Consider the following 72089-nt stretch of genomic DNA (forward strand, 5'->3'; position numbering starts at 1 on the left):
TTTTTATGTGGAGCTAAATTCCCAACTAAGGTTGGAGATGAAGCCTCACCGATGAAGAACATCAATACTTTTATGTAAGTTGTTATTATTCTGATTTTATTGGGTTTTATATTTCAATTGTTTTACTTCTAATCAATTGTATGGAGTGATTCTTGGATATCTCTTGTGATTCAAGGATACATGTGATGATTTGAGATAATTTCATATGATTGATTGCTTGGCTTTTAACTCATAAAAATTGGATATCCCTTGTGATTTGTTCTACGGATACATCTGGTGTTTCAATTTAATTTGGATTCCTTTTGTGATTTGGTCAATGAATGGATACATGAGATGGTTTTGATTAATTCTTTGAAGTATAGTAAAACATATCTATGATTTAATTTGTGAGAACTTCGGATTAATATTGATGAACATAAAGTATGTTGTTATGATTTGGTGAGTGTGAATTCCCAAACCTTAGTACCTTTATCCTTAGATTTACTTATTTTATTTAGTTCATGTTTATCCTTTAATTTTCAAAACTCAAAAATCAAAACCCTTTTGGAACTAGATTAGGATTTAATTAGTTTAGATATAAATTGTTCTTTTAAAAATACAATTTTCTGTGGGATCGACCTCGCACTTGCAATCCATTAAACTACAATTGATTCGTGCACTTGCGAGTTAAATAAATTTGCACAACAATGAGCACGAGTCAATCCTCTTTTTTGGTATTCAATAGTGTAGACAACTACAATTAAAATATAAAATTAAATAAATTTTGTATAAAAAATAAATACTAAAAAGATTAAAATAACAGTTATTATTTTAGATTACCAGCAAGTACTCTCCCAAAGTGTCAGCCTTTCTTTAAATCATATAATAGTAGATCAAGCTTGATCTTAAAAACTCTTCCAACTATATTAGGTCGATCCTCAGGTTTTTGACCAGGATGCATGGATAGGAAAATTGCAATCTCTGGCCATTTTGCATTGCATGTGAAAGTAATAAATAAATTAGACTAAGCTGCCCATCTACAAATCGCCATTGCATCTTGATAATTTTCAATCATATATCATGGGCTTCTCGTGAAACTTGAAGGTAGAACAATTCTTTTCCAAATAGACGCAAGGGTGGTATCTCGCCTTCTAACTGCATCCCTCAATCCACTATACAATTCAATTCTCAATGCACTTTAGTTACGCCTTACCCACATAAGTCTAACTCCTTCAATACACGTGTATGCATCAACAACAAATTGTTGAAATAAGCCGCCACTATATATTAACGTATGCCCCTCACCTTGACATTCTTGTAACCAATAAAGATAAAATTCCTTCATTGTAACATATTTATCTGTGTTATGTACATTTTCATTAAACCTTCTACGTAAAATACCAAGTTTAAAACCATCATCCCTATATGGAAATAGAAGATGATATTGCAATGACATATATTATGGATGTAACTCATTGATCTTTTGTAATCCACCTTCTTTGTAATCGACAATAACATCATGATATACATTCTCAACACCAATATCACCAATGATAATTGCAACAATTTCAGAACATATGGGAAGATTTTGTACTCTTCCATCAGTTGATCGTGACCCAATTAGACGTAATTTTAAGTGGTGGATATTACTTCCTCTGAAACAGTCTCTAGCCATTCGAAATATCTTCACCAGTAGATTTGATTCATTTAGGATTCGAACCAGGGCATCAACAATAGAGGGATCAATGTTATTGTCAGAATGATTCAAGCCATTAATTTTATTTGGAATTTCATTGTTAGTATTGTAAAAATAAAGCTACCATACTCTTGCAAGATTATAAAAGATTTTAGTTTTTATGTTTTTTTGCACATTCAATCCTATGGCAGTGTTTCTTATTTATAATAATAAAAAGATTGTTTTGTTTATAAGATCAATAACTTATAGAAACCTAATTCTATACAAATTGTCTTTGAGAAGTAATTCACTTTAGTTCTTGTTCTTGCAAAAGTTTCTGTTTGAGAAAAGGTCCTTTGTCATTATCTTTATCACAATTGGTTGTTTTTGATTTATCTGTTCCAATACGCCCCCTCAAACTCAACGTGGGCATGCTAATGTTGAGGTTAAATTTTAGCACTAGGAACTTCTGTGAAACTAAAGGTTTGGTAAGGATGTCAGCTATTTGGTCTTTCCCTGAAATAAAATGAATGTTAAGTTCCTTGGCAGCCACTAAGTCATGAACAAAATGATAGTCGGTGGCAATATGTTTTGTTCGTACATGAAACATGGGATTGGAGGATAGATACGTGGCTTTGATATTGTCGCAATGTAAGATCAAAGGATGCTGGAAATACTGACCAAGTTCACGGAGAAGAGCTTGAATCCATACCAATTTGGATGAGGCATTTGCTAAGGCTTTATACTCAGATTCAGCACTAGATCTTGACATCGTGGGTTGCTTTCTCGAACTCTATGAAAGTACATTTCTGCCGAGAAAGGTACAATATCCAAAAGTTGATCGACGATCATCGGGTCATCCCGCCCAGTCAGAGTCTGAATATACTGTGAGAGAATGTGAAGATGAACAATATATTGAGAATGTATGATCACTTGTGAACTTTAAGTAACGCAAGATGTGCTTGACTGCTATCCAATGGGTGTCTCGGGGTTCTTGCATGAATTGTGATATCTTGTTTACTGCAAATGACAAATCTGGCTGTGTGAAAGATAGATACTGAAGAGATCCCACTATGCTGCGATATAATGAGGGATCAGTGATTGTGGAGCCATCAAACTTGCTTAAAGAGGAAGAAGCTGACATTAGAGAGGATATAGGTTTGGCAAACATCATGTTTGTTTTTGTAAGCAGATCATGTATGTACCGTTGTTGATAGAGATGAAGAACATCTTTTGTCCAAATTGTTTCAAAGCCTAAGAAGAAGTGCAATGGTCCAAGGTCTTTGCTGGCAAAGGATAGTTGTAGGTCAGCAATAAGTCTTGGAATAGCCAATTGGTGGGAGCTCGTAATGATGATATCATCGACATATATTAAAACAAAGATACTAACACCATTGCATTTATAAATAAAGAGAGAGGAGTCAGATTTTGAACCTTTGAACTTTAGTTCATGAAGCCATGAACTCAATCCATCAAACCAAGCCCTTGGTGCCTGTTTTAAGCCATATAACGCTTTGTGCAGTTTGCAAATTGCATTGGGGAAGTTCGGATGTGTGAATCTTGGAGGTTGGAGCATATAGACGTTCTCCTTGATGACACCATGTAGGAATGCATTGTTAACATCAATTTGATGAATAACCCAATTTTAAGTGACGACAATAGTAAGGATAGTGCGTATAGTGATAGGTTTCACTACGGGATTATAAGTTTCATCAAAGTCAACCCCTGGTTGTTGGTGGAATCCCTTGTCTACTAGTCGAGCCTTATATCTTTCGATGCTCCCATCAGCTTTTTATTTGATTCGAAATACCCACTTTGAGCCAACGACATTCATTGAGGGAAAGAATGGTATCAAGGACCACGTACCATTTTTTAGGAGAGCATCAAACTCCTCATTCATTGCATGACGCCAATTTGCATCCTTGGCTATTGTAGTGTAGCAGGTTGGTGCTGGACTTAAGGTGGTGGTGAATGCACTTCGTGGATACCTGATTATCCTTGTAGGGAGAGGCTTCGGCTTGAATATCTGATTTTGAGACCGAGTTGTCATCTCTTGAGTGCGTGTGAGAGGAGCTGGCACTTGTTCATCTTCTGAGGTCATGGATGAGGTATGAGAGTCACTTGCGGCAGAGGGTGCGATGGTAGGGGCTGGGACAGTAGGTAATTGAGGTGAGGCGTGAGGATTGCTGATTGGAGACCTTTGGTTATAAGGAGTTTTCGTAGGTGGGGAACTAGTTGCAATAGTGGTAGGGGTTGAATTGAGGGAAATAGGGGATGTGAATGGAGACTGAATCACAATACTTGGTGGTGAGGGTGGGTGATTTGTTTGGCCGTGTTTGAAGGAAAATGGCGTTTCATTGAATACAGCATGACGTGCGAGAAATATTTTCCATGAGGGAATGTAAAGACATTTGTAGCCATGATGATCTTTATAGTATCCAAGGAAGACACATGATTTGGATTTATAGTCTGTTTGTTGTATGGACGAATGAAAGGCCAACATTCATAGCCAAAAACTTGGAGGAATTTGTAGTCAGGAGTGACTTTGAAGAGAAGCTCATAGGGAGATTTGTTTTTGGTAATTTTGGAAGGAAGTCTATTGAAGAGATATGTGGCTGAGTTAAAGGCTTCATCTCATAAGTAGAGAGGAACATTTGCAGTAGCAAGAAGTAAGAGGCTAGTTTCAACAATATGTCGATATTTTCTCTCGACATAACCCATTTGATGATGAGTGTGTGTAAGGCTGGGCAAAAACCTGCCCAACCCGCAAACCTGCCCCGATCTGCCCCACCCTGTGCGGATTTTAAGTGTTTTTTTGCGGGTACGGGTGGATTTTCCCCAACCCGTGCAGGGCGGGGTGGGTTGTGGGTTTTGAAATTTTTTCCTTGTGGATACCTGCCCCGCTCAACCCCACATAAGTATAAAACAAAAAAAATCCTAACCCTAATTATTTTTTTCTTGCGCCGTTTCCTCTCTCTCGTCTCTCACGCTCTTTATCGTCTCTCTTGCTCTCTTTCCATCTCTCGTCTGCTTCTCTCTTCGACTATGCCGCCGCTCGACATCCTCCGGCCACGGACTACTGCGCCGCTCCCACCTCTAGACCACGATCCAGGTTTTTTTCTCTCTCTCAAGAGATCTCAAGTTTTTGGTCTAGATTTCAAATTTTTTTCTCCCTCATCCACATTTAATTCCAAGTTCTTTGGTTTAGGTTTGATTCAAGGGTTCTGATGTAGGGGTTGTGTAACTTGTGTTTGTTTAGGAGGAGAAGAAACCTGCAGAAGAGATGAAACGAAAAAGAAAGAAAGAAAGAAGAGAAGCCGGCAGAGGAAAGAAAGGAGAGGATCTGAGGAAGAGAGAACCCAACCCGCACAACCCGCCCCGATCTACCCCGCCCTGCAACACCAAAACCCGCACGGATTTTGTTCATTATGCTCGGGTGGCGGGTTGGAATTTACAGAACCCGCATCATGTGGGGTGGGTGAGAAAAATGGCGATATCCACCCCGCCCCGCCCCGACCCGACCCGTGCCCACCCCTAAGTGTGTGGACAGCTTGAACAGTAAGAGATTCCAAGTAAGGGGAGACGAGATTGAAGAGGATGAAATTCCCCTCCATTGTCACTTTGAACAGATTTTATTTTGCTGCTTAAAGTAGTTTTCAACAAGGATTTTGAAACGTAAAAAGGTTGCATAAACTTATGACTTTGGAGATAAAGGAAAAATCCATACATACGTAGAGAAATCATCCACAATGCAAAGAAAAAATCTTTTATTATTCATGAAAAGCATAGGAGCAAGGCTCCATATATCAAGAAAGAGCAATTCTAAAGGATTGTTTGATATTGAATTGGAAAGAGAAAAATGTAGACGATGACTTTTGCCTTGTTGACAGGAGGAGTAAACTGAGGAGACTCTTGAGGGAGACACAGGTAGGTTGTTGTTGTGGAGGACATGTCGAACAACATGAGGAGCAGGATGGCCTAGCCTTTGGTGCCATGTATCCATGGGGGCTTTCTCACCGTGATAGGCAATAAGTTTGGTGGAGGAGTGATGTGAGAAAGGCCATAGATATAAACCACCTTTACTCAGGCCATGGAGCAGTTGGGTGTGAGTTTGAATGTCCTTGACACAGAAAAAATTAGGATGAAATTCAATGAAAACATTGTTGTTTTTGGTAAATTTGTTTATTGAGAGAAGATTTTTAGTGATTTCAGGAACATGTAATAAGGAAGAAAGACGAAAATTGTGATGGAATGATGATAAGTTAGCAAGACCAAAGTGATGGATTCTCAAACCTTGTCCATTGCCCACTTGAAGTTGATCAGTTCTAATGTATTCATCTGCACGTACATTGAGGTTGGAAAGCTCATTTGTCACATGATGGGTGGTGCCGGTGTCATGGAACCACGGGTAATTGGGACCAGGGCTGGATGCGGCCATGTAGGCAGCAGGTTCACTTGCTTCAGACCGATAGGTTTGATCAAATCGATGCTAGCTTAAGGTAGTAGAATGTCCTGGTTTATGACAGACTTGGCATATGAGTTTGGGAGCAGGGCGGTTGTTGGAGAAGAAGCTTCGGCCATGACCTCAACCTCTGCTACGGCTGAAGTTCTGATTCTGGGGCCATAGTTTGAAAAAGACCCACGATTCTGTCTAGGATGAGAGAAGGGCTGACGTTGGGCTGTGTTGGTGGTTGGAATAGATATATCAATCTCTGTTTGATGTTGGTCAAGTCTGATCTCATGAGAAAGAAGATAGCCATATAAGTCATTGAGTTTAACTGAATCAGAACGTGTGGTTATTGAGGTGACCTGGGAGTCGTAGTGAGCACCAAGACCAGCCAGAATATATGACACCTATTCGGAATCTTGAATTGGTTGATTTGCGGCAGCCAATGCATGAGCAAGATTTTGGGCTTTGCGAAAATATTCAACAATTTTCTGGGATCCTTTCTTTAAGTTGGTAAGTTGTGACCGGGTTTGCATGTTGCGTGCTTGAGAGTGAACCAAGAATAGAGTCTCAAGTGTGAACCAAACCTCTCGAGAGGAGGACAAGGTGAGAACATGCGGTAGTATTTCCTCTTCTAAGGTGGAAACAATTACCCTAAGGACCTGTTTATCCAGATGATACCAGGTTTGGTATGCTGGGTTATCAGTCGTTTCTGCAGTTGCAATGAGGGTCTTTTTGGGAGGAGGTGGTGGGTTGGTACCATCAACATAACCAAAGAGGCTATGCCCTTCTAGAAAGTTTGTGACTAAAAATTTCCATAGATTGTAGTTGTCAGAATTGAGTTTGAAGGTAATATGATGATTATGGGATTGGAGAGTTGAGACAAGAGCAGAAGGATCAGCCATTAACATTAGTCTAGGATGGTTTTGGTGGAGGGGAAGTTGCGGATCTCCGGTAGTGGTAGATTGGTGATGCCGTGGTGGCCTGGAGATCGTGGTGCTGCGGTTGTCTGGTCGCGAAGGTAGCGGGTTGGCGAACGATGGTCATCGGAGTAGATCTAGCCTACTTCGGTGAATCGCGGTCGTGAGCGCTAGTTTGGGGATTTGGTGATCACGGGTGCCGGCCTGGAGATTTGGGCCGTGCGATTGGATGTTCGGTGGTGGCAGGTCGCACCGTGCGTTGGGTCTCCAGCAGTAGCTGTTGTGCTGCGGGTTTGGGCTCCGGCAATACATCATGTACTCGTGGGATGCTGTCTAAAGATGGTGGACGGCTCGCAGTGCAGATCGTCGGAAGATGCCGTCTGGGTTGTTGAGGTCGCAGATCGTCAAAAGTCTGGTTGTGAGGGCTACCAGTGATTTACTAATGTAAGGCCATGAGGGCTACTGATAATGAGAACGACATCGGCGAGGGCCTCCTTCTTGTTTGCGGGCGTGAAGTCGCAGCTTGACGATGGGCCTGGATCTGACTGACGACAATTTTTTTTTTTAATAAAAAATAAAATAGTATAGATAAAAGGGTTTCGTAATTGTGAAATCAATCGAAACAAATTATAAGAAACATCATATGTGTAATTTTTTTTTTCATATGAGTAATTTAAAATGGAAAGAAGTGTAAAGAAAAAAGAAAACAGCAAGAAGAAAACCTAGAATGAGTTAAAACATAAGATCCTTAATTTTAATTTATGCACATTAAAAAATATGTAAAAATCATAGTAAATCACACACAAAAAAAACACACACACACACACACATAAAACATTGAAATAAGTTAAAGCATAAGACCCTTAATTTTAATTTAATCCATATAAATTAAAATATATTAAAATATTTATTCCCATAGGAGTAGTTTAAAATGAAAATAAGAATAAAGAAAAAAAAAAAGACAAATAAAAAATACAAATCAATTTTTTTAAAACTACAATATCAAAAACGAAAATATGTTTATTATAAGAAACCCCAAAGGATTAAAATGAAAAAAAAAAAAAAAAAAAAAAAAAAAAGAAAAAAGAAAAAAGAAAAAAGAAGAAGCAAACACATATATGGAGGGAATAAGAAGTTGGATGCTGATCTATGAATCACTGAATTGGAGAGGCACATATTGATGACAATTCTATTATCAGAGTATGATTAGCTTCTTGATACCTTATAAAATATAAACTAAAAACATATCAAATTACGTAGATGAGTTTTCGAATTGAACAAATACATGCGGAAATCAATGGGATTACCAAAACACCTTGATTGTCCAGTTTCATTAATCTTGGAATTTGGACTCTGTTTCCTTCTATCATCTTTCATATGTATGTTTCTCTTCTTAAGATTTTCTACGATTCTCAACAATTTTCATCTACATCCATTTTCTCCTAGAGAAACCGAGACATCTACCCCTTATTACCTATGCATTGTTTACAGTAGGTGAAACCTAAACAGAAGATTTACTAATAACGGTTGGAAAGCTGAAACAGTTCATTGAGTTGTGCAAAGTTTGTATTCGGTGGGAATGTAAAAACGGTTAATCTCATGATTTATTATGATAAGAGACTTTAACAACAACAGTTGAAAAACTGAAACGGTTTTTTGGATGGAAATGTAAAATTGGTCCACTTTTATTGACATTTATTTTTAGCAACCTTTTATAGAGTAGTCGTTTGTGGCTTATAAAAACCGGTCCTATATATATATATATATATTTGGAAAAGGGAAAATTTGGTGGGAGTTGGAGCTTCTCTCTTCCTCAGCCCCTTCCCGTGCGATCCAAAGGGGGGGGGGGGGGGGGGGGGGGGAATGAAGGATGGTTTCCTCCATCCTTTCACCCTTCCCCTCTTTCCTTGTTTTGTTTTTGGATTTTGTTTAGACTCCAGCAGCAGCGTCCAGTCTCCTCCACTGTTTTGGCCATCTCCTCCACCTCACCATTTGTTTTCCTCCTCGATTTTTTGGTTTCGTCAGTTTCTGTCAGATGCACTCCTCCTTGCACATTAGACCGAACCTCAAAAGATTTCGATTCCACGTAGAAAAAATCTAAATACCCTGTACTAAAACAATGATCGTTGTGTCGCAATAAAAATACTAATACCGGCGATGACCTAATTCCGGTGATCTACCTCCGGTTTCTCTCACATGCCGAAAGAAAACACATGAAAACAGATTTTTTTATGTGGATGTGTTATAGAAGGACAAAAGTAGTATGAAAGAACAATTTCTAGTTTACATGGTTTGACACTGAATTTGCCAACACTAAAACCTAAAAAGTCATCTCCATAGAACATTAAGGATTTGCGTTTTATGGAAGAAGAATGTTCTTAACCACCATTACAAAGAAATCGGAATAGATTGCCATGGCTAAACTCCAATTAGCTAGACAAATAGAAGGAGTGGAAAGGAAGAACGTGGGTCCCTAAAACAAGCTACTCAGAGCTTAAGGTCCCAGCATATCTCAGTTGCTTAATCACTCAATGCTTCTCTCAGTGATAAGCTCAAAAGTAGAACTGGAAACTTGTAATCAAAATATAGCATCATCAGTGATAAGCTCGAAAGTACCTAAAAGGAATAATATCTTGGAACTTCATAAATTGGTTGAAAAGAATTAGACTGAATAATCACTAATCTTATAAACTCTGTAAAATTTATCTTCTATATGGATAGAATTAACTTCAGGAATAATCACATAGTGACATAAATAATATACCTTAAGTACCTACCAGGCACTATAGTACATACATACAAGATATTAGAAGCAAGTGGAAAAGCCTAGCCAATATTTGAACATTGTGAGGCTCTATCAAGGAAGACTTTTTTATATTTTTTCCTTAAAATTAAAAATATGTAACTTGCAAGAAAACAATATACATAGAAGGAAAACTTAATTAGTGGCCAAGTCAAGCGTAGGGACCAAGCAAAGAGAGTATTCTAAAACCCTCAAGAATCGTATCACTTCTCTCCTCAGTCCTCACCTTGTTTTGGATATCAAAACTATTTAGGGTTTTCCACAAAATTTCTCCCACCCCAAGTTGCCGGACAAATCTCAGGTACGCCGTTCTTCTCGATCAATCTCTACAATTCTTGCGCAGTTCCATTCTCCACAGTTTTCACTCTGTGTTTTCTCAAAGTACCATAACCTCAATTTAAACTTGACAGAATGTAGTCATTACTTAGATCAACGGAAAGAAAGTTTTTTTTCTTGGTGGTTGTTTTGATTTATGGTCAAAAGAGGGAAGAAGATTTTGTTGGGGTGTTCTCATTTTGGTTGGCAGATTGGGAATTTAGTTGGGGATTTAGTTTTTTAATGGGATGGGTCTGTGGTTCACGGATTGGTGGTGGAGTTTGGTTGAGGTTTGCTTTGGGTGATCGATTGGGTTGTCTTGGTTGTTTTCTCTGTTGATAATTTCACATGCCTCCCTATTAACCTCCAAAAGAAAATGTACATCATAATTTTACGTGATTTTGGTGATTTATTTTCAGCAATGGTGCTGGAACCATGGATAAAGATTCTACTAAGAAAAGGTATCTTCTTTGACATGTCTGCAAATCCTGGCATATTATGATGTTCGTTCTTGTTCCTTTCATTGTGATGATGTTCAATTTCGTTTTCATTGTAGCATTTTTTCATGGAGTTGGACTTTCGCTTATTTGCTATTCTGTGAGAACGTACGTTCGCTCTATCTCCTTTTTTTTTTTATGAATATATCTCTTCCTTTCTTATTTAATTTAATTTTATTATTTCCAAAACCAGGGTTCTATGTTTTAATACTTTGGCGTCTTACATTAGCAAGATGTTTTGTTATGCTAATCATTGAAGTTCCATACTGTTAAGATCCTTTTGCTTGATACCTTGGTATTTTATGAATATAACTGTTTTTATTGACGAGTCTCATGATCTTTTTGTCTTTGGGGCAGGGCTATTAACATGGAGACCATAAGAAAATGGGAGCCTCAATTTCCAGAGATGTATTCCAAGTATGTATAATTCTCCTCTCCTTTTACGGAATCTGAATTGAATGATTGCAACCGGTTTAGGGCGGTTCAATTTTCTTGTAACAGAGCAGTTGAATGTTGCGGCAAATTATTTGAGGGAAAAGAATTCTCCAGCAGGGAAGAGGAACTTGCTTTCAAGATTTTATACATGTAATAGTTCTTCCATTTTACTCATTTTATGTAATAAGACAGATTAGTAATAAATTACCATATTAGGATTGTTGGATTTAATGCTTTATTGCAAAGAGCCTCATAATTCCTTTCTTCTATCTTGCTGTTTATTTGATTCATGTGTTTGTTCTTGACAAAAATGATTTCTATATTTCAGTCAGTTTTGAAGTGAGATGGTTTTCATTTTTATTGGTGGGATTGGAGTAGGATCAAGTTCAAACCTTACCAGACTAAAAAGAAAACAAAAATGGAAAATTGTTATTGTGATTAAATGGTATGGAAACACTTAACTGAGAGGTTTGTGATTTTTTTATTTTAATATTGGTAAAGTGAAGACTCTGGTATGGATTGCTGGTGAAATTTGGCATTAATCATGTTGCATCTTTTATGTAAATAGGAGTTGACTATAATATTATATCATAGTTTTGGTTTAGGGGTTGACACTTTGCTTCCTTGTGCATGGTTAATACCTTAAGTTTTCAAGCAAGTTTAATGGAAAACCTTTAACTGAGCCCAAAAAGTGCATAATACACTAAAATTGGTGCATAAAATGTTGACATAATGTCAGCAAAATATTAAACCAATTTGGCACAACAAACTTAATAAAAAATATTGACTTGAAACTTGGGTGATTGACATATGCTTTCATGTTAACTTCAATAGAGAACGACCAGTGCGGCAATGTGAAAATGCTTCTAACCATTGAGTTAGATTCTAGTTTCCACTAATAAATACACTACCACATTAGTTACGGGTAAGGTAAGATATGGCACAGCGGAAAAGTGTCTCATACATGAGTTTCATTACATCTGGTCTTGTTTTGAAAATAAAGATTGGTGTTTGGGTTGCAGTGTGGTTTTGTTTATCATTCAGCGTGTAAATTGTGTTGAGGGATCTTCTAACGAACTACCATGTCAATAGTTTTTTTATTGGTTTTGGTGAAATGCTATTGTAGCTTTTAATAGATGATGCTGTTTTTAATTGACAATTCTGTAACTGATTTTCAGGCATCAGCTAGAACAACTCACAAAATAGTCAGAATCATCAACAAAATAATTTCGAAAATGACTTGATATGTAAGGAGTTTACGTGTTCTCATCTCGATTAAAATGTATTGGATCAAGTAGTTCCCATTTGACCTGTTTTCTGTCGTAGTTTACATTATTTATTTATGCTGTTATACAAATATTATTAATTTGAGTACTGTATATATATATATATATATAGTTGACATCTATACAGCGTTGCTCTTGTTCTTGCAATGCGATGCTTCTTGATTACCAATTTTCTTTTGAGTTAGGGATATACTTGATTTCGCGTAGCTCGAGGAGCAGTGAAGCTGAAGCTGACTCTTGGGGAGAAATATCTTTCGTGAAGTCGTCTACTTTTGCTACTACTAATATATGCCAGAAAAACCAGTACTAGGTGTTAATCTCTAACTTGCAAATGATCTTTGAGTTATGAAGAAACTATGTTGCTTGCAGTATGTATTTGCGATTATAGCACTAAGAATTACTGCTGCATTTTCGTTTTGCCAACGAGTTTAGCGCATTCCACACGGAATATATGAGTTACTAGTTTTTTGTTTGTGTGTCTTGGCCAAGTGCAATAGGTACGCTTGATAGTGGGTCGGTCCATATGTACTCATTACTTTAAACCTGACCAAATCGGCAATGGAGGCAATTTCATCTATGGTTTATCTTCTTTGGTTAGAAAAGTATATTTACCCGAAGTAGAGAAAAAAGTAAGAGAGTTTGATATTTGATTTATTTTAAAAGTGGTTCTAAAAAAAAAAAGAGTGGATTTTGCTCTTCAAATTTAACTTTTATTTATTTATTTAATTTGAAGAGTTTAGTAGGAACTCTAACTAAACCCTCAAGGGCCTATGTGCCAAAGCATGTGAGGAGATGCATGTATGATCCTATCGACTAGATCCATTAGCGTCTTCAACTCATCGTTTTGTAAGAAGCACAGGAGGAATGCATGTATTATCCTATCCGCCAGATCCATAGGCGTCTTCGACTCATTGTTTTCTAAGAATTAGTTTGTGCCAAAGCACAGGAGGAGATGCATGTATTATACTATCGGCTAGATCCATAGGCGCGCGTCTTCCACTCATCAGGTGAATACAGACCTATTTTTGTTTTCTTAAGATCAAATTAAAATTAGAGCCATTGATGAGATTGCTTATATCTAAGAGATGTATCTAGGAAGTAGGAAAGAAGGGGATTTTTTTCGTTATACTGGATGGAGAATCGATAGACATATCATCCCTCCTACTTTAATTTTCTTCTTCCTCTTCATTGATTAATTTTGTTCCCACTGAAAGAAATCGAATAAGCAACCAACCAAGCGATCTGAGGGTTTTGTGTGTGTGCAGAAAGAATTCAGTGGTCTTATAAATTTTTTTAATTGGCTTTTATTGGATATGAGTGAAACTTGATAACGGATTTGATTTTGTTTCATCAACTATTAATTGCAATTACATGGGTCGCAAATATGGGTTTTTTATTGTGCAACTTTAAGCTCATGATGCCTCATATATGGAATGGATGTGTGGTTTTTCAAGCTTAGGTCTCAAGATCTGCGAGATCCCTCCCGTGTCTTCTTAGGGTGCGCAGTAGAGCTATTATTTCGATTTTAAGGCTATAAAAACTTTTGATTGAAATTTGAAACCAATCTCTCTTGCAAGTGGGCAATGGGCTAGGTTTAGGATTTACTTTCTTTAGGCAAGATGAACAACTAGGATGGCCTAGCTTGGGGAGAAAAACCATGATAATGTGATACTTCTTCTACGGCTTTCATATGGGATTTGTTAGCCCATTGATTTAGTTTGAAGTCCAATATTGTATTTGTACGAATCAAGAGATGCGCAATATGAGCTTTGCAACTAGCATTTTCCATTGAATTATTATTATTATTATTATTTTTGCATTGAGAAACACCCAGTCGAGGCTTCATTCTCTCATCAATACCACAACTTTACTTCACTTCCTACAAAAAAGAGGGCTTCACTCTCATCCGATCCATAAGGCTCTCACCTCCCAATTTCCTCCAAAAGCCTCTCTCCTTAACCTCTCATTCTCTCGCAGTTTTGAGGATTTAGTGTTATGTTTGTAGTTGTTGAGCTGTTTTGGTTATTGGGTTACTGAAAAAGGTTGAGCTTAATTATAGCTATTTTTAGATAATATCCACTCAATTTTTTTCAGCTCCAAGCAGAGTAGTAGCTCTAAAAGAGCTAAAATGCAATTTTTTTTTTTTCTTTTATCTTCTCTCTCTCTCTCTCTCTCTGTCACTCATCATCTCTCTCCCTCTCCTACAATGCTCAACCTCAAACAGAGTGATGAAGCCACAAAAGACACACACCATCACTCACGCCTCAACACATACCGTCAGTATCCTACCATTTCTTCTCCAAAATATCTATATTTCATTAGACTGAAATTAGCGTGTGTTTTGGATAAATTATAGTCTAAAAATTGTGCATTATACTGAAATTGGTGTAAAGGCCACTTCATCATATTTTATAATAAAAAATAAAAATAAAAATGAGTATGCTAAATTATAATGCAATTGCGATGAAAAGATAAATTACTAATAGGGAACCTATATCATTTTTATTTTTATTTTTATTCTTCTTTTCTTTCTTCTTTTCTTTTCTTTTTTTTTTAACTGGCCAAATGACAAACACTTGTTTATTCACTTCTGTCACATTTTTTTCGGAAATAAAAGCCATTTCTCATGGGTTTTCAGATATCACAAGTAGGGTTTTCCACAAAATCCCACCCCCAACCCCCAAGTTGCCGGACAAAAGGTACCCGTTTCTCAATCTCTACATTCTCGTGCACTACATTCTCCACAGTTGTCACACTGTGTTTTCTCTTCTATTCATTTTTTGTTGATAATTTTCACTTGCCTCCCTATTAACCCCCAAAAGAAAATGGAATTTCGAATCTTAAGTTTTAAGTGATTTTGTTGAGTTATTTTCGGCAATTAGAAAATTTACCCTTTCGAACTAAGCCAAACGCTTGTGTATAGTTCAATTTCTTTTCCTGCATTTTCTAGGCCACTAAACAACGGAGGTTCTGTCGTTTCTTTACTTTTTCTCAGCTCATTGACAATGATCTCGTTAATTAAGTTCGGTTGGATCTCAAATTTTTGTGTATTGTATTCATCTTTTTCTTTGTGATTTCTCGTTGTAAGTGGGAGGATTTGTCCTAGATAATTAAATTAGTGTTTCTTTTTTAGATCGCTAGGGGTTTAGGTAACATTTTGCGGATATAACTGAAATCTTTTAGTTTTGGGTCCTTCAGATAGCAAGCCGCTCATGAGCGAGCTTGGGATCGGCTCATGCTCAACTCAAATATTAAACTAAACAAGCTCGGCTTGACTCGGCTAAGCTCATAAGCGCGCTCGTATAAGGCTCGACTCACTTATTAGGCTGAACTCGTATGTTTTTTATTAAGTAACAAATAACAATATATAGTCAACATTAATCAATAATAACAAATATATTATATCCCTTTGTTAGTCTATTTTTTGTTTTATATATATATATATAAGAAATATACAATATATATAGTAAATGATAAGAAATATTTGATATCATCATTAATAATTTTATCATATGGTATATTGGTATATCAGCATAAGTTATTATATTATTTAATCAATGCATTATAATTAGATACTTTATTCTTAGAAAACATATATCATGTGATCTTAGATCTAAGATAGTATTATATGAATTGTGAGATAATGTGATCATATAATTTAAGTATGAGTGTACGACCATTAAATCAAGAAGAATTTAGGACTTAGAGTTTAAGCATTACCATTAGATTAAATGATTAATAATTAAGTAACTAATGTGTTTCATATAATTTATACATTATAATCACAATTTGCGGTAAGCAAAAACTTAACAATTTAAATTTAAATCATATATCGTGAATCGTGATCATGAGATCATATAACAATTAATATTGACCCATATAATGATACAATCATATAAGTATATAAATGTTTACATATAAGATATAATATATATTAATATTGACATTATATACTTGACTCGTGTTAAGCATTAACATTTTAACATATTAACTAAATAATACTATATGTAATATGAGAATAGTGATTAGTGTGTGTAACATAAAGAGTTTGACATTATGATTTAAAAAAACATTTAATCTTAAATAAGAAAAAATACGCGATTGAAAAAAACACAATTTTTAAAATTGCAATTATTGAAATTGAAATAACCCTAAATAATATTAAGGGTCTGTTTGGGATAACGGTTTCAATAAGTTCGATTTTAAAAATAACGTTTTTGAAATCGCTACTTTTAAAATCGTAAAGGCGTTTGGTAAAACATGTTAGAAAGTATTTTTTTAATTAAATATTTGTTATGCGAATTCATGATTTTGGTTTAAATTCGCATTTTTTTTTTCAAATAAGCACCCCTTAGCATGCTTATTGAAATTGCATATTCTTTTACTATTTTAAATTAGGTACTTTTTAAATCGTAATACCAAACGCCTTACGTTTTGCAATATCTTTTAAAAAAGAATATTATTCTTGCAAAATCGCAATCCCAAACGTAACCTAAATATCACAATTTTTATTCTTAATTTTTAAATTTTGAATTTTGAATTTTTTATTGAATTTAATCGTAACTGTCGAATTTAATTGAATTTAATCTCGGTAGTTGGATTTGATCAATGGAATATAGCTGTAAACCATTTCGAAAGTGAGAATTATATGGTGCGACACAATGAGCTTACTAATCTAACGTTCCTAATAAACAGTCTAGATCATCTACTATGCTTGCATGGAACCAGTCTCACCATCAGACGCACACAACGTGCGCTTTGTTAGTTGATTCTTAGCCGTCCAATTTCTTCTAATGATCTAATAGCTGTTGGATGATCTTAATGGATGACAGCTATCGACCATTGACTAAGAAGTATGTATATGGTGTAACAGAGACACCGTAAGCTTGCCTTGTTTGATTTAATCTTACGAGTAATATTAAATGTTGAAAACATATATATAATCAACGGGCCATATTGAACAAGTACACCAGATGTAGGTAGAAATGGCCGCATGAGATAAGATTTTGGTAAAACGAATCTGACCATTAATATTTAAACTTTAATTTTTTTTCTTATATCCAACGGTTGAAAATTAGAGGACTGAAATTTAACCTAAATCTATTATCTCTCCATTCTCTTAACTCCGATGTAAAATGGTTTCGTCGTAAAATATTTTTAGGAAAGACATTTTTGACGTGAGTTTCACACACGTCAATAATTTTTGACGTGTCATAATGGCACATCAAAAATTATTGACGTGGCATTTAGACATGTCAAAAAATTTTGACGTGTTGAAATCAGCCACGTCAATAAAGTCATCGATTTTTGTAGTAGAGGTTCACCGTTAACTTACGTAGAGTTTATATAAGTCCACAAATTTAATAATTACTTTATAAGATAATATGAGAGAAATATGGACAAAATATTAACATCAATCATTTCTATAATCTCACAACTATCGGATTGGGGGATTTTGGTGACGTAAATGAAAGAGAAATTATAGGGGTCAATTTTTTTTTTATTTGGCCAATTTCATCTTACAAATTAACAACGAAATTTTTCTCCTAACATTAACTTATGTGAGTTTTACATAAATCTACAAATCTAATAGTTGATATATTGAATTTATAAGAAATTATAAGCTATATATAAAAAACTTATTAACTCTTAGCATACGTGCTTCGAGGAGATCAGTTGAATTAGAAAGTGAAAAGTGACACGTGGTACTATATATATATATATATATATATTCCCTCTGTTTCTAAGACCGCACATCAACGTGAAAGCTTGAAATAGGAAAGTGTGTTTAATGTTTAATGTAAGGGTTGCAAACGCAAACCACATCGGAGAAAGAATGCTTCTCTTCCACACAATGTCAGACTCGTCAGTAGCAGCCTCGGTCCCACATCTCTTTTAGGTCCCTTGCAAGCTGCAACGGTCCAGATTACTGCACTAGATCGTACGGTCACTGGAAAGAACTCTTTTACTTTTCATCGTCCGGTCTATTATCTTCCCAACTGTAAATATTCTGTAATAATTTGTAGATAATTAAATTTCAAGCGGTACCCGTTGGTAGATTCATGCCTTTTTTGTTTTTGTGTGAGCGCCGAGAGTTGAAAGACATAACATTAGCTGAACTAAGTGCATGTTCCCAGGTACTTTCATGCTTGAATCTGGTATTAAGATCTTTCCATAACTTATTAAGGGAAAAGCTCTAAGCAGTTTTATATGTGAATCATACAGATGGAATGTGCTTCGTTAAAACTTAGTTGCACTTAACCAAATAGAACATAGGCAACTTTGTGGTTGTTTTAGTTCTTTTTGCATGCAAGCACACTCATTCTTTCTAGATTGGTTGAAGCCTCATACAACATGTCATTAAATTCATGAAATAAAAATCTTTTGGTACTCAACTTTCATAATCACAAAACTTTCTATCTATAAAACCAGCTTTGCTGTTTATTTCATCCGGCACACTTGAACTGGCCCAGGTTATTAACTGAAGTTAATGTTACAGAGGTTCCCCAAGGAGTGACTACACTGTACACAGATGCTTGGATATATTTAAACCAAAGTTGATTGACACCAATGGCGATTCATGGGAGGAGCTTGATGCCACAGAAATTGCCAATGGTGCAGGGTCATTGCGGTGGCTTGTGTGGGTATATGACCAACTCCTGGATGATTTTTTCTTTGCCTCCTGTTACCAGATTTTTTATTCTTAATTTTTTTGCCTTATTATATAATGCTTGAAAATCTTTTCTTATACCCCTCTCTCTCTTTGCAGCCAAAGATTGATAAAGATTCTTTGGAGATTTTGTCCACTGAATGTGTCCACGCATTATGGTGAATCCCAAACCATCACCCTTTGGTTTCAGGGGAGATGCAGTCCCAATTGCCAAATATTACATTGGATGATCCTGGTGTCAAGGATAGTGATCCAGCAACATGGGCAGTGTGTGGGTTTAATCCAAAGACTCTTATCTCCATCTCTTTCAAGCCACCCTGAAATGTCTGTTGCTGAAAAATTTAGACTTGCATTTGTGGAAAGAGACACTCGGTTAGCACCGAAGCGAGCAAAAAATGCAAGGCAACATCAGCGGCGTGCGGATCGAGAGGGAGTGGATGATGACAAGTCCAAGAGCCAAGGCATTAGCTTTGGCCTCACAAGCCAGCAAATCTCTACACGGTCGGAACTAAAGTCCTACCATTTACAACATTCTATCATGTTGTATTACCCTGTAATGTGCTATAGCTTGTGACTGTACAGTAGTATTGACTTTGATTGAAATGCGAGCGTTTAGAGATGAGAATGTTTCCCGACAAATTTGTACACCAGACAAACAATATTCATTATTGCCAACCCATAAAGAACACGATTGCTAGTGGAGGTAAGTCAACTTCTATTCATCAAAATCTGCTTTCTAAAACCTCTTACAATGTTACAGTGACAGTGATGATACTGATTGGGACCTTGATATCATGCTAGAAATAAACCGATTTAATATTAATCTTCAATTTGAACCAGCAAAAGCAATGTCACCTTAATTTTAAATTTGAACACAGGTTTTCTCTTTTTTCAACTTTGAGCTTACCTTTTTCTGCCCATCTAACTTCTAAGGTCATTTGTTTTGTTTATTAAGATGCGTGCCATTTTGTGAACTTCCTTTATTCTCGAACCGAAGGAGAATCATTTTAACATTTTTCTTTACTTATTTTGGGAAAAATAAGTAACATTTTTTTTACTCATTTTAACTTCTTTTATTCTCGAACGGAAGGAGAATCATTTTAACATTTTTTTACTTATTTTGGGAAAAATATATATATAAAAAAAAAAACCCTTAAACTACCGACCAATGTCAAGAAAACTCCACAAAGTGACAGGCGTGACACTTTGATACATTAAATTACTATTTTGTGGCAAATAATCCACTCTATTAGGGTTGGCCGTTTATGTTGGATGGAAAAACTGTTATGTTTTTCTTCCTATAATATTCTTATTTTCTTAAAAACTAAACTAAATGGCAGAGGGGCTTTTTGTCACAAAATTTTAGTTTGATGTATTCAAGTCACACATGTTAGTTTACAAAGTTTTTTTTTTTTTTGGTAAACTCCACTTAACCCCCTCAAACTACTACGCCAATGACAATCTACCCCCCAAACTATCAATTGCGACAATTTACCTCCCAAACTACCAAAACAATGACAATGTACCCCAAATTTTAATAAAATGACAAAATTACCCTTACTAAAATAAAAACAAAAATATTAAAATTTAACTTTTTTTTTCAAATTTTAAGGGTATTTTTGTTTTATAGAAAATTATTTAGGGGTACTTTCATCATTTTGCGAACATTTGGGGGTACATTGTCATTGTTTTGATAGTTTGGGTGGTAAATTGTCGTAATTGAAAGTTTGAGGGGTAGATTGTCATTGGAGTGGTAGTTTGAGGGGGTTAAGTGGACTTTACCATTTTTTTATTTAAATGGTTGGTACACTTGGTAGTTCATGGGGCTTTTTTATATTTTTTGAAAATGCTTTGTGTAAGTGGGCTTGCACTGTTCTTTGGTTGGTCTGGCCCATAAGCACCTGGCCTTAGACCTGGCCAAAAACCTAACTGGTACTAATCTTGACCCTGGCCTGGTCAGTCAAGACTGAAATGTGAGCTCATACCCACTCTAACAATGATGGGCTTTGCTGGGCCAGGCACACTATCTCCACGATCAGGTCTACTTGCAAATGGGCGCAGTTTGCTGAACCAAGGTTTTTCATTGGGTTCTCCATGCATTCTTGTTTTGTAATTTCAATTTTATTGTTCAATAGCTATTACCTGTTTTGTAATTTTTCTGATGGAGAGTTTGACTTTTTTTTTTTTTTTTTTAATTAATTTTTTTATTTAACATGTTTACCCTAGGATTGGGCATCTTAATAAGTGATCAGAGCAAACTTTAGAAAATTGTACTAATTGTTTAGTCGTCAAACCAGAAATGAATAAATGATTGAACTTTGCTCATTTGATTCAAGTGTAGCTTGGGTTCTGAATGACATCATGATGGCAGTAGAATCAAGAATGCATTACATAGATATTTAACTTCTACATGTGCTGCGCGCCAAGCTCATTGATTGTGTTTTTTTTGAATTAATTTGTTTCTTGTGCCTGTAATTGTGACCTTTCTGTTTCTTCCAGGGCTCTGGTGTACTAAAGGAAAAACAGGATAAGGTGGCAAAATTTTCGTTCCATGGAGAACCATCTGAACTTAAGCATGGTAGTGTGGTCATCTCAGCTATTACGAGTTGTTCAAACATGTCAAACCCTAGTGTCATGCTCGGGGCTGGTCTTGTTGCAAAGAAGCCTGTGAACTTGGTTTGCAGGTGAGTTTTGGCTTTTGAAATGCACTTTCTATTTCTTATATGGTAGGATATTTTTCTGATACTTACTTATCAAACAGGTTAAACCGTGGATTAAAACAAGTCTTGCACCTGGTTCTGGAGTTGTTACAAAATATCTACTCCAGAGGTGTGGCCAGTTTATCTTTTGATTACCTGATCATTAAACAACTCAACTCAACTTATTCATCCCTTGTCTTTTGAGTGGCTGATATCTTTCACAATGAAGTCACATTTTTTCTCGTGTGTATTTGTAGTGGTCTGCAAAAATACTTGAACGAGCTGGGCTTTCATATTGTTGGTTGTGGCTGCACAACGCGTATTGGCAATTATGGGGAACTTGATGAATCAGTTGCTTCTACAATTTCAGAAAATGGTATTACCGTGAATATGCTTTCATTACTTTTTTGTAATAAGAATAGATGAAAATTTCATATTTGTTTTATGTGAATTCAGAACGCCTTTGAACATAAGGCTTGTCTGAATTCGTTTTGTTGTTTAGATGAGTCTTTTGTTTTATGTGCTACATATACTGCAAAAGATTGATCATGCCTTTTTTCGTAAACTTCAACCAATGATGTTGTTGGCCTTTTTCTGGCTTTTACATGAATTCTCTTGTATTTTGTTCAATCATATGCTCAACTTGGGTTGCATTTATCAATGTCTGCTTTGAAGTTTTAACAACTCCATTTTAGTTTCAGGTCCTTGTACTTTCTTAGGTTTTTCAATCTACTTTATTTTTTCTCGTTTATGTAATTCTCTTCATTTTACCTTTGCAGACATTATTGCTGCTGCTGTTATTTCTGGAATCCGAAACTTCCATCGCCGTTTTCATCCTTAACAAGAGCTAACTATCTTGCTTCACCTCCTTTGGTTGTTGCCTATGCACTTGCTGGCACAGTATGGCATAACTTTTAAGTGGTCATAGACTTGTTTTTTTTTTTTTTTTTTGGCCCTTTTTGGTTCCTTTTCTGAAGGACACTCCTTTGAATGTTATCAAGATATCTCTCAAATGATTAACAAGTAGACTTGACCAGCAGTGTCTTAATGAATTTGAAGTGAAGCTACATGTAACTTGATGATTTGAACTTAAAGGACAAAGCCTTTTAAGATATTATGCAATCATTCTTCGAGTTATGCATAAAATGTTTACCCAAATAAGGCATGGCCCTTCAGGACTAGCAGTAATATGTAATCCTGGCAGATGCCATCTATAGTGTTACTTCGAGAGTGGGAGTTGGATGGTACTCCACCTTACTTAGATGTCCATGTTCACATGTGCTGTAGTATTCTATACTAAAGTTTTAGCTACTGGTTCAAACTTGTAGAAATCTAGGACATTTTATAATACTATGAACCTGATTTTCCAAACAATGGGAGTTAGAAAGGTATGTTTATAATTCAGAATCCCTAAACTGCTTCTTCCAGCATCCCCCTGGGGCAAAACAATACTATACTTACTCCGGTCCTACCAGAAAAATGACTCCCGTTTTTCTTTACATGTTCCTTCGAGTGCACGATTCCTTAGCTATGCCTGTTTGGTATAACTGCGTAATCTCAGTTGTCACATCCTTTTGACGATTTCAGGTTGACATTGACTTTGATAAAGAGCCAATTGGAACAGGAAAAGATGGGAAAAGTGTATACTTCAAAGATATCTGGCCCAGTAATGAAGAAATCACAGAGGTAGATAACTTTACGATGAAACTTTGTGATAGAAACTATTTATGGTGAAACTCATCTAATAATTGCACCCCAATGAATGTCAATTTTATTCAATAATAGATTGTCCAATCTAGTGTGTTGCTTGATATGTTTAAGAGCACTTACGAGGTTATCACAAAGGGCAACTCTATGTGGAATCAGCTGTCAAACCCTTCTTCCATTCTTTACTCTTGGGATCCAATGTCAACCTATATTCATGAGCCACCATATTTCAAGGACATGACTATGGACCCACCTGGTCCACTTGGAGTAAAAGATGCCTACTGCTTGATCAAGTTTCATGACTTGTTAGACACTGATTGGATATCTCCAGCAGGGAGGATCGACAAGGATAGCCCTGCGGCAAAGTATCTCCTTGAACGTGGGGTTGCTCCCATGGACTTCAATACCTATGATAGTCATCGTGGCAATGATGAAGTCATGGCAAGGGGTACCTTTGCCAACATTCATCTTGTCAACAACCTCTTGAAAGAAGAAGAAGAAACGGGCCCAAAGACAATTCACTTCCCAACAGGAGAGGTGCTTAATGTGTTTGATGCAGCAATGGTGAGTTCCGTGATATGAACTTTTTGCTAGCTGTTTGTTCTCTATTATATCAGATTTATTTATACCTGCTTGTGTGAATAACACTTGGATATCCCTTTTGGTGTCTTCCTCATACAATTCACTCTGTAATGCTTTTATGGAGATGGAGATAGATACAATTTGACTGTTGCATGTGGGATCTGTGCAAAAATTTGTTGCTTCTTTCTTGACACCTAAAAAAGAGTATTGATCCATTTGCAGAAGTACAAGGCTGCTGGGCAGGACACCATTGTCTTAGCTGGAGCAATTTTTGGAAGTGGCAGCTCTCCAGATTGGGCTGCTAAGGGTCTAGCGCTGCTGGTGAGTTTAAATTTTGATGTTCCTCAATATCTTCCAAATGCTGCATGGATATTACTACATAATCTCTCTCTCTCTCTCCAATTCTCTTACTTGGTTGCTTATGAAGTAAATTTTCTGCACTAGGGAGTGAAAGCTGTGATAGCGAGGCACTTTGATAGTACTTATCGCAGCAATCTTGTGCGAATGGGGATTATTCCACTTTGTTTCAAAGGTGGTCATTATGCTGACACACTTAGATTGACGGGTCGTGAGCGCTACTCAATAGACCTTCCCAGCAAAATCAGTGAGATAAGGCCTAGCCAAGATGTAACTATGACAACTGACACGGACAAATCTTTCACCTGCACGGTTTGCTTCAATACCGAGGTACTTTCCCCAGACTTTCCTTTGTTTGTATGATTGATTTGTATAGTATGAGAAAATGGGGGTTGATACAATTGCTTTTGCAGGCAGAGTTGTCATATTTTGATCATGGTGGCATTTTACCATACGTCACTACAAAAATATAATTTTTTTGTAACGGCCCATTAGTGACGTGTTAAGCCTGTTGACACGTTACTAACGGTTAGTAACGTGTCATTAGTAACGTGGCTGGCAGGTTGCAAAATTGGAAGTTACTAATGGGAATTTAGTAACGTGTCAATTTCTGACACGTCACCCTTTAGTAACGTGTCAGAAATTGACACGTTACTAAAGTTTAGTAACGTGTCAAACTTAACACGTTACTAAGCTTTAGTAACGTGTCAATTTCTGACACGTTACTAAAGTTTAAAAAATTAATTAAAAAAAAATATATTTCAAATTTATTTCTGGAATTTTTTTTTTCAAATAATATCATGGAATTCCAAACCCAGATTTCAAATAAAATCATATTCGAATTTGATTTTCAAAATTCCAAACCCAGATTTCAAATAACATCAGATTCGAACCTAATTTTCAAAAATTCAAACCCAGCAAATAAAAATTTATTTGACAAAAAAAAGAATTAATTGAACTTGGAATAGATCAATAGATTCAAACTCAGCAGCAAAAATTAATTTAAGCAAAAAATTTCAAAAGTTTTGAACTTAGAATCTAATTTTACTACTCACTCACTGTGTGGAGTTGGAAACCCACAACACCAAAAATCAGAAACCTACAACACCAAAGAACCAGAAAAATCAGTAGGTTTAAAAGTTAAGACAAATGACAAAAAAATCAATAAGAAAAATTACTCATTAAAGTATATAATGTCCGATCCCTAAGTGGATTCAACCTGAAAAATCAAACCAAACCAACCAAAAAATTCAGACCCAGAAAAATTTCAAACCCAACAGCAAAAGAAATTTCAAAATCCCAAACCCAGCAACCAAAACAAATTTCAACACCCCAAACCCAGCAGAAAAAAAAAAAAAAAAAAAAAATGTTAGATCTTCGATCTCTTCTCTTTTTCATCTTCTTCTTATCTTCTCTTTTTTTCTCTTCTCCTTTTCTTTTTCTTCTTCCCATATGAGAGAAGAGAGAGCTGCCATGGGCGTGAGAGCAAAAGAGAGAAAAAGAGAAGAAAGAAGAAGCACGGCCAGGATGAAGAAAAAAGAGGGAAGAAATAAAAAAAATAATTGACAACTTTAGTAACGTGTCAAATTTGACACGTTACCATTTGGTAACGTGTTAGCTTTGACACGTCACTAAATGGTAACGTGTTAAATTTGACACGTTACCAATGGGAAATTTGAAAAAATAAATAAAAAAAATTTGAAAACTTTAGTAACGTATCAATTTGACACGTTACCAAATGGTAACGTGTCAAAGCTGACACGTCATTAAATGGACACGTTACTAAAGTTGTCAATTTTTTTTTAATTTTCGGAACAATGACGTGTCAAATTTGACACGTTACCATTTTGGAACGTGTCAGCTTTGACACGTCACCAAATGGTAACGTGTTAACTTTAACACGTTACCAAATACTTTGGTAACGTGTGAAAAAGTGCCACGTCACCAAATAGTGACGTGTGAAAAAATCCTGCACAATAGGCACGTTACTAATAACACATTTTTTTGTAGTGGCGTCATCACAAACCTGATCAAAAAGTAAGCAATTGAAGCCTGCTCCTGGTTATTTTATCCCTCGAAATGAGGTAGCTGTTAAGGCTTTAATATCGAGGTACTTTCCCCCGAATTTTCTTTGTTTGTATGATTGATTTGTATAGTATGAGAAAATGGCGGTTGATACAATTGCTTTTGCAGGCGGAGTTGTCATATTTTGATCATGGTGGCATTTTTCCATACGTCATCCGAAACCTGATAAAAAAGTAAGCAATTGAAGCCTGCTCCTGCTTATTTTATCCCTCGAAATGAGGTTTTTGTTAATCAAACCAATGATCTAAGATATTTATAAAGTTTGATTGTAAATCAGGATTATGGTAAATATAGTTGACAGAAAAGTTTAGTAGTCTTAACAGCTTTTAGTACTCTTAGAGGACATTTACTATACAAATCAATCATACAAACAAAGGAAAGTCTGGGGAAAGTAACTCGGTATTGAAGCAAACCGTGCAGGTGAAAGATTTGCCCGTGTCAGTTGTCACAGTTACATCTTGGCCAAGCCTTATCTCACTGATTTTGCTGGGAAGGTCTATTGAGTAACGCTCACGACCCATCAATCTAAGTGTGTCAGCATAATGACCACCTTTGAAGCAAAGTGGAATAATCCCCATTCGCACAAGATTGCTGCGATAAGTACTATCAAAGTGCCTCGCTATCACAGCTTTCACTCCCTAGTGTAGAAAATTTACTTCATCAGCAACCAAGTAAGAGAATTGGAGAGAGAGAGAGATTATGTAGTAATATCCATGCAGCATTTGGAAGATATTGAGGAACATCAAAATTTAAACTCACCAGCAGCGCTGGACCCTTAGCAGCCCAATCTGGAGAGTTGCCACTTCCAAAAAATGCTCCAGCTAAGACAATGGTGTCCTGCCCAGCAGCCTTGTACTTCTGCAAATGGATCAATACTCTTTTTTAGGTGTCAAGAAAGAAGCAACAAATTTCTGCACAGATCCCACATGCAACAGTCAAATTGTATCTATCTCCATCTCCATAAAAGCATTACAGAGTGAATTGTATGAGGAAGACACCAAAAGGGATATCCAAGTGTTATTCACACAAGCAGGTATAAATAAATCTGATATAATAGAGAACAAACAGCTAGCAAAAAGTTCATATCACGGAACTCACCATTGCTGCATCAAACACATTAAGCACCTCTCCTGTTGGGAAGTGAATTGTCTTTGGGCCCGTTTATTCTTCTTCTTTCAAGAGGTTGTTGACAAGATGAATGTTGGCAAAGGTACCCCTTGCCATGACTTCATCATTGCCACGACGACTATCATAGGTATTAAAGTCCATGGGAGCAACCCCACGTTCAAGGAGATACTTTGCCGCAGGGCTATCCTTGTCGATCCTCCCTGCTGGAGATATCCAATCAGTGTCTAACAAGTCATGAAACTTGATCAAGCAGTAGGCATTTTTTACTCCAAGTGGACCAGGTGGGTCCATAGTCATGTCCTTGAAATATGGTGGCTCATGAATGTAGGTTGACATTGGATCCCAAGAGTAAAGAGTGGAAGAAGGGTTTGACAGCTGATTCCACATAGGGTTGCCCTTTGTGATAACCTCATAAGTGCTCTTGAACATATCAGGCAACACGCTAGATTGGACAATCTATTATTGAATAAAATTGACATTCATTGGGGTGCAATTATTAGATGAGTTTCACCGTAAATAGTTTCTATCACAAAGTATCATCGTAAAGTTATCCACCTCTGCGATTTCTTCATTACTGGGCCAGATATCTTTGAAGTATACACTTTTCCCATCTTTTCCTGTTCCAATTGGCTCTTTATCAAAGTCAATGTCAACCTGAAATCATCAAAAGGATGTGACAACTGAGATTACGCAGTTATACCAAACAGGCATAGCTAAGGAATCGTGCACTCGAAGGAACTTGTAAAGAAAAAGGGGAGTCGTTTTTCTGGTAGGACCGGAGTAGGTATAGTATTGTTTTGCCCCAGGGGGATGCTGGAAGAAGCAGTTTAGGGATTCTGAATTATAAACATACCTTTCTAACTCCCATTGTTTGGAAAATCAGGTTCATAGTATTATAAAATGTCTTAGATTTCTACAAGTTTGAACCAGTAGCTAAAACTTTAGTATAGAATACTACAACACATGTGAACATGGACATCTAAGCAAGGTGGAGTACCATCCAACTCCCACTCTCGAAGTGACACTATAGATGGCATCTGCCAGGATTACATATTACTGCTAGTCCTGAAGGGCCATGCCTTATCTGGGTAAACATTTTATTCATAACTCGAAGAATGACTACATAATATCTTAAAAGGCTTTGTCCTTTAAGTTCAAATCATCAAGTTACATGTAGCTTCACTTCAAATTCATTAAGACACTGCTGGTCAAGTCTACTTGTTAATCATTTGAGAGATATCTTGATAACATTCAAAGGAGTGTCCTTCAGAAAAGGAACCAAAAAAAAAAAAAAACAAGTCTATGATCACTTAAAAGTTATGCCATACCGTGCCAGCAAGTGCATAGGCAACAACCAAAGGAGGTGAAGCAAGATAGTTAGCTCTTGTTAATGGATGAAAACGACGATGGAAGTTTCGGATTCCATAAATAACAGCAGCAGCAATAATGTCTGCAAAGGTAAAATGAAGAGAATTACATAAACGAGAAAAAATAAAGTAGATTGAAAAACCTAAGAAAGTACAAGGACCTGAAACTAAAATGGAGTTGTTAAAACTTCAAAGCAGACACTGATAAAATGCAACCCAAGTTGAGCATATGATTGAACAAAATACAAGAGCAACCAAACATACCACACAAGCACAAGTCCATGAACCCACAAAAACAGAGCAAAATAACAATACCAAGAGTGGATAAATTTCGCTCGAGCCGTTGGAGAACCGGAGCGGCGGTCCGGCCCTGGGCGCGGAGGCTGAGCAGTGACCGCCAGCTGACGCCGTGGCTCCACCTAGGCGCCGAGCACCTCAGCGAACGAAGCGTCGACGATAAGCTCAGAGTCCGCTGCTTCTGCTTCGCGAACGAAACCGAGGCCCGCGAAAACGACGACGGTGAGGAGGCCGTGATCCTAGAAGCAGACAGCAGAAAGGACGCCGTAGAGAGCGTCAACGAGAATCGGACCCGACAAGCTGACGTGGCCATATGCATGGCTTGTGGAAAAGCCAATTGTCTCGACGGAAAGTTTCTGAAGGTTCTACAAGAATGATATACAGGGGACTGTTACAGTTGGGGCTTCTGGCGCAGTGGCAGTTCAGTAAATTAGGAGTGGTGAAGGCGGGGGTTTATCTTGGGCGTTGGATGGGAGTGAAGTGGGAATCGGACAGTGGGGAATCAGGTGGGACCATGTTTGACGTTTGATTGGTACTTTTATAATGTTTCTGATTGACCCCGTGGCTCGAGTTTTCGGGAAAGCGAAAGAATATTTCCTTTTCTAATATTTGTTTTTGGTTTAAAAAATGAAAAATGTTTGGGTTCTATTTACAATTCTTCCTGCCATTCATTTGAAGAAATTAGGGTAAATATATCATAAAAACCTTGAGTTAACGCATCAAAATTAAATAGTTTCTAGGTTTGAATTTTGTAACTGCCATTAGCCTCTTCTAAATGGTGCGTTTTTCGAATGCCGAATGAGGCGAAAATGTTGATTCCACGTGTTCAAGTGTACACGTAGGCCCAAAACTCACCGTTTTGGGAACATCCAAAACGATGAGTTTTGGAAACTTGGGGGTTTCAAATAAGGGAAATGCTAGAATGCAATATATTCCCTAGTTTTGGCCCATAAATGTTTACGTGGTATCCTTCATTTATTTTATTTTATATTTTTTTAGTTTTCTCATGGCCAAAATATGCCAAAATTTTTATTTGAATTATTTCTCTCTCTCCATGTGCCCTTCTCTCCCATTTTCCCTCACCCTCTCTCTTTCTCCCTCTCAAACGTCTCTCAGACGCTCTCTCTCTCTCTCTCAGACGGTGACAGTGACACCGAAACTCACCGGCGTCGGTTGACTGGGTTTATAAACGACGGTGGTTTGGGTCCGATGGGGGTTTTGCCTAGAAGACGCCGGTGGTTTGGCTCCGGCTCTCTCTCAGACCACTCTATTAGATCTGGAGGTTTGGCTCTGGAAACGACAGTTTGATATGGGTCCCGTACATGAGCGAAGCCGAATCAAAATTTAGCTTTATCCTCATCCAGAGTCGATCTGAGGTAATAATGTGATAGAGCTGTTTCTTTGTTTTTTTTTTTTTCAAGAGATTATCTGTTTTATTGGAGTTGCTTGGAGGTTGATTTTTCATCTGAAATTCTCGATTGAATTCGGCTGATTGATAATGATGTGTTAATGTGTGATTTGTTTGTTGTGGCAAAACGAGTATGTGTCTGCACGTTCAAAAACTTGGCTTGAACAATAGGATTCTTTTTTTTCCTTTTTTTCTTTTTTATTTCCCCTCAAAGTTAGATCAATAGGATTCTTTTTGCCATGAGCATATATTACTCAAAATAAATTATGTTCGCATGCTTAGAACATAACTTCAAACTTTTTTCCCCCATTCTTCACCTTTATTTTTTTATTTTTTATTTTTGTAAATACCTTTATGTTTTGTATTATTGGCCTTCACACTTGTTTCTGTTGGTCCAATAACAATTAAGTTTGTGTAGGAAGATTCTTATTTGAATCATATATTGGTGGAATTGACGTCGTCAAAAATTAGAACGTGGAAGACAAGTGGAGGTGGGGGGAACTGGGAAGTCCTACCGGGTCTGGCACAGCAACTTCACGGGGAGAGTGTGTCAATATTGCCAAATTTGATATTTTGTAATTTTGATTTTTAGGAATGTAATTATTTTTACGTTTGGAAAATAACCATGCTAACCCTTTGGTTTGCTCTTAAGGGTAGCGTTTAAAAACTTGGCTTTGATCTATATGTTGTTTGATGATAGGATTGGGGCTTTTAGCAGCCTTGTTTCATGTTAAATGGCACAATTCTTGTTTCATGTTTAATGGCACAATGCAGTTTATTAAAAGCTGCAATTAACTTAATCACATGTTTTACCAATCGAAAGGTGCAAAATGATAAAGTATACTGTGCATTTTAGTCCTCTCCGACCTAATTTTTTATTTATTATTTATTATTATTATTATTATTTATTATACATTTGTAGGATTGATTGGAACCGCCTTCTCTTCTCTTAAATTGACATTTCAAACTTACGCTTAGACAATGAGGGCACAATTGAATCTTTGTATACATGTATTCCAAATGATGATGCGGATAAAGAAGACATGTTGGTGCTTTATTCGGAGGAAGAGTTTGATGATAACGAAAATAATGTTGCATTATCCAAGATGATTGATGGGGATGACAAAGTTGAAGAACCACAGAATTCAATGACATTTAGTTCACATGAAAAAGTTATCTCATATTGTAAGAAGTATGCTAAGCAAGTTGGTTTTGGTGTTAAGAAGAATGATTAAAAAGACACCAGATGGTCATCCAAATTACATGATTCATACATGCATTCGTGATGGCTCAGGAACACGCAGCACAAGTAATGCTTCCAAAGCAATACCAACAACTAATAGAACTAGGTGTAAGGCCAGGATTTGTGCAAGGTTATGGGATGATAGAACATGGTATTTGAGTAAAGTGGTGCTTGAGCATAACCATCACGTAAGCCCAAGAAAAGCAAGATTTTTAAGGTGTTTTAAGAATATTAATGATACTGCAAAAAGAAGGCTTGATCTTAATGATAGATCTGGAATATGTTTAAAGGGAAAAGTACACTTTACCCCTTCAAAGTTTGTGGCGATTTTCAATTCGACCTCTAATGTTTCAATTTTTGCAATGCACCCCCCCCAAACTTGCAAATTTTTTTCAATTCGACCAATGTCATCCCAAAATTTCCATATTGCCCCTAATTTATTTTTTTATTTTTTATTAAAAAAATTAAAAAATATATATATATATATTCGGGGTGACTGTAGCCACCCCTTTGGCCATCTGACCATTTTTGCACCTCCCAATTTTTTTTTTTTAATTTTTAATTTTTTTTTTTTATAAAAAAAATAAAAAAAAAAATTAGGGGCAATATGGCAATTTTGGGATGACATTGGTCGAATTAAAAAAAATTTGAAAGTTTGGGGGGGTGCATTGCAAAAATTGAAACATTGGTGGTCGAATTGAAAATCGCCCCAAACTTTGGGGGGCTAAAGTGTAATTTTTCCATGTTTAAATAAGAATTTTAACTCATTGGTTGTTGAAATTTGGGGGGGGAGGGGGGGTTTGAGAATGACTACAACGCAGCGGAGTGAAAGCATGAATGCCTTTTTTGATGATTACGTGCGTTCACCAACCACACTAAAGGCATTTGTTGATCAGTTTGATAATGCTTTGAGGAAAATGGTTGAAAATGAGGCGCGTTCTGATTTCGATTGTTTTAATCACACAATTCCATGTGCAACCAATCTGTCTTTAGAGAAGCAATTTCAAAATGTTTACACAAATGCAAAGTTCAAAGAAGTTCACGAACAGTTTGCGACAGATGTGCATTGTAACAATTCTCTTCTTAGAAGTGAAAGTGCAATTTCTACCTATCAAGTGGTTGAAACTTGTCAACCTCATGAAAACCACATGATCGACAAAACATTTATTGTTTTCTTCAATGAAGACGAATTTGAAGTGAAGTGCACTTGTGCAATGTTTGAATTTAGAGGCATCTTATGCAAGCATTCTATTTCGGTTCTAGTGACAAAGAAAGTTACAATGTTGCCACCAAGATATATTCTTAATAGATGGAGGAAGGATATAAAGCGCAAATATACTTTGATTAAGAGTAGTTGTGATGCATTTGTGAGTAGCTCTAGCGCCCAAAGATATGACAGAATGTTCAAGAAATTTGAAGAATTAGCATCACATACATTAGAAAGTTTGGAATATTCCATGGAAGTGATGAAAAATCTTGATATGTTAAATGAGAAATTTCATGCCTTAAAGTCTGGAAATGTGTTTTCTCCTGTTAAGGTTAAACGTCTAGGGAGACTACGGTCACTAAGAAGGGTACCAACTATAGAAAAAGTGTCCAAAAAATCACAAGGTAAGATGGTGCCTATTGTAAAGAAAGCAGCCAACAAAGCCCAATTAGAGAATAAGCCAACAAGCAGCAACAATGTCAAAAAGAAGGGACAAAAAAAAAAGGTTCATAATCTTTTTCTTTCTACTTGAAAAATCAATCATTACTTAACTGTAGACTTTACACAAATATTTATTAACTGTAGAATTCCAAAGCAACGCAAGATGATGCCAACACTTGCCAACCTTCATTGCCTCCTACAACTGGTGATTAGCATGGCCAGTTAATTAACACTCAGGTGATTTGCTGAAATATGACGATTTCGCATGTGTTTAATTATGATTTTGTATTTATTTAAATTTGTTCATGTATGCATTAGGTGGATCCAACAAATGAGTTATCAAAATTAGTCAGCCAACACAAATATGACGAAGCTTTCGCTGCAGCCTTACGAATAAGTGATGTGTCCATTGTATATTCATTATGCTCTCAGGTTTGCAGCCTTATCATTATGTTATGTTACTTATTGAAGTATACTTGCTGCAACCATTTCTTATTAATGTTTTTTTTTTTAGGTTGATTTACGGTGTATCTTATCTATAGATCATCTTCCATTGAGCCAAATAGTATTGCTTTAACTTTTGCGGCATCTAACATACGGTATCAATAACAACATATCCCAAAAAATTGGTTGGATGATAGATGTTGCTAATGCCATAATCCCAATAGACCCAATGATTGCAATGCATGTGCGGCCAATCCTCAATGAAGTTTATGGCTTTCTCAACCATCAACAATACTTGCCTACAATTACTGGTGATGAGCTCTCAAGTATCTGTCGTCAGATGCATGTAATTTATTCCAAGATCATGTAATATGCCAACAACTGATTTGTTGTGTATAATCAAAGTCATTCCTTTGATGTTGGCTTCATATTTTGTGTTTCCATGTAACCGTAAATGTTTAGATCATTTTGATGATGCCTATTAATTTAGAGGCTTAATTTAAAGATCTTTTTGTGGTGCTTTGAATAAAAAAATGATTGAATTTTTGAGCTGAGGGTGTTTTTCTTTTAGTTTCATTCATGGGTTTAGTTTTATTTTGGAATAAAGGAAAGCATTTGTAATTTTGGCTTATGTAGAAGGCGGGTTCTCTAAATGGTTTGCAAAGCTAAACAAATTATGATCCTCCTAGATATGAGATGTTTGCTGTTAGGATTTCTTATGGCTTCATTTTTTATTTTCCTTAAATTTTGTACATTTATCACTTGAATTTGTTCCATTCCTCCACGTTCCATTTTTTTACAAAAGCAAATACAAGCACCTTTCCCATCAAAATGATCATTACAATTATGAGAACACTCAGAAAGATTATCCAAAAGAGACCAAAAGAATTGAAACAAAATAGTCATTTGAGCAAAATGATTACATTGTGCAGAACATTACAATTGGACAAATCAAAACCGAAAAAAATCTACACATCTGTTTGGAAGGAGCTCTCCTACAGTTTAGATAATACACAAAAATAGCTTTTATCACTCATCCTTCACAATCATGAATGAGCGGGATAAATGAATTTCTTTCTTCTGTGTTTCCCTTATTTCTTCCATTATTCGACTTGGTGCTTTCCCAGTAACCTGCTGAGCAATCCAACCTAAACCATCATACAAGCCTTCTCCTGTGGGGGCACATCAAGCTTGAATGTGCCTATCATGATTCTTGATGCTATGGAGAGAGGCATTTTGTAATTTCGCTTTGGGTCATGGCGTCCTTGAGGTCTTGTTTGTTTGCAAAAACTAGTATAACAGAATGTTGAAGATCCTCATGTCCCAGCAACCTGAAGAGTTCATACTTCTATAATAAGAAAGAGAAATGGTTAACAAACCACCCACCAAGCCTCTATATATAACAAAATTTCAAGAGATTTGTTTTCATCAAAAAAGCCAAAGTGGACATCACTCAAATACGTGGGAGTGCACAAGAATCTTCAATAACTATTGATGTAAGTTCTAATAAGGGTTTGTGCACATCTAGTCTAATTAGCGCTTCCTTTACCATTTTTAATTGTCTTTCCGGATCACAAATTTCTCAAACTCATTCAAAAAACTTTGAAAATATTCCCAACAAAAGTTTCTAGCAAATGAAACAGATAATAACAAATCACTAATATATTACTCCAAAAAATTCCCAACCAGCCATAACAAACACAGAAGTGCTTCCTTAATTGTTATAAGTGCCAAACCTAAAAGAAACCCAACTAAGGAAATCAATAACAAATATACACATGCAAAGTGAAATTGAATCAATGATCGGACATGGCTATCAGCATTGTATCTTTTTTGGGGTGGGGATCAAGACAATCCATTATATTATGCTACGAAAGTGCCCCAAAGTCGTATTATCATCGTCTAATCAAGCACTTTCACCAATACTGCACAACAGATTCACACAAAGCCTTTGTGTGTCAACAAAAGGCAGAACAAGCCATCCCCAAGGAGTTCATATAGTTGTGATAGGAAATACTTCAACAAGCTAAACTTACGATAGATTATGGTCTTAAGAGAATACAATATTATATGATTCCTACATTCAATTCCAAACAAACCCACTCGTAATGGTATAAAGCTGTTTTTGGAAATAAACTTGACTAGCACTTCCCATGTATGGAACCCAGATCAAACTGCCATTTCCAGATCCAAACCTCCAGATCTAATAGAGTGGTCTGAGAGAGAGCCGGAGCCAAACCGCCGGCATCTTCTAGGCAAAACCCCCTTCGAACTCAAACCTCTGTCGTTACCGAACCCATACATCCGGCGTCTTCTGAGCAAAACCTCCGCCGGACCCAAACCACCGTCGTTTTCGAACCCAGTCAACCGACGCAGGCAAGTTTCGGCGTCACCGTCACCATTTGAGAGAGAGAGAGAGCACTGAGAGGGAGAGAGAGAGAGAGAGAAAGAGAGAGAGAGAGAGAGAGAACGTCTGAGAGACGTTTGAGAGGGCGAGGGAAAATGGGAGAGAAGGGAACGGGGAGAGAGAGAAATAATTCAAATAAAAAATTTTGGCATATTTTGGCCATGAGAAAACTAAAAAAATAAAATAAATGAAGGATGCCACATAGACATTTATGGGCCAAAATTGGGGAATATATTGCATTCTAGCAGTTCCCTTCAAATAAAACCCCCAAGTCATATTTTTTCCCCGACGAAACGAATGACCGACGCATACCCACCGACCCTTTCAACTCCAGGCATGCCCACCGACCCACGCAATCCACCGTCAAGTCTAGCGGTCCGGCGTCCAATTTCAATCCGGCGTCCACCCATTTTTTGACCTAGAACCAAGACCTACCAGCCGGCAACCCATCCAAGGTAATTTCCCACGCTTTTTTTGTGGTTTGTGCTGGTCTAACAGTGTGGAACAGCAAAAATGTAGTTTTAAGAATCTTTTTGTTCTATTGTAAGATGTTTGTCGAAACCCCCATCCCCAAAAATTTTGTCGAATCTGTGTTGGATTTATATATACAGTATAATATGTGTTGGAATTTTACAAAACATACTTTATTGCATTGTTGGTTGCGGGTGTGGCCCATATTGGTTGTGGTTTGAATGGAATCTGACTTTATTCCATTATTGTTGTCAACTTTTAGGCTGTAATTGCTTTGTCCATAGTAGCCTATGTTTATCGTGTTTTGTCCTTTGACAATTGAATGGGGGTCATAGAGAGGGTTGAAAGTAATTACAACTTGGTTGAGGTGGTAGTTTGGTATTTGAGGTTAAAGAAAGACATAGTCTTGCCTTTGGATAAAAGAACAAACATGTATAAGGGCATAGACCACCTTAAAGAGAGCATGGACCACCTTAAAGAGCACGTATTGCATGGAATGAAACAATGAAACAACGAAACATAAAAATGTTGCATGTTCTCAATCTTATGTAAGCCGCTTTACATGCATATGTATACAAAACACTTAGCAAAATATTGTTTGCTTATTGCATGAACTTATGACTTTCTTCGTATGTTCACATGAATCATATGATCTGATATTTTAGGTCTCTTTTATATGTTTATAGATATGCTGATCAATATAAGCGTCCATCATGGTGGGATAATGCGCCATAACCCATTTTCGTACGTTGGTGGTGACATCCATAAAATAAGAGAGTACGATGTTGACTATTTGAGTTTATGGGAGGTGAAAGAGTTGGTTTGTGATTTAGGTTACTTGAACGATATTAGACTCTGGTATAACGTCGGCGACCATCATGACCAATTGATATCTTTGAATGGAGATGCAGAAATTGTAGATTTTATAAATGTTGTTGAGAGTTACACATCTGAAGAAGTTCACTGATATGTTGAACATTTGGTGGACGATGCTGTTATTATAGAGGAGCATTTATTTCTTGAAGCTGCTAAAAGAAAAGATGGAGAAAGGGTGGTGGGGTCGATGAAACAACTAGGGCTGCTAGTGATGGTGGAGATGGAGATGGAGATGGACAAGGACGAGATGGACAAGGACAAGATGGAATCCCTTTTAAAAATGCTCAACCAATAATTTTTAAAAGCCCACGGGTCAAAACTAGGGCTACCCGTACTTTTACACCATGAAAGAAAAGGACTTCTAGTGACTGTGCACCTCCAAGAAAGCAAGCAGGCAAGCAACCGACCACCAGTCGAGGTTGGCACACATGTTTATATTCTTTTAAAAAAAATTTATTGATTGAGCATTAAGCTTATTTGTGTTTAGGGTTTAGGTAAATTGTAGTGGTTGTTGATCCTTTCTTTTTTTCTCAGTAAGAAGAATAAGAAGAAAAACAACGTATGATCAACCTGTATTGCAAGATGAAGAGGACAATGTTAATGTCGGTGTGGGGAACAACTGTAATGTCGGTGTGGAGGACAATGCTCATGACCGTGTGCACACCATGCCAGAAACAGCTAAAAACAACAAAAGACGTGGTAGGCCACGAAAGACCAAAGTTGTTCAGGATATTGATGAAGTCATAAAGGAGCTATTGATTGACTTGGAAGTAACTGATGGTGAGGATGAAGACCTATACTACGATGCTGATGAGATCAATAAAGAAAAAGGATGGAACGTCCAATTGGTGGGAGAAGGTTAACTGTAATATAAATGATAAAAGAGCTGAGTTTGGGGATGACGAATCTGAGGATGAAAGTGATGGTCTTGCGAGTTTGCAAGGCAATGATTCTGACAGTGGAAAAAATAACAAGTGGTATAGGCAGTTCAATGAGAAACATGACTTGAAAATTCTAGTGAAGTTTGGCTTGGGGGATCAGTTTGCAGATACATATTCCTTCAAGATGACACTTAAACTGTATGTTGTGCAGAATGGGTTCGACTACCACTACAAACACAATGACTTGGGTAGAGTTAGTGCAATATGTAGAGAAACGCATTGTGCATGGAGGATTCACGCCTCTATTGATACTATAAGAAATTGTATACAGATTAAAACTTTATACCCGACTCATACTTGTGGTAATCAGTATGAAACACCAGATGCGATGTCGATTACATGGTTCGTACATATAAGAAAGACTTCAAGGATGATCCCACATGGACCCCGTATGCATTGCAACAGATGGTGAAGAGAGACTTTAACATAGACATTCCTATTGCTCGTTGCTATAGGGCAAATGAGGCATTGCATCAACTCTTTGGTAGCCAGTCCAAGCAATATTGCCTCACAAGGAGGTACGCGTTAGCGGTACGAAGCACCAACCCTGGTAGTAGTGCTTTTATTCAGAGAGAATGAACATTCTTCCAAAGAATGTATATTTACCTTGATGCGTGCAAGAATTGGCTCAAGCATGGTTGTCGGCCAATTATTTGTTTAGATGCTTGTCATCTAAAGGGGGAATATGGAGGGCAATTGTTGTGTGCCATAGGCAAGGATGGAAACGACGACATGTTCCCAATAACATTTGCAGTGGTTGAGGCCGAGACCAGAGAGTCATGGCAATGGTTTATTACCATTTTGCTGGAAGATTTATGTGGCTCAGAAGGTGGACTTGGTTGGACTATAATGTCTGACAGACAGAAGGTATTTGGTGTCATAAAATGCTTATATTCTTTTTGATCAATTAAAATTTTATTATGTTCTTACATATTATTCAATGTTATATTCATGTGTGTAGGGCCTTGGAATTGTAGTTGATGTAGTGTTGCCACATGCTGAGCATCATGTTTGTGTTCGGCACCTACATGCTAACTTCAAAGCTAGAGGGTATACGGGAAAAGCCTTCAAATATGAGCTGTGGGGGGCTGTACGGGCAACTAATATTTATGCATTTGAGCACCACATGAAGAAGATTTTGTCAATGGATAAGGAAGCACACGCTTACCTGACCGGTGTACCTAAAGCGTCATGGTCCAGACATGCTTTCAGCTGCCAATCCAAAAGTGATATGCTATTGAACAACTTGGCTGAGAGCTTTAACGCTTGGATTAAAGAAGCTAGGGGTAAGCCGATCCTGACAATGGTTGAAGAAATCCGTCGGATGATAATGGCATGCTTCCAGCAAAAAAAAAAAAACGGAGTCCGAGCAGCGCAATACACAATATGCGCAAAGATTCAGAAAAAATTGGAGAGATCAAAATGTGATGCAAGAAATTGTATAAGTCGGTGGCAGAATGAACTGGAGTTCGAGGTCGACCACGTGTATGATGCACGGTGTTTAGTCAGGTTAGATCACCACACGTGCACATGTGGGAGATGGTAGTTGAATGGGATCCCTTGCTCACATGCTTGTGCTGCAATTTACATGCATAAGCAAAGGCCGGAGGAGTATTTGGATGGGTATTACAAGATGGATAAGTACATGCAAGGATACGCATTTCGAGTATATGGCATTGAAGGTCCGGATACATGGCCGGCTGATGATGCATGCGATGAGATTCTGTCACCTATCATTAGAAGGGCTCCTAGTAGACCAAAGATTGCTAGGAAAAAAGCATCAGATGAGCGTACTAACCCCTACAAACTAACTCGTAGTGGCTATGTTGTAAGATGTGGAAATTGTGGGGGTTTAGGGCATAATTACAAAGATTGTACCTTACCTTTGAGGGAAGATCGGAAGAGGTGGAAACCAAAGAAATATAAGCCAAAGAATGATACTACTCGAGTACAGGTAAAACCAAAATTTGTTAACTTAGTACTTATTGAATAGAGGAATATTAGTATTATTGTTGCTAACTTAGTTACCTTATTGAAAATGATACTACATTGTCTTAGCCTGAAAATGTTCCATTTTGTTGGGTGTTCTAATTTTGGTTGACTGATTGGGAATTTAGTTGGGGATTTAGGTTTTTAATGGTTTGGGTTCACAGATTGGTGGTGGAGTTTGGTTGGGTTTTTGCTTTGGTTGATCCATTGGGTTGTCTTGGTTGTGATGGCCAATGGCCATATGTGGCCTCGGAGAGTGTCCTTTCCTTCTCAATCAATGCCCAAGCATTCCATACATCACCATCAAGCTGTTACATTCTCTGCATTAAGTTCTCTTCGGTTCCATTTTTTTTAGTTGACCGGAGGATTCAACAGCACTAGTCATTACATAAAGTTAAATCATTTACCTTGGCAACCTTGTTATTAGCTTTCTTTTCTTCTTTCTTCTTGGAGGAGGTGGGGTGTGTGTGTGTTTTGGATACATTATGGTCTTAACATTGTACTGAAATAGGGGTATTGGGTTATGTTCAGTGAGACTTCTGTGACGCTGCGGTTGGGTGTAGATTTGTGTTGTCAATGAGGAACACAAATATAACTAGTTATGACTTTATGTTTGTCATGGCTATTGCGAGGGCTTCGATCCAGCCCTTTACATCTGCTGGCAGTCCTCTGTGGCTGCTCATGTTCGCTTGATGGGCCGGGTCAATAATTTGACACATTCCCAATTGTTTCTTTGTTTCTTGATTACTGCATTTATTTGCGGCTGTTTAGGCACTTATGTTTGGGTTGCTCACCCTTTTTCTGTTTTTACTTATGTTGTAATCTCCCCTTTTCCCGTCTCCCATATTGAATAGAAAAAAAAAAAAAAAAAAAGGTTTGTTATGGCTATGGCATGTGTCTCCTGCTTTTTAACAATATGAATGCATGTTACGTGTGCCTATAGTTTACTAGCTCTTTTATTTTCTGTGCAACCTCTTATTTACTAGCTCAAATTGGTCATATTTTATTTTTCTAGTTTATGGAATTTGGGTTGGCAAAACGACGACACTTCGTTGGTCTTTTCTGATTAGGTTACTTCTAGTGAATCTTCAGTATTTTTGAGAAAAAGCTAAAAATGCTTTTCTGGAAATTCAAATTATGACTTTTTTGGCCCTTAAAAAGTCTAAAAATGCTTATTGAGAAAAAGCTAAAAAAATGAAGCATTTTTTGAAAACCTATTTCAAACTTTTTTGGGAAAATTACAGTTTACCCCCCTAAAGTTGACCGCGTTTTTCAATTTAAATACTAAAGTTTTAATTTTTGCAATCCGCCCCCCCAAAGTTCCAAATTTTTACAATTTGACCAATTGTATCCAAAACTTCTCATATTGCCCATAATTTTTATTTTATTTTTATTTTTTATAAAAAAAATTAAAAAAATTCGACCACCCCTTTTGCCATCTGGCCATTTTTGCAGCTCAAAATTTATTTATTTTTTCATAAAAAAATAAAAATTAGGGGTAATATGGGAATTTTGGGATAATATTGGTCGAATTGAAAAAAATTAGAACTTTGTAGGGATGGATTGCAAAAATTGAAACTTTGGTGTTCGAATTGAAAAATGCTGTCAACTTTAGGGGATAAACTGTAATTTTTCTAACTTTTCTCTATAACAAAATTTTCATTTTTCAATGTAATTTCAAACATGTTCTAAGTTGGAAAAGTTTCAAACGTAGTTCGTTTAAATCATTGAACATCTAATCCAGGCTATAGGAGTCTTTCAAATCAATGATGGCAAAAATGAAATGATAAGAGGATTCTCAATGGTGTACTGTTTTATATTTTGAGCTAAAAAAAGTTAACGAAAGGGCTAAAAAACACCTCCATCCAAAAAATATATATATATATATATAAATCTCGTGTATTCACAGATCCAAACAACGCTCTCTCTTCTCTTATAAAGTTATACATTACACCCATTCTTTCTCTTCTTACAACCACTGCTAACAACCCAATTCTAACAATATACAGTTTACTTCTAACAACCCAACCCAACCAACTAAAGCCCACTCAATACAACTCCACGCAGGCCCTTCTCTTTCTCCCTATGCAAGATATTCGCTGCTTCTCCCTCTCACTTTTCCCAAATCTTTCTGACCCTAGCTGCAACCCTCTCCAACTTCTGACCCAAATCCAACTTCCCGGGCAAATCTCGGTCTTTGGATCTACAAAGGTACGCTGTTTTTCTCGCTCAATCTCTACAATTCTCACACAGTTCTCACTTTTTGTTTTCTCTTCTAGTTCTTTTTTGTTGTTGATAATTTCACATGCCATTCCTCCCTATTATTAACCTCCAAAAGAAAATGCACATCTTAGAATAATTAATTAGTTAATTTAGTTAGGAAAATTGAGTTAGCTAGTTAAGAGTTTGGTTGTTTTGATTTATGGTTGAAAGAGGGAAGAAGATTTTGTTGGGTGTTCTGATTTTGGTTGACCTGATTGCGGTTGAGTCTATGGTTCACGGACTGGTGGTGGAATTTGGTTGGGGTTTTGCTTTGGGTGATCGATTGGGTTGGCTTGTTTGTGATGGCAATTCTTGGTTTTATTTTGGTATGGTGTTTGTGTTTGTGTTTGTGTATTTTTTTTTTTTTTTTTTGGTAGTGGGAAACCAAAAGAAAGTTTTCTGTGCAATTCTTGGAAACTGTATTTAGCTTTAAAGTTTTGAAGTTGATTTTGAGTTTTGAGTTTAGTGTAAGTTGAAGGTTTTGTTTGGATTTGATCCTTTGTAAATTGATTCTATTTTGCTATTTCATACAAAAATTTTTTTTCCCTTAATAGATGATGAAAAGATTTTCAAAAGAGCTGATGGAGAACTTCAGGCATGTCAACAAATTGAAGCTGCAGAATGCTGATGTCAACGAATTGAAGCTGGTAAATGCTCATGTCAACAAATTGAAGCTGCAGAATGCTGATGTCAACGAATTGAAGCTGGTAAATGCTCATGTCAACAAATTGAAGCTGCAAATTGCTGAGCTGCTGGAGCTCTCCAGGCAGAGCAAGTCAAAGCAAGTCATGGCAAAATGGAGAACAAATCTCGCATTATTTTTTATTGGCGCACTACTTCTAAGTGAGCGTTTGGTTTGACGCACCAGTGAGGGAGAGGAAACACAAAAGAGGAGTTTGGTGAATGGTGATTAAATTTGGTTGAAAGGTTGTGAAGTATGTGTGGTAAGCAAAGTTGGGAGGAAGTCTCTGTTAATTCTAGATAATAGATGTTGGAGCAAGGAGAAGATGAGCAAAATGCAAAGAGTTTAGGTATTTTTGGGTTAAGTTTTTGAATAGATAAAATGTAAAAGCTTATGCTTGTCCGGAACTACCTCAATATGATATGGCTTAATTAGTTGGGGATAAGAGAATTAGACTTGGAATAATTTTAATGTTAATGTTATATATATATATATATATATATATATAAGATAAAATGATGATGCTTCCTGGAAAGCTTCCAACAAGAACTTCATAAAAGTTTCTCCAAGTGTATTGAAGCTTGCCCTCGCCGTATAATAACAACAACAATAATAATAGTAATAATATTTATAAAATAAGTGAAAGACATGAATAGGAAAACTTTTTATATTTGCCAAGAGTAGCAATGTGAGAAGTTTCTCACTTTGATTCTATGCAGTTTTGACGTAAACTTGTTTAAAAAGAGAGTGGAATGCCACTTTCAGCTAAGCTTTATCCATGTATCACAGCAGTAGAAAAAGACTTCCGATAAGCCATCCTCACTTTGCTATTATCTTTTGCACACCGATTAGAGAGACAGACAGAGAAGTAGTTTTGGAGTAACAAAAGAGTGGAGTTCTTGAGGAGTGACTATAAGAGGGGAGTTCAGGAGATTAAGCCTAATGTGTTTAATTTATATATGTAATGAAGAGGGGAGTTCTTGAGGAGTGACTATAAGAGTGACTATAAGTGACTAATAAAGTTTAATTTATGTAATGACATTTTGTTACGTAATAGAAGCTCTAATATGTTTTATAAGTGAGTTTGTGGTTTCGGAAAAAAATAAATAAATAAAAATTTTATACTCAAATCTTCTACTGTGTGTGTAAAAAGTGTAGTAGTAGTACCACGTTGAATTGTGATAATTCCGCTTTACGACTTAAATAAAAGTCGGGGCGTTAAAAAAGGGGTTGCCAATTGGGGTTTTGATAATAGTTGGAATATGCATAGTTTCCTTAATTAAAGTAAGTATTATCATAATTGTTTTGAACTAATTCTAAGATTTTATAGTTAATTGTAGAATATTGTTCGATCATTAATCTTGAGCCTAAAATGATATATTAATGCAAAAAAGTAATAATATGTGGGACTTGGTAGAAATTTTAGTAGAAATTTCTTTCTAGGACTGTGATAGTATTAAGCAATAAATCGAAATTTATTTTATACTAACAAGCGGTTAAACCCTAGCTAGGGCTATAGGTGAAGCCAATATAGTAGTCATATTATGCATTCTTGAGATGATTAATGAATGTTGTTGATAGATTTAACAATTGAGTGCTTTCAAATGGAGAAAAATTGCATGTCTATAAGAATTTAGGATTCATTATAATTTGTGGGTGTTGTTTGATTTGTTATGCTAAGAGAATATTTTGAATGCATAATCAACCTTTTAACATGTTATTGGATAAGGATTCCATGTTCAATTTACTTTACACTTAACCTAAATGCTGTATTTTCCATTAGTTTTCCTTGAAGCCCTAGAGATTTTACACCCAAGAAGAAGAGCAAACATATATTTACGAGAAACAAAAGCCAATTAAATGATGTTAAACATGGAAACAACCAAACAGATTGATCCAATAAAAATCGGACAGATCGAATGCAAGAAGACACATAACAACAAACATTAAGGCTTCGTTTATAAACGATTTTGTTTTGGTTTTTTTTTTTTTTTTTTTAATATGTTCGCACAAGGAGGGGGGAGGGGGATTCGAACTAGTGACATCTGCTTCATTAAGCGTGGTCCCAGTCGATTGAGCTACCTCTTGGGGACATTTTGTTTTGGTTTTGGTTCGATACTATAGCAGGAAGTGATTGAAGTGAAAAAAAAAAGTAAGAATGTTTTTTTTAAAAAAAAAATGAAAAAGTAAGAATGTTTGGTATGGAAAAATGAAAATTTTTTGTTTTGTAGTGATTTTTTTATTGGAATAATAATAAAAAATTATTGATATGATGTAAAAAGTAAGAGAATATTAAAAAAATAAAAAAAGTGTGATGAATAGTGTAGAGCCAAAAACAGGCAAAATCGTTTATCAAACGACGTCTAAATGTATCCTAATTAAGTTGGTCTCCATAGGTATGCATAACATATGACTACAAATAGAAAAAATAAAAATAAAATGTCAAGTTAATTTCCAACGACCTAAATACACCAAGTATTAGTATTTCATGAACATCTAGGCAACAAAATGCTCTCACTTGGTATTTCTAGTCTATTCCTCTCTTTGATGTTTGAACAGCACAACTGCACGCTGGATATTGCTCCAATTAGATGCCACCGACATAGAAGCCAATTGCAAAAAAGAAAATGCATAACAAAAGCCAATAAACAGGTGTAAGAGCATGTAAACAACATAACCAATTCTACAAACAGAAAATGTGAGATGTGAAAACTGAAATTTACCTCTATATCCTTCATGTTGAATGAAGGTAATGGTGAGTTGGCTCCAAAGCTGTTTGAGACACAAAAATATCATATAATATGATAATTCAAAAGAGTTTTTAGGCTTTGTGTTAATATACACCAAGAACATAACATATCTAGAAAGCTATTCAAGCACCTAAGCCCTATTTACTACCGCTTGTCAAAAAAACTTGACCTACTTATCAAAACAAATTATTACTAGCTAGACCTCAACCCAATCACTTATAAACCCTTTCCCCCACCACGAGGATCCTCCCTTGCTTATCCTTAAAAAAAAAGGGGGGCAATTGTTTCCCAAAGCCTATTCCGTTATTCCCCAACAAGCCTACACATATAAAATGCTTGAGCTAACGTACCACATTAATATTATTAGAACATCAACGTAAAATCCTAGTTGAAAGAGATGTGTTTAAATTATGGTAAAGTGAATTCCATGAATGTATATATACAAATCTCATAAATGTATTACCCTCAAGAGTTTACACCGAAAGAAACTATTCCTATCTAATACAGTAACTTGTTTGTGCTATCATAATTCTCCAAAATGATTTCATGAAAGAAAATGAGTTCAACCAAGATAGTCTTTGCGAGCACAAGGTAAGCAATTAGACTTCAACTACTAGTATGTAAAACGTCCAAACACAAGAGAAACAGAGAGAGAGAGAGAGAGAGAGAGAGAGAGAAAAAAGAGCAACATATTCTTTGCTGTAGGATTCAAAGAAAAATCATTAACTAAGATGTCGATCACCCATATTAACAAACGAACATTTTCCATATAAACAAGGGTCTAGCATAAGATAGAAATCTCACTTATAAATTCGGCGTTTAAAATTAGTAAAAAATGATCTACTTAGATTCTGCCTCCATATATCCAGTGCCAGCTCAAACCTGAAATTTCAATACAAGTGTTTATGGACGACTAAAAGCATTTAGGAAAATCAGTTAAAACCATAGAACTGAAAGAAGCTGGAGGCCTACACATCCTATGCGTGCTGAAATTTAGAAAGTACATTTAAGGAACACTCGCATTCTTGTATAATGCCGCAAAAAGCAAAGCATAGATCAACTCAGCCACAATGATCCTATAAAGTGATATCCCAAGATGGTCCTAAACTACAAAGAATTTTACATTTCATTCTCAAAACTCTAACAAGCACATTTAACAGCCCAAACTTTTCCTCAACTTGTTTGCCTCCACATCATGTGCATAAGTGTGTTCAACACAATTACAGTACGGAAACAGACGGGGGTTTGGCCCTAGGGTTTAAAAGTGAATGTAAAGAACTTCAACATAAGCAGAATTTCGAACTAAATATTAAGAAAACATCCAATAAGCAAAAGATAACTTAGAAACAGGCTAAGTTTCAAATTTAGCCATATAACCATGCAGAAAATATTTAGACAGCAAGCAGAAGAGGCTGGGAAAATTAATGATCCCATCGAGAGAATTAGATAGGGAGTATCTCACGGAATGAGTGGGTGGTGTCATGCTGTGCTTGTGTGTGAATAATGGCCAAAAATGTCAAATGGCATCGCTAAAGGGGAAGAAAAGAAAGGAAAAGAGAGTAGAGAAAATACCATAGAAAACCGAAGAGTTTTTAGCGGCAAGGAAGAGAGAAAATCAAGAAGAAATGAGGAGAGACAGCGGCAGCCGCAAAGAAGAGAGAGAAAGAGAAAGGGAATACAAGCACCTCAAGATTTTCTAAAATTTTATTTACCTTTCCTCCCCCATTTACTCAGTCAGAAATAATCTTTTCATAGGCTACAAAAGAAATAGCAAACAAGAAAGATGTGGGTAGATGGAGTCGAAAAAGAAAGGTTACAATGAAAGATTTAACCAATGATATGGATCTAAAAAGAGCACCATTGTGCAGAAGGGTCAATGTAACCAAGCCAGCGGAATTGCGCTGGCCTAGTTGAGTTCAATTGGCAAACAAAGGAAATGACCACTATCTTTTTGAGGTATGCAGAAAATAACAAGAAACACACACACATATATATATCCATTCAACATGTTCACAAAATGGACACCAATATCTAGTATAAGCCTATTTTAGCAAAATGCCATCGTTCAAGTTCTGATTACTTATCATTTTCCATCAAAATCAGTGAAGTTTAGAACAAGGACACGTACTGCAATTCTTGAGCAATGTGTCGAAATGAAAGAGACAATTCTTTGTTGGGCTGCACTCCACCCAAAAGAGCAGCCAACCTGTTTTGCATCACTGTTTGGTCAGAAAATTGCAAACAGATACTAAAGTACAAACACGTCTCGAACATGTAAGATGTACAAATAGATGCATATTTCAGAATAAGATGTATACTTGCTAAAAACATATCACATAGCTTTGAGTAGCATGGTATATTTATGCGTAAATAACATAGTCTAAACAAGAAATAGGACTGATATCTAAAGGTTTAAGGTTTCTTTCCAAGAGTTCCATTTGGGCATCAAATTCATCAAGCCTCTTAGAATCCACTTCAATGGGAGTTTCTTCAAATCCTTGCAATCATCCATGACACAAAGTCGTGGACTGCTTCCGGTTTTAATCGACAAAGAGGCGACTTTGATGAAACAACGATTTACTTTGATTTTCCAACAAAACCAAAGTTTCCTAGGCAGAAACAATGGGAAAACCTCCTTTGGTGATCGGAATCTAATTTAATTTTTTTTTTAAGATTTAGAAATCTCAAAAGAACTAACAAGCTTAACTTAAAAAAATAAAAATAATCCGTCTCTTACGAAGCTATTAGAAACTCTATCTATAAAACGATGAGCCCCAAGAGGCTAAGAACATTAACTATAGCTCTTAATTCGAGCTAATCCTAAACATACATGACAACAAACCAAAAAGACTCGATTTGAGACCCTTGTCTATGCTGTCCTCTAAACCTGTGCAGTGCTATAGCCGTAAGTTGAGAGATAGCAGGTTGTTGACAATGGACAATAGCTTGATCGCCAAGGCAATGTCGTCTTTCAGTGCCCTGCCTATCTCTTCTGGTGCGGTGACAGATTCGGTTGGTCCATCTTCGGAGGAGGATAGTGAAGAGGATGTTGGGATGGGGATGGGGAAGAAAAAGACACTAGTCAGCCTTTTCCACTACCGTCCTATCTGTAATCAAAATGTCACATGAAGCCCGTCTGGAGTCCAAACAACGCCAGTCCACATAATTGCAACCCCACAAACTTCGCATATCGTTCTTGAAAACAGACAATGCCAACCTTCCACTCACTAAGAAGGTACCTCACCCTTAAATATTTATCCCCTCATCTAAGCCTCTTACTTTTCAGGATAACAACTTATGCTTCATTAAGAACTTCCTTTTCCACAACTTCAACTCTCTCCTTTGGAATCATAATTATGGAGCACTCCAGTCTTTTTAACTCCATACTACCTTTGTTACCATGTTTAGAAGAAGAAGATGAAACCCTATGACCGCAGCTTGCTTCAATAACTTTCAAGAGAGCCATAAACTCATCAAAACTTTTTTTTTTTTTTTTTAATGGCGAGGAACCTCAACAAGGTAGGGCCCTTCGAGTTCACCCATGCAAAGTAAACCTTGAACCCAAACATTGCACCCTCGGAAGCTTTAAAACACAGATCAGGATAAATTGTTGGCTTTTACACCAGGGGGTGTGGCCCCAAGGGAGAGTTTGCACATAGCAAGTCTCGAACTTAGGATCTAAGGGGTGATATTTCCTAAGACCACAAGCGTCAACCACACAAGAAACCCCCACAACAATGGATTTCCTTCACTCTCTCTCTACAACACCCAATCTGAGTACTCAAGCCCTGAGCAACAAGCTTTCCCCAACAAAGCAAGGGAGTAGGAGCTTAGGGGAGTGCAAACCGAGCTTTCCTCCCTATTGACAAGCAACACATCCTGATATATGTGTTGCAGCTTATCTGTGATGAAGCAAACTTCAAGATTTTCACCCAAACTACCTCTGTCCATTCCCAGATAGACACCACAAGCCAAAAATCTGGGATTATCTCCAAGCCTAGATGCTACCATCCGCTAAGGCGACTTCAGTTAGTCGGGGCAGTCACCTTTGGATTCGTGGCAGCCTCTTCCCGATTACTTATCAAGGTAACCAGCCGGATTTCACTACCTTTGCATACAACCTCTTCTCTACCTTCGCCGGAGAACACAATGTCTAAGATTCTTGCCCACACCCATCGAGGAGCGATAGCGAAGACCAATTGGAAGAATTTAACATCCGAGCGAAGTTTTGCCGTGAACATCCTCTACCCTTCTCCGTCTTCCTTCCGATACAAGAATATGTCCCCTCCATCTCCCTTCACCGTGCTCCTCCACGACCAAGGACCACCCGTGTTTGTTAGTGCATCGTTGGGCAAGAATAGCAGGGAAAACCGCTCTAAAGCATCTCCAAAACACCTTCAAGTCCATCTCTCGCATCAGTTCTTCTACGGTGGCTAACAACACCAACTATCGGCTCTACCTAAGTCAATAGAGCAAATATTTCCCCCCACATCTTTCAAGAATCTGAACCCCAAGATAACTTCCCTTCATCGCCAACTCAAATACTATGGATTCAATTGAACACCATCTTAACAACCCCATAACTCTACACAACACTCAACTCAAGCGCCTAAGCTAAAGAAAAAAAAAAAAAAAAAAAAACTCGACAACAAATAGCTAACGTACCCTACACGCGCCGCCGAGAGCACTGCATAGTTTTCACTTAGAAATGATATGGCACTAAGATTTTTTGTACATGGAAGCAAACACGGCAGACCAAATAATAGATTTTTACACATTGATGAAGCATTGATACAAGCATATTTTTTTATGAGTAAGCGCGTGTGATAGCTAGTTTCAACCATTTCAGCTAAGATTCAGAGTTAAACCAAGAATGAACATACTTTTCTCTGTCAATTAGCTCTAAAAGTGACCCAGATGGACTTTCTTTCTTCAACACCCTCTGAAAAAGATTAATCGCCCTGTCCCAAAAGTTTATTATGTTAGCTGGAGCACATTTTAACAACAATAAATAATTATTATTCAAAATGATGCCATCAACAAATATAACCAATCAATCCATAATACAACACGAAAAGTCTTGTAAAAATAACTCTCAAAGATGTAGATTGCATAGTCAAATATGGATGAAAATTTGCTACAAACTAGTTAATTCATACAAACTTATCTAATAAAGTAAATGTGTCTTTTAACATGTGAGAAATAAATATTTTTTTAATAACATGTGCTTCTCACATTTTTTTTAATAGTTAAGGGACACATGTCACTTTATTACAAATCAGTTTATAGCAAATTTGTGTCGGTCAGATATATGCTTGTCTCAACAACATATAAGTATCCATATGGAAGGTATCACAATGATTTGAGCAAAGAAACCCTAGTTTCACCGGAATAATTAACATGGTGGAGCCCTATTTGAAGTTGAATAAACAAATACTAACCGAAGGCGCAGAATTTAAGAAGTTAAACAAACAATATAGAAAAAAGCTGTATGTTGATAAGTTGTAGTTCACTTTGCAGAAAAATAAATAAAATTAACCTATCTTCAAAAATCGACTATAAAGAAAAGCTATAGATGCAATATTAATCATTAGACTGTTTTGGCAGTAGGGAATACAAAAATAAATGAATAAATAAACAACTAGCTCGGGAACAAGGCATTCTGAACAGTAGCGCATTTGAATCAAAGGGAAACATACTCTCGTTGGACGAAAGGATTCATCATATGGATTTGGTGTTTATATCTAAAATATTCTTCTTCAACCCTGATCAACAATTCACTCAATATCATGAGAAACATCACGAAAACATTGCGCAATCAATAAAAAAGGAAAAGAGAAAACACACTTACACGAGCGCACCACAACAAATAGGGTAAACTACAGCCAACTGCTTAGCCACCGACCTGCAAAATACGTTCAATGGATCATCTGATTAAACGTTCGATAGAGGCAGTTTTAAATAAGAAGAGGAAGAAAAGGAAGAAGCAGATACATACACCAAAGCCGAAATCATTTCTCTTGCACTGCACTTCGAAAATCGAAAGCCTTGGAATCCAACGAAGATCGAAACCCTAGCAGCAGTCCCTTAGCCTCCGCCAATACGCGATACACGTAAAGAAGATATATATATATATACCGGGTTGATTTGGTTGGGTATGGCCCATTTGCTCCCATGGTTGGATATTCCCTTAATTTGACAATTCTTTTTCTTTTGAAAATTTTGAAGTACGTAATCAACTTTATTATTAAACAATAAGCTTTTATATTTTGGTTACCATAATTGTTTGTTATATATATATATATAATAAAGGAAGTTCTGGAGGCTCTTATTGATCTGGTTCTTTTATGGAAGTTCTGGAGGCTCTTATTGATCGGTGCCACGAGGATGAGTTGCACCTCTCTGTCTTGATTGCTAAAAAGATATGGGCACGCCGTAATCTGGTGGTACATGGAGGAGAGTTCATCCATCCCAATCGAGTAGTGCGTGAGGCGGAAGACATGCTGCAATGCTTTATCACACCACTAGGAGACGGCAATAAGGGAATAGCTACCGGAGCTTCAGCGGTCCCTGTGCAGTGGGAAAAACAATCACTTGTACTTTAATGCAGATAAACCCCCTTTTTGACAATTCTTTTTCTTTCGAAAATTTTGAAGTACGTAATCAACTTTATTATTAAACAATAAAAATGTTTATATAAGCTTTTATATTTTGATTACTCTAATTGTTTGCTTTATATATATATATATATATATATATATATATATATATATATATATATATCCTTTTTCTTATGATAATTAATTTTTCTTTAATTTTTTTATTTATTTTGTTAGTTACATTCTTTAATATTTTTAATCAAGTTCTGTTAATAATCTCTAGGTAACCTCCTAGTAGTGCCCTTTAGATGAGTCTTATTTGACTCTTTAAATCTACTCTCTCTTTTAACTAAAAAGTCACATTTTCTTATTTTAGCTACCCATTTATTTTAGGGTTAAATACCTTATTCACCTCTGTAGTTTAACTTTTTTATTTGTTGACCCATAGGGTTTACTTTTTATTACATGAGGTCCTTCTGGTTTGCCTAAAGACAAAGATAGTCCCTCCTTCAAAATTTCGTCCAAAATTTAACAGAACGCTACGTCAGTACTAATCACGGTTTGACACGTGTCCATATAAATAATTAATTAAAAATAATAATTTAAAAAAAAAATTAAAAGTACTAAAAAAAACATTAAAAATGATATTTAATTAATTTTTTTTTAAAAAAAACACATGAAAACAGATTTTTTTTATGTGGATGTGTTATGGAAGGACACAAGTAGTATGAAAGAACAATTTCTAGTTTACATGGTTTGACACTGAATTTGCCAACGCTAAAACCTGAAAAGTCATCTCCACAGAAACTGAAGGATTTGTGTTTTATGGAAGAAGAATGTTCTTAACAACCATGACAAGGAAATCGGGGTAGATTGCCATGGCTAAACTCCAATTAGACAAATAGAAGGGGTGGAAAGGAAGAACGTGAGTCCCTAAAACAAGCTACTCAGAGCTTAAGGTACAGCATATCTTAGTTGCTTAATCACACAATGCTTCTCTCAGTGAAATAACTAGATATATACTTCGAATGGAAATGGAGAAATCATATAGACTGTACATAAGAACTGGAAACTTGTAATCAAAATATAGCAAGCTCTCAGTTAATACTCAAAACTACACATTATAACCTACCAAGAAACATCAAAATACAAGTCGTCACTCACCAAGTACAGCCAAGCATGTCTAAGATCACTGCATGAGAGACAACTGTAGTTGACTAAATTATGGGACATCAAATCTGTCACCTGGACGAGTTACAATATCACTGTGTTTTCCAATCAACAATACCATAGCAAAAGGCTACTGTTTATCTAGTTGAACCAGAGCAACCACCAAATTCAATTTTGTTCTGACACACCCAGTGACAAAGTTTAGACGTAGGGAAATGCTAGAGATCCGGACATTTTTCCTGAAAGTAATTTCCAGAATGATGTGGAGCCAACATGGCTGATGCCATGTCTGTTAAATTTAAACAAGTCAAAAAAAAAATAGATGGCCCACAGAGATTGCGTTTTGGTTTGGCATTGGAGAAATGGTGTGTCAGGAATGATGGGCGACCGAGACTATTGGTGCATAAGATGACAAAAATTCAATAAAATAATTTTTCCTTCTCAAATTCAATCCTTTAATTTCGCTCCAAAATTTTTCCCTCCCACCAAAGAGCACCTCCCACCCTGCGTAACATTCTTGTGACCCACCACCCACTCCACTACCGGACACCATCGCCTGCAATCCATCATTTGTAAAGGTAAATGTGTTTTTTTTTTTTTTTTTTTTTTTGAGATATATATTTTTTTAGAGATATTAATTTTAATTGTTGTTGATGACACATATGGTTGTTTGATTGCTTTCTTACTAGGACTCTCCTACAAAAATTTAGACATTTTTTTTGTATTTCACTTAGTTGATTTTGTTTTATTGATAATATTATATCTCTCTTTTGTTGGGTTTTTTTTTTATTATTATTATTATTATTAACAATTTTTTTTTTAATCGTATACTGAATGGAAGTGTTATTTTTATTTTTATTTATTTATTTTTTTTTTGTTAATCTTGGATTTTTGAATGGAAGAACACAATTATTTAGCTTTCTTGCATAGGATAATCGTTTTGGTGTATAAAAGTTTTATTTTTTTTTTTAATGTTGGTTGTGGATTGACAAGATTGAAAAATGTTAAAGGGTTAACAACCTTGGTGCTTAGAACTAATGAACATTGTTTGACTTTTGTTTCTTTGATAGAGAGGTTCTTTTAACACAAAAGTTAAAGAATTAATTTCTCTCAATCAAGTTAGGATCTCCTGTAATTTGACATTGATGCCGAGTTCAATGATGAATGTAAGCAACAATGAAGCTCTTGACCCTCAAATTGGTTAGTTAAAAAAAAAAAAAAATTTGCTTGTACTATATGATTTGTTAAATTTATGTTAATTGTTTCCTTTTAACTTTGTTTAGATATAACTACTCTTGAAAATCAAATGGTTGAAGAACAAACAATTGGTATGATGTTGATTCTGAAGAAGAGGTTTTTTCATATTATAAGCAATATGCCAAGCAAGTAGGTTTTGGTGTGACAAAAAGATCTCGTAGACTTGGAGATGATGGAAATGTAAGATACTTCACCATTGCATGCCTTCGTGAGGGCAAGTCAAAAAGCAAAGCATCTAATATCGTTTGGCCAAAACCAATGGAGAGAATGGGGTGCAAGGCAAAGATCAATGCAAAAGTAAGTCTAGATGGAAGATTTACATTGTCTAGTGTCGTGCTTGAACACACTCATGTAGTAAGCCCAAGCAAGGCAAAATATTTTAGATGCCATAAGAAGTTAAATTCTCGTGTGAAAAGAAAGCTTGAACAACTAGATGATGCTGGAGTTCGTCCAAGTAAAAATTACAAAGCTCTTGCTATTGAAGTGGGTGGGTATGATAATCTTCCATTTGGAGAAAACATTGTCGAAATTGCATTAAACAAGTAAGGAATGAGTTACTTGGAGAAGGAGATGCCAAAGCATTGTGTAACTATTTAATGAGAATGCAACAAAAAAATAACCGCTTCTTCTATGTCATAGACCTTGATGAAGAAAGACATTTGAAAAATGTGTTTTGGGCAGATGCACGAAGTAGGGCAGCTTATGAATCGTTTGGAGATGTCATAAGATTTGACACCACATACTTGACTAATAAATACAAGATGCCGTTTGCACCTTTTGTTGGAGTGAATCACCATGGTCAATCCATATTTTTTAGGTGTGGGTTACTATCAAATGAGAATACCGATACTTTTGTGTGGTTGTTCGAAACATGGTTGAAATGCATGTCAGACCGAGCTTCAAATGCAATTATAACTGATCAAGATAGAGCTATGCAAGCTACAATTCGGAGAGTATTTCCAAGAGCTAAACATAGATTTTGTTTATGGCATATAATGAGCAAAGTTCCGCATAAGCTTGGATCTTACTCTCAATATGAAAAGTTTAAGGGTGCTCTATTAAATTGCATATATAACTCTTTGATTTGTGATGAATTTGAAACAAGATAGCAACAAGTAGTTGAGAAATATAATCTTCAAGAGAATGCATGGTTATGTCAATTATATGGAGAGCGGCATCAATGGGTACCGGCATATGTGACAGGTACATTTTGGGCCGGAATGTCCACTACACAACGAAGTGAGAGTATGAATGCCTTTTTTGATGATTATGTGGGGCCAAAGACTCCGTTGAAGAAATTTGTTGGAGATTATGACAATGCTTTGATAAGAATGGTGGAGAACGAGCGTCTAGCTGATTTTGGTTCTTACAATAAAATGTTTCCACTTATAACTCTTCATTCTATTAAGCGTCAACTTCAAGCTATTTACACAAATGAAAAGTTCAAAGAAGTTCAAGAAGAGTTTAGGGGATTCATGATGATGTATTTGCCATCCTTACTAAAATGCGAAGGTGTGAATTCTACATATGAAGTTATTGATCGTGTAAGAGTTAGTGGTGACTTCACAAAAGAAGTAAAATATTGTGTTTACTTTAATGACACTGAATGTGAGGTAAAATGTACTTGTAGATTGTTTGAATTTAGATGAATCATGTGCAAGCATGCCCTTATTGTTCTTACCTTGGTGAAAGATGTGAAAGAGTTGCCATCCAAATATATTCTTGACCGATGAAGGAAGGACTTGAAACGAAAATATACTTTCGTTAAAAGTAGTTATGACGATTTGAGTGGCAATCCTAAAGCACAAAAATATGATGATTTATGCAATGATTTTTCTGAAGTAGCATTTCTCACATCAGATTACAATGAAACCTATATGACAATGAAGGCTTGTGTACGTAAGTTAAAGGAGGAATTGCTTTGTAATGGGTTAAGAAGTGGAAGCAGTTTGAGTAGTGCACCTTCTCTTCACATTCCCGGTGGATATTCGATTTGTAATGAAGCAACTGATGGGAGGTATTAGAAATGTAATAAGTTGCAGAGTCCTTTAGTTGCAAAAAGTAAAGGAAAGCCCTCGCCAACACAAAAGCAATCCATTGTAGAAAAGGTTGTTAGAAAGTTAAAATTAACAAAGGTGAAGAAATGACAAGAGCAAGTTGCAGTTTGTATTCCTATTTTGATCCTTGATACTCTACTGTTAGGAATACCTTGAAACTCTATAGTTTTTTGTATTCCTATTTTGATCCTTGAAGCTCTACAGTTTTAGTTTGTATTCTTGTTTTGTATTCTTATTTTGATCCTTAAAACTCTACAATTTCAATTTGTATTCCTGTTTTGTATTCTTATTTTGATCCTTGAAACTCTACAGTTTCAGTTTGTATTCATGTTTTGTAGATTTGCTTCTATTTCTTGTTTTGTAGTTATGCTTCAAGAGATGCAAATGTACCCAATTGGTTGTTTTTTCTTCTTTTTTTTTTAGGATGTCATATCCAATGCTATAAAACATTCATAGCTAGAATATAGAAGAAGAAAGATTTATTAATGTCATTTAATAAATCTGTTAATGATGTATACAGATCTTCGAGTTACAAAATCCATGTATGATGTATTCAATAGCAAAAAATCTAATTTCCAGCAAATGTTTTTTTTGGATGACACTATAAATAAATAGACAAATATTAGTAGTTTCATTGCATATGACAGACTTTTTAACTATCTTTACAACAACAATGATCAAAATATGAATACATAGTGCCAAAACTTCAAGGTCTTCAATCCCTCCACGACTGTAACCTCCCAAGTACTAGTAGACTACTGCAAAACCAGCTTTTTAATTGGACATACTCCAACTTTATCCATTACTTCAAGCTTTCTTTTCACACAAGCATTTATCCAACCAATTGGAGAGCCAAAATGAGGGTCAAGAGCTTCATCATTGATCCTACTTCACAAGTTACAATAGATCCTGACAGATTATACCAAGAAAAAAATATCAAGATTGGTAATTTTTTAAAAAATGTATGCCCAATAACATTGCAGATACAATTAATTAGAATACACAAACAGAAAACTAATTAACATCAAGCATCCCATTTGTGTCTTCAATTATTCTTAGTCGTCCAAACAACAACCCACTCTACACAGATAAATCTCACAAAACAATCAACATTCAAAAGAAAACTGGCACAACCTGTAACACCCACAACCCCATTTGGTTTGGATTCCAAAAACAGGAAAAACTGCCCAGAATTTCTCAAAATAGGAAAAGTTGTAGAAAAAAAACTAACAAACCCAAACTACCATCTATAGAAAAAAAAAAAAAAAAAAAAAAAAAACAAGAAACCCAAAAGAAAAAAATATACAAGCAAATCATCAAACAAAGCAGCTACACATGTAAAACTACCACAAATCCAAAAGCCCAACGGAGCAAACAATAGCCAAATAGTAAGTGGAAAAACATAAATCTTCTCCCAATTGGAATCAAAATCAAAAAACGAAAAGAACAGAGAAAATTCTCATACCCATTTTGTCGGTGGGAATTTTGGTGGTACGCCAAAATGAAAAGAACAGAGAAAATTGCTTCTTTTGGTGGCCTGGCTTGTCAGTGGTGGTACGCCTTGGGTCGTTGGTCAGCGGCGGAGGTGTGTTGAAAGGAGGGATTTGACCAAAATCCATTCTTCGCCGGTGGCCGAAACGCTTTCATCAGTGTGAGAGAGAGACAGGAGCGACGGAGGGAGAGCAAGAATCGTTCTTCTTCGCCGTGGCCGAAACCTTTGCGCCGGAGTGAGAGATACGGTAAGCGGCGGAGGTGGCCGTTGGCCGTTGGCCGTAGTGGGAGAGAGGGTGAGCGAGGGATGGAGAGCGGGAGAGGGAGAGGAGAGGGAGAGGAGAGGGTTTCTTGTGATTTTTGATTTAGAGAGGCAGAGAGGGAGAGAGAGCAAGTTTCTAATAGATGTCGAGAGGGAGAAAGAGCAAGAGGGAGAAAGGGAGAGGGAGAGAGGGTGGGGAACATCTGGCGACAGAGGAGAGAGAGATGGCTTTGCTTCTTTTTTTTTTTCTTTTTTTTTTTCTTTTTTTTTCATTTTGAAATGAGTGTGCTGCAAAGGAAAAAGACAAAAGAAAAAAAAATGATGCACATGGGACTCGAGACAACGTGGCATCAGCCACGTACGTTCCACGTCAATCCGGAAATAACAGTCGGGAAAATGTTCACGATGCGTAGCAGCTCTCTTAGACGTATCCAAAGGGAGATAGAGAGAGAGAGATAGAGAGAGAGAGAGAGATGCAAAAACCACTTTTGACAAACAATATAAAATCAGAATAATCCTTGCAAGGAGAGCAGTAAACTTACATCACTAGCATAAATGATTTCACAAGAACATGATGTGGTTTGATGGGCAATCTCAATGGCGTGTTCACAATGCGGGTAGCCTTACGAAAATTGTGACTTAAGGTAAAAGAACTAAAAACCATAGTAAGTAACTGTCAGAAAGTAATAAACAAACCACTTTTTTGTATTACGAAAGGAAATAAATGAACAAACCACTTGCCTTTCTAGAAATTCATGAGTAAATAATTAATAAATATGTAAATTGAGTTAAAGATCAAAATTCTTCTTGGTTCTATGCTCTAATTTTTTTTTAGGAAAACGGAAAATTGGAAGACATGAATTAATACAATGAAGCATGAGTGAAGAAATTACATTACTAGATTTAAAAGAACAAAACTCCACCTCATAAAGTTTTACAATTTTGTAGTAAACACCAAGTGTATGACTGTATGAGCACTGTAAATGCACTAAATAGATCACTTTTATGTCACTCATAGCTCCTACTAATTATCCACCCTGCTATAACTGCTTTTTTTCTTTCAAACTTCTCCTTTTCAATTTTCTTAAAGTTCATCTTAATTGCAGTCTTATATCCCGTTTGATCACCCGCCTCATTTTCCCCTCAGCTTTTTTTTTTTTTTTTTACAAACATTTCACTACTGAAAAGAGTGTAAGGTCTTCACAAGTGAATGATATAGGAGCAGTCCAAAGAATATCTGGGGTATGTTGGTGGAGTAAATTAGTTGAGCTAAACTGGCTATCCTTGGTATATATATACTAAGAGGTTCAAAATGAATACTAATATCTTAGATAGTACCTTGATGAGCTTTGATTGTTAGGATAAGAGGACTATGGTGCACAGAGTTTTATAATTAATGGAAGGTTAGTGGTGGCCATCTAACTTAAATGGAAGCTTCATGTTCAACTCACATCACCAAAAAAAGAAATCAAGTTTCGAGTGAAAATCTAACAAAAACAAATTAGTAGACAACTTTTACATATTGAATAAAAACATTGATGAAGCTCAATAGGTTCACATAAAGCAACCATACAACATACAAAAGGGATTAGCAAAGAATTGTACTTTCTAAGTTTGACATATTCACTCACATTTTCTCAAAACTCTGAGGAAGCTTATTCTAAGTAAAGAATAAGTTTACAATGTGATAAAAATTGCTTTTGTACCTAGAGAACAACAACTTTTGGTCTAAATAAAAAATGATTGCCAATGATTGGTATTAATCGTTGGAGGATCTAACTTCCGTTGGATTCACAAATAGGGGTTGACCCAACTAAATTAATATTTAAGAAAAAAAAAATTGGTAACTTTCGGCAGCACCTTCAAGCCTCCCACTGCATGCTACGGTACCCGAAACGGATTCCACTTCCACTTCTATTTTTATGCAAGTTGGGCTTTCACCGTGTTTTACACTTGTTGGTGCAGGGTCAAAAAAACGGTAGACATTTTAATTCCATATAATTACATTAATTGAAATAAGATAAATTATGAAAAAAAAAACTGCTCTTGGTGTTGGTGCCTCTCACTACACGTATGGACTAACAACAAATACCCTTCCACTTATTTTTGTCGTTAATGGGCTGACATTGTGGAAATAGATGATATATGCATAATGCAAAAAATAGGCAATCATCTTCAATAGGTTTAAACAAACAATGGTTCGCCCCAGCTACATAGTACCGAACGATGCATTACCGTTATCCTACTAACAAGAGATCAATTACCATAAACAAAAATTATCCTTCCTGCAGGTTTAACAGCAAACTACAAACAACCGGTTACCATTAATGCAATGCCACCAAGATGCGCTTCAAGCAAATAAGAGCACTAGTAGTAGGAGTACTCCTAGGCAACACAAACAGCAAATGACCGAACCAACACAACATCGCATAGCATTATTGAGCCACTGGTTGCCCAATGCACCACTATTACCACGTACACCCACTTCTAAGACATCAGTCGATGGTGTTGATATATTTTCCAACAACTCATCTTCCTAATATACTCGTCCTTGCTGGGACGAGCGTGGCGACAAATTTTGTAGTAGCTCATCTTCCCAATGGAAACTACATGGATGATTCTGTAGTAACACCAGTCGATCATGGATAGAATACCAATGTATTAAAAGATAAATGCATATTAATAGTTGAAATACCTCGTTCTAATCAGTTAGTGTTGTCTCAATGTGAAGAGTGACTATTATGTTTAGGGCCACAAAAAATAATGACAACACATACGACTTTTTAACATGTTTGTTATACCTATCCCACTAGGTTAAGCAAAAACATTGCATACCTTGTATAGGGGACACTTGTAAAAGCGCCTCATGTAGTTCATGTCGGTTCTAGAAATGAGTAGTCCCAACGGTCCAGCACCACATGTACATTGCATCTCGAGCTCCATAACTATTCTTAACACATAGATAAAGCCAACCAAAATGACATACATATAAAATATAAGTCCAACAACCGACATAGTCATACGTATAAATTATCAAAATGGCATAGATATAAATATGAGACCACAACTGACATAATTATACGTAGCAAGTACCAAATTGACATAGAGATATAATAAGAGTCCAAAACCGACTTAATTATATATACCAAGTACCAAACCGAGGTAGCCATATAACAGGAGTCCACACCCGACATAATTATACATAGCAAGTACCAAAATGACAGACATAAGAGTCCACAACCGACATTCCCATACATAGCATGTTCGCAGCACACTTCGCTCACACACATTTTCAAGCACAAGCAAATGTGCTATAATGTCAAGCCATACACAAAAGACATTGTCCAATGACGCATCATATAGCATAAAATAATAAATAGTACTGTCGGTAGGCTATCAAAACAAGAATATCACCATAGTTGCATCGCAATACCCAACCCCATGTCAATTCGGCATGTGGATATTATTATCCCACATCAATTGCACAATCTGGTCCCTAGTGTTTGCCATCATCAAAGCAACTTCTTCAGAGAAGTCATAGTGGTTAGGGTAATCAGCACCATTGCCAAGATTCACAGGAGGGGCATGTTCAAAAAACATATCATTACGGTCAGCCTGGCAAATGAAGTTGTGTAGTGTGCAACATGCATTGACTACAAGGGGCTGGCGACACACTTTGTACTTGGGCATGCCATTTAGCACATGAAAACGCCTTTTCAGTACTCCAAAGTAGTGTTCAATTACCATACGAAGTGAGGAATGGTGGAAATTGAACAATTCTTTGAACCTTCGAGTGTCACCACCATTTCGAAAATCTTGCAAATGATATCTTTCTCTGCAATAGGGGAGAGGTATCCTTTTGCGTATGCGAACTCAAAGTCAACTACGTAATAGTGACCTGCAAGTAGACATGCACTTGTGTGAGCAGATATTAGACAACTTTATTTATAAATATTGACACATGGTTGTGGAGAGAAGACACTCACCTTCCAGCGGTGTAGGAAATTCATTTTTAGGTCTAGTTACGGCATTTAGAAGACCCTTGAGTCATTGGCTGTCCCCTCCCACCCACTATACACGAACGTGAACATCATGTCAAAGTCACAGGCATACACTACATTTTGGGACACGACTGCCTTTTGCCCTCAAAATGCGTTTTATTTTTTCACCGGAACCCAAGTTTGAATATGGGTACCATCAATGGCCCCCACATAGTCCTAACATGCAAAATATTGGGAAACAATTGAATGGTTAGGTAGGTCCCAAATAAATTCAAATACCCACTAACTACCGAAAATATAGATGTACCTCAAACCAGGGAAAATATTTTGGATTTTCCTGTATGTATGGGTGCACTCCATCGAGCTGCCTAGGCCTTATAAGGGTCCTTCCCAAGTTGCATAATGCCCTCATCACATGCTTGAAATGGCGTGAAATTGTCTCAGTGGAATGCTGAAACCGGTCCGCCGCAACCCCCATCCCTTTTCGATGGCCAACTATTAGGCAAAAGATGGCCAGTGATTCTTCCACACTCAATGACCGAGTATCTTCCAGGTAGTTTGCCCTCAAAACAGCCAGTAACGCGATAAAAATGTCTCTCTGCATGCGGAATAGCTCATAGCAAGTACCCGGGTGACCAACCAACACTTCTTGCACAAATGCAGCGCCTTGAAGTGCCGAAGTGCACTGGGGTATCCTTTCAACTTCAGCTGCTTCATCATAAGTGTCCTCAATTTCAAGCAGAAACAAGAACATCTCTACGAACCGATCATCGTCATCCATTACATTATGCTCAGCACCGTAGAAAACAAAGTTAAGGGTAGATGGATCCATCCTATACAGACAATTGTAACAAGAAATATCAAATGATGCACAGCAAAGTCATTTTATTTGTGTGTTCGATGCACAGAGATTTTTAAATATGCACCCCAATTGACACGGGGAAAATAAAACACTTAATTATGTCAATAATGCCTGTTAGAAAACAAGGACATTGACTCCATAATTTTTAAAGATCCTATAGTGTCATATATTATTTTCTATAGATGGTAATGACATACACCTAATAAATTATTAATATTAGTATGTACAGCATAACGCCAACACTATGACAAAATTCATTAATAAATGTTAGTAGTTCCCTTCTCTTTTTTTCGGCTATAAATCTGGGGTGCCTTGTGAAAGGCCTAAACTCTGTTTACGAGTTGCCATATAATCACTATTACATGGCAACTCATAAAGTGAAGGGATATAGACCTCTACCAAAGTCCATTTGTTGGCAACTCACCATGTAAGGGGTTACTAGTGATCAAATTATCTAGCAGCAATGGAGGTTTTGCTCCAACCTTGACTATATGTGCTTCTTTAACATTATAAGTAAAAAAAAATGACTTTTTTTCCTGCAATTCGGATTGAATATCTATTTCCGTGGCAAGACAGGCTGAGGACATGTTGTGTTTAATATAAAAACATGTTGTCAAACATATTATTACACATAGGAGGACGTTTTTGGGACCAAAAAAAAAAAAAAATTGGATGAGTCATCATTTCCCACTATACATGAGACCTAAATAGTTACATTTTTATTATGAACTTAGATAATAATTCAATATAACGAACCCACATTTATAATTGGATTTACACTATCTGGAAGTAGAAAGTTAGCTATCAATTTATGATATTATGATATCATGTCAATATAATTGATTGCTATAATCTCATAATTAACTACTCCTAACCGTCACTCCCTTGACTTTATCTATATAGTAGAGTAATGTTATATGTCATATTTTATTTTATAATGTTGATGCAACTGGCCTAACTAACCTTTGATTTTATTTATTTTTTTAATTTTCTTTTTCAACAAGGATTTGTTTGGAGAACTATCAATGTGCCATATCAACATTGTGGAATAATTGTAGAATACAAAACAAATTAGGTTTATAGCATTACTTAATATATTAAGTGCATGGGTGGAACTAAAGCCTGGCTACCTTTCAAAATTTTAATAATATTTTCAAAATTATAGATTTTTATCGAAAAACCTTTTAAACTTATGTTTAACCCCCCCCCCCCCCCCCCCCCCCCTAAAAAAACAGCTTTTTGTTTTAATTCCCCCTTTGCTAATATTCTAGTTTCGTCCTTTAGGAAGTAATCATGTTTCAATAAAGGAGATTTGGGTATTTAAGCCTTTAATTCACCAAACCTGTTAAATCAATTATAATTATCCTCACTTGAACAAAAGATAAAGATTTGGGGAAACTTCAGAAAGTCCCCTTGAACTTCCAGCGATTTTGACAAATCCCCCCTGAATTTCCAAAACTCTCACTTAGGCCCCATAAACTTTGGTTTTCTCTCACTTTGGACCCTTTTAACGTTAAAGTCAAATAATTTGACTTTTTATACCTATTTTACCCTCCCCCAAAACTACGTCGTTTTGTGTCCTAAAACTACAACACCTACCCAGCCCAAAACGACGTCGTTTTAGGCATTAATTTTTTTTTTAAAAAAAAAAAAAACAAAAGAAAAAAAAAGAGCAAAATTAATTAATTAATTAACTAAAAAAAAGAAAAAAGAAAAAAGAAAAAGAAATATGAAGCCACCCTCTTGGCCAAAATGGGTGGCCGGACCACCTCATTTTTGGCCAAAGGGGTGGTTGGAGCCACCCCCTTGGCCAAAAAAAAAAAAAAAAAAAAAGGGATCAGGGTGCTTTGAGGGTGGTCGGACCACCCCCAAGGGGCTGGGGTGGTTTCGGCCACCCCATACCAGCCGTATGGGGTGGCCGAAACCACCCCCAGCCCCTTGGGGGTGGTTCGGCCACCCCCAGACCAGCCAGAGGGTGGCTCAGACCAGCCAGAGGGTGGCTGAGCCACCCCATTGGCCAAAAATGGGGTGGTCCGGCCACCCCATTTTGGCCAAGGGGAGCCACCTCCGATTTACATTTTTTTTTTTTTTTTTTTTTAGTATTATTATTATGCTCAAAACGACGTCATTTTGGGTTGAGTGGTGATGTAGTTTTGAAGCTCAAAACAGTGTAGTTTTTTAGTACAAAACGATGTAGTTTTGGTTGAGTCCAAAACGACGTAGTTTTAGTGAGAGAAAATCAAAGTTCATGAGGCCTAAGTGAGAGTTTTGGAAATTCAGGGGGTATGTCAAAATGGCTGAAAGTTTAGGGGGGGCTTTCTAAAGTTTCCCCTAAAGATTTAAAAGTAATGCAACTATTCATATTCAGTTTACACTAGTTGGTATGAGGTGTTTTAAGCAATTGAAATGAAAGTCACCTAAAATACGACAAATTAGCTGATATAAAATGAATGTGGGAAGCAATAAATTTTTTTTATAGATGAGTTTGGGAACCAAAACAACAAATAGAAACATAAGCAAATATAACTGAGAGAAAAGATATACGTCCTGTCAAAACAAGGCCAGAAAAAGTCTACCAGATCTTTACCACTGTCTAGTTGGAGGAGGAACATTACTTGAGATTTAAATGTCTGTACTTCATTCTTATAAAATTACTACAAAAATTTTTGTCCATATTTATGGGTTCAACAATAGTAGGTGGTGATTGCCTCATTAAATAGCCCCAGAGAAAAGTTGCTCGTAGGGTACTTCCTTCTGCTAAGAAACTATGGCAAACATCATATGGGTCAACACTTTGAAATAATTTATTCACCAGTTACAAATTTTTAAAACCATTTCTTTTTTTAAAGCCGTTATACTCTGTTCATATAGTTTATAGTAATGGACACATGGGTAACAAGTATTATAACATAGAAATGGTCAAGTGGGAAGTTGCTCCCTTCTAACGGCTTCCCTTTTTTTTAAAGATATATATGCATAGGCATGGACAGCAAAGGGGGTCTACAATGACAGTTGCACAGACAAGTATGAGGTTCAAAGAACATACACAATTCTTAAACCCTAAACACACCATAAACGGAATTTAGCATACCATAAAGGCAAATAAACGTTTCATAATAATCTAAGTTACATATTCAAACACATAAGGGAGTCATAAAACCGAAGAGAAAATTTGCCAAAGTTGCACCCACAAGGTGACAGTGGCTCATTGTTTTGGTATATTACATGTCAAACCTAAATGCCCCTTACAAAAAAAGATTAGTAGCATAACATAAAGGCCTCTTAGCCATACGACATAATAGAGAAAACTAGGAGCATTTGGAATGCTCCAACCTGCATCAATGCAGTGAACATCAGGCAAAAAAACTAACAACAAGACTAGCAATGATTTGGTGAAATTGCCACAGTGAGGCTACCCATGCCTTGAGCCATAGCTATAAAGCCATCCTGAGTGCTCTCATCCTTAAAAAGGTTAAAGGCCCTTAGGTACCTCTCATCATCCAAATCAAGGGCAACCTCATCCAATAACCCTAGGGCCCTACTCATGCTATTAGAAAAGGACACACCACTACTTGCACCACCTCCACTGGCTTCTCCTCCACTACTCATTCTCTGCTAGTCTTGAAGCAAAACCTCCTTCCTCAGATGGGACAAGTCACGAAACTCGTTTAGGGCATCACTTCTAAGGGAGTCCATTGAAGAGGAGGACTCATTTCCCTTCCCTTTCCTCGTGTTGTCTGAGTTGGGACCCGAGCTATCCACAGGACACTTGCCACGTCCAATTCCCCCAATTACTACACCCTGATTAGGGCACCAGCATGACCCTCCCGAAATACTACACCCTTACTAGTGGGAGCAACATTGTCGCCCCCATTACTAAAACCACCCCTTGAACCCCCAACAATCTCTCTACCATTACCAAGACTTGCATTCACCCCAGTACTAACATGCATCCCAAACCGCAACAGTGTATCATTCAACTCATCCTCTTCAACACTATCTGGTGGGTTCATCGCAGAAGAATGCCGAAGCACCTCAATGGCTGTTGACCCATTGAAAATAAGACCTAATAGTTCGTAGTTCAGGCAACCCTTCCTTCGGAAACACCCAGCCTTCTTGTTGATCTAAGACAGACATGAAAAAAGAAAAAAAAAATCATAAGGAAAATACACATTGTGTGTTGCCTAAAGACTCAAAGACAAAAAGGAAAAATGCTAGATGGGTTGTGCGAATGTTACCCTAAGATATTGTTGCCACTGAGTTTCTATCCCGTGGACAGTGTTTGCCACTGGGTCCCAACTGAACCCAATTCTATGATGGAGGAGGTCAGAAAACTCACGATGGTTCATCCTAAGATGAGAAAATTTTGTCTGACACTAGGTGGCAGTGTAGGTCCAACCAGTCATTTCGGACAGTTTGGAAGCAATAGGGGACCACATGTTTACGTTCACTGACCCATTCACTATTCGCCCATTGTTAACATGCTCAACCAAAATTTGAACAAAAATGTGTTCAAACTCAGGAGACCAAATAGATGCGTCATCACCTTCAACGGGTTCCATCTATGTATATGTATGTTTATCCAACTCAATTACCATATACTAGTAAGGGAGCAAACAAATCCAAAAATGAAACAAGAGCGTACACATAATGGTCACACATCCAAAAAGGAAAACATACTGAATTACGCCTCTTGCGGAATACGAGTGAATCTGGGTTGCGGGATCATTTGCTGCTCCTTGTCCAATAAACCTACACAAAATGTTCACATAGATATAAGTGAGAATTACAAACACATGCATTTCCACTTAATACAAATACCATGGGGATATAGACAAACCTTCCAAGAGCGTGTCCTTGGAGGGGTGCCAGTCTCCGTAGATGCAAAACAAGGGTAATGATGCGGGTGCTTGCGAGGAGATGGTTGAATGAAGGGGATGGAAGAACTGCTACACAATTCTTCAGACCAACAGCTTTGACGTTGGGCTTAGGTCTGCATCTGCGAAAGATTTATTTCGAATGTAAGTTATACACATAGTGAGAACTGTTCATCTATCAACTCTGAGATTTACTAAGGTTGAAGACCGAAGTGGGTACGGATGAGTTGTGAAGATGCGCGGGGCTCGGGGTTGAAGAGCGCTAACGAATACGACCTACTAGAGAAGAATACGAGCAAAGCAAAATTGTCGTTTGAAATTTCTCACGCACAGTGAAGGTGTTTAAGCATGGAAGACACGTGTTATTACATTTGGTTAGGGCCGTTAATCAGGAACCCTGATGAGTAAGAGAAGTTGGGCATATGGTGGACTGGTATACCACTGGATTTCCACCTAATCACGTAAGCCACAAATCAACGGTCGAGATTAGTACATGACGCCACCCATAGCTCATCAAACAGTCAGCTTTGCCTACACGAAAAGGGTTATTTGTTCTTAAAAAAATCTTGGGTGGTTGAAGAGTACTTTGAAAAACTAGCCAAGGCATGGGGAATCGGTTTGATTTTGAAAACTCACTAATCTGAAAATTTGCCAACGTGTAGCGCACTCCCAGAACACCCATTTGCGTGGATCAATCCCGGACATTGAGATCATTGACAATCGTATTCACGGATGAGGTGGCAACAGATGAATTGGCACAATTCAAAGTGCACAGTAGGGGTATGCTGCACGTGATTTAAACCAAAACACATCCCCATCTTAATCCCTTAGTCTGGATGAGTGGATGCAAATCAAACGGTCCTTCGGCGTGGTTGTTATGGGGAAATGACCCTTGCGTTTCACAAGGTCACTTTACCGCTGCATAAAGGGCACAGTAAATGCATGTGGTAAAGTAGCCGTTTGGGAATCTTGACAAGCATGCCATCTTTGACTTGTACCACCTTCTAGCAACATATGACCCAATTGCGTGGAGGCTCATTGGTTCCCTATATAATGTGTAACGGCCACGTGTCAGCGTCATGGTAAGAGTAATGTAAACAGAAGGTCATGATTTGTCCAACAAAGATCTGATCTCTATGTGTGATGGTTAGGCGCACCTGTTCGACACACTGAATCAAACCCACATCTGATATCCAATCCACGTTTACGACTTCCTATGTACTAACAGCAAAACAATCTACGCAAGATAGGTGGGAGCATTAAGTTGCCACCTAAGTTGGTAGCAGTTGGACCATTACTTTGCATGGGTCTCGGCCAACGTGCGGGCTGTCCGTTGGGGTCAATGGCAATTATTTTGGTCGTTGAGTTTTGGAGACCAAGACACGGAATTTGGGCTTGCATGGATTTTTTGGGGCTTCACTCTGAATCCAAATGTTTTCTCTGGGTTTCAGAATAAACAGGCCAACCAAGAAACTCACATGGGTTTTAACAAAAAACCCAAAACAAAAACAAATTCGGCCCATCCAAACAAGGCCTTAGTATTTGTTTTTTTTTTTTCTTCTAAAAAATGTAGAAGGATGTGATCCTTTGTTCTTTTAGCGTGTTTTCTCACATGCAGGGACTCACTGTGTGATCGGAAGTATTCTCATCCTCTCCTTCATTCTTTCCTCTTTAATAATTAGAAGTGGAAAAGACTCCATTTGTAGCCAACTTTTCTCTTTTGAATAAAAAATATAAAATATAAAATTCTTAGGACCCTCCCATCAGAGGAAAAGGAACAAGGCTGGAGAGGTCTCCAGTTAATGGCCCAGATGGCCGTAGAAATATTATAGGGCTATCATGCAGCCATGTGTCCCACTATTAACAAAATAATAAAATATTATTTACTGTTTTAAAAATAAATAACAAATAATATAATATAAAATTGTTCACCACAAACAAACCCTTCTCTCCCTCATCACCAACCTCCTATCCGTCCTCCTCCTCCTATCCTCCCTCATTGCCAAATCCTTCACCGGACGCTAGCAAACCATCCACTCCAAGCTCAACTCCCTCTCCTCCTCCCCCCATTGGTCTGTAAACCCTCTCATCCACTCCCTCCTCCCCCCACTGGTATTCCAATTATAGCTTATGGGTTGACTAATTTGGGGTTTTGATTAGTGCTAGCCGAAAGAGATTGAGAAGTATCTTGGGTTGTGATTCTTGATGGAGATGATGCGTGGGTTGAATTGATGTTTTAATTGCTGGATGCGAGGTTTTGCCATGATCAGATTGCTTGAGTTTTGAGTGGATTTTAGGTGTAAATTCTGGGTGTTCATGGCTGAATGGATATGAGTTTTGCGAGTTTGATTCTGAGTCTTGTTCTTTGTTGATTTTCTGGATTAATCTTGAGCATGTGGCTATTAGATTTTGGGTCTTCTTTCTCATGGCTTTTTGGTTGATTTTCTTTGGGTGGACGAATATGATTAAGCCTTGGGAGTGGCCGAAGGTGGCTTAAGCCAGCACCAAACAGCGGTTGGGGGCCACCCCCATGGCCCTTCCCAACACATTGACTCTTTCAATCATGAAAGAGTCAATGTGTTATACTTATATGCTTAATTTTTTTGGATGTTGCTTTTGTGTTGGGAAGTGTCTAAATGAAGGATCTTAATTCCCTCTAGTTCATTTGAATTGGAAAATATTCAAAGTTATATTTAAAGAGTATTTTTGTCATTTTACTTTTTAAGGAGACAAATATAACTAACTATATATCCTCCTGTTCAAATAAACTAAAGAGATGATCCTAGTTCCTAAGTTTCGGATACTCAAGTTATATAAAAATAAAAATTATTACCTATATAATGTGGAAGACGATGTAAGATTTGTACTTGTTTTTCTCCTTATAATTAGTCGCTTGCGCTTGGCTCCTTTTTACTTGTCTTCTTCGCTTTCTAAGCGCATGAATTTGTTATTTATTTAATTTTTTTTAATCTATTAGCATCAGTTGGCATTTTAGCAATCACATCAATTCTCATTCTTAATTTAGTTTTAAATATTTTGTGGATATCAAGCATTAAAAAAAAAAAAAAAAAAGTAAGTCAACACGAGATTTTTAGCATCGCGGGAACTATTCTCCAACGTTTTTAATGCTAGTGACCCAATCG

At 36.7% G+C, this 72089-nt stretch overlaps 2 protein-coding genes, 2 long non-coding RNA genes and 4 pseudogenes across 5 annotated transcripts; 6 read left to right on the plus strand and 2 right to left on the minus strand.

Annotated features, from left to right (window-relative positions):
* Positions 1–6508: 6508 nt before the first annotated feature.
* LOC148587511 (uncharacterized) lies at positions 6509–7006 on the minus strand. The gene has a single exon (XM_088512652.1). It carries the CDS (start codon positions 7004–7006, stop codon positions 6509–6511), a length of 498 nt encoding a protein of 165 aa, XP_088368778.1.
* Positions 7007–9958: 2952 nt separating this feature from the next.
* On the plus strand, positions 9959–12674 carry LOC148587512 (uncharacterized). 2 transcript variants are annotated; one of them, XR_015911524.1, is made up of 7 exons: positions 9959–10125; positions 10559–10600; positions 10696–10744; positions 10994–11053; positions 11138–11221; positions 12250–12318; positions 12543–12674. It is a non-coding gene; the product is annotated as an uncharacterized LOC148587512 (long non-coding RNA). The 2 variants fall into 2 exon arrangements; XR_015911525.1 differs by lacking the exon at positions 12250–12318.
* A 4504-nt stretch (positions 12675–17178) lies between these two features.
* LOC132168654 (uncharacterized) lies at positions 17179–19591 on the plus strand (annotated as a pseudogene).
* Positions 19592–19645: 54 nt separating this feature from the next.
* LOC132168641 (aconitate hydratase, cytoplasmic-like) lies at positions 19646–26634 on the plus strand (annotated as a pseudogene).
* A 185-nt stretch (positions 26635–26819) lies between these two features.
* LOC148587513 (aconitate hydratase, cytoplasmic-like) lies at positions 26820–29568 on the minus strand (annotated as a pseudogene).
* Positions 29569–38523: 8955 nt separating this feature from the next.
* LOC148587514 (uncharacterized) lies at positions 38524–40879 on the plus strand. The gene is made up of 6 exons (XM_088512653.1): positions 38524–38825; positions 39011–39218; positions 39366–39554; positions 39649–40196; positions 40290–40641; positions 40841–40879. The coding sequence occupies exons 1-6, from the start codon at positions 38524–38526 to the stop codon at positions 40877–40879; spliced, it is 1638 nt and encodes a 545-aa protein (XP_088368779.1).
* Positions 40880–42705: 1826 nt separating this feature from the next.
* On the plus strand, positions 42706–44065 carry LOC132165460 (uncharacterized). The gene is made up of 2 exons (XR_009438499.2): positions 42706–42887; positions 43493–44065. It is a non-coding gene; the product is annotated as an uncharacterized LOC132165460 (long non-coding RNA).
* Positions 44066–52717: 8652 nt separating this feature from the next.
* LOC132168464 (protein FAR1-RELATED SEQUENCE 5-like) lies at positions 52718–57420 on the plus strand (annotated as a pseudogene).
* Positions 57421–72089: the final 14669 nt, after the last annotated feature.

This window comes from Corylus avellana, chromosome 2 (genome assembly GCF_965113065.1).
Source record: "Corylus avellana chromosome 2, dhCorAvel1.hap1.2, whole genome shotgun sequence".
Taxonomy (NCBI): Eukaryota; Viridiplantae; Streptophyta; class Magnoliopsida; order Fagales; family Betulaceae; genus Corylus; species Corylus avellana.

Excerpts from the sequence above, each read along its gene's own strand:
- LOC148587514 (XM_088512653.1), top strand. The coding sequence starts at position 38,524 with ATGGTGAGGATGAAGACCTATACTACGATGCTGATGAGATCAATAAAG. Across the intron at positions 38,826-39,010 it reads TTCAAGATGACACTTAAACT|ATGCGATGTCGATTACATGG; the intron begins GTATGTTGTGCA and ends ATGAAACACCAG. Across the intron at positions 40,197-40,289 it reads GATGCACGGTGTTTAGTCAG|GCCGGAGGAGTATTTGGATG; the intron begins GTTAGATCACCA and ends GCATAAGCAAAG.
- LOC148587511 (XM_088512652.1), bottom strand. The coding sequence starts at position 7,006 with ATGGCTGATCCTTCTGCTCTTGTCTCAACTCTCCAATCCCATAATCAT.